Source organism: Eschscholzia californica, unplaced genomic scaffold (assembly GCF_041429995.1).
Source record: "Eschscholzia californica isolate CP2 unplaced genomic scaffold, dmEscCali1.0.p SCAF_4, whole genome shotgun sequence".
Taxonomy (NCBI): domain Eukaryota; kingdom Viridiplantae; phylum Streptophyta; class Magnoliopsida; order Ranunculales; family Papaveraceae; genus Eschscholzia; species Eschscholzia californica.
The window spans coordinates 11,952,993-12,025,081 of NW_028238461.1; the positions used below are offsets into that span (position 1 = coordinate 11,952,993).

At 36.3% G+C, this 72,089-nt stretch overlaps 5 protein-coding genes across 6 annotated transcripts; 4 read left to right on the forward strand and 1 right to left on the reverse strand.

Annotated features, from left to right (window-relative positions):
- Positions 1-5,771: 5,771 nt before the first annotated feature.
- On the forward strand, positions 5,772-9,688 carry EMB2759 (embryo defective 2759). The gene is made up of 5 exons (XM_086636449.1): positions 5,772-6,078; positions 6,834-6,898; positions 7,369-7,499; positions 7,929-8,375; positions 8,960-9,688. The coding sequence occupies exons 2-5, from the start codon at positions 6,872-6,874 to the stop codon at positions 9,372-9,374; spliced, it is 1,020 nt and encodes a 339-aa protein (XP_086492575.1). The 5' UTR covers positions 5,772-6,078; positions 6,834-6,871; the 3' UTR covers positions 9,375-9,688.
- Positions 9,689-10,394: 706 nt separating this feature from the next.
- LOC147542745 (uncharacterized) lies at positions 10,395-14,910 on the forward strand. Its single transcript, XM_086672990.1, has 5 exons — positions 10,395-11,124; positions 12,241-12,307; positions 12,477-12,884; positions 13,021-13,364; positions 14,417-14,910. Exons 1-5 carry the CDS (start codon positions 11,029-11,031, stop codon positions 14,633-14,635), a joined length of 1,134 nt encoding a protein of 377 aa, XP_086529116.1. The 5' UTR covers positions 10,395-11,028; the 3' UTR covers positions 14,636-14,910.
- Positions 14,911-16,901: 1,991 nt separating this feature from the next.
- LOC147542746 (pentatricopeptide repeat-containing protein At2g13600-like) lies at positions 16,902-19,760 on the forward strand. The gene has a single exon (XM_086634942.1). It carries the CDS (start codon positions 17,167-17,169, stop codon positions 19,447-19,449), a length of 2,283 nt encoding a protein of 760 aa, XP_086491068.1. The 5' UTR covers positions 16,902-17,166; the 3' UTR covers positions 19,450-19,760.
- Positions 19,761-22,759: 2,999 nt separating this feature from the next.
- Positions 22,760-26,619, forward strand: LOC147542747 (uncharacterized). Its single transcript, XM_086672994.1, has one exon. The coding sequence runs from the start codon at positions 23,442-23,444 to the stop codon at positions 26,358-26,360; it is 2,919 nt and encodes a 972-aa protein (XP_086529120.1). The 5' UTR covers positions 22,760-23,441; the 3' UTR covers positions 26,361-26,619.
- Positions 26,620-32,009: 5,390 nt separating this feature from the next.
- On the reverse strand, positions 32,010-42,325 carry LOC147542748 (protein MICRORCHIDIA 6-like). Of its 2 annotated transcripts, none has more exons than XM_086672997.1 (20): positions 42,028-42,325; positions 41,005-41,354; positions 40,810-40,884; positions 40,659-40,693; positions 38,276-38,354; positions 38,048-38,137; positions 37,894-37,969; positions 36,125-36,203; positions 35,468-35,602; positions 35,100-35,198; positions 34,906-35,004; positions 34,410-34,556; positions 34,179-34,271; positions 33,921-33,972; positions 33,722-33,833; positions 33,385-33,629; positions 33,178-33,293; positions 32,990-33,060; positions 32,870-32,912; positions 32,010-32,350 (listed from the first exon to the last, which is right to left on the reverse strand). In XM_086672997.1, the coding sequence occupies exons 2-20, from the start codon at positions 41,345-41,347 to the stop codon at positions 32,249-32,251; spliced, it is 2,091 nt and encodes a 696-aa protein (XP_086529123.1). In that variant the 5' UTR covers positions 41,348-41,354; positions 42,028-42,325; the 3' UTR covers positions 32,010-32,248. The 2 variants fall into 2 exon arrangements, with proteins under 2 accessions (XP_086529123.1, XP_086529121.1); XM_086672995.1 differs by having other exon boundaries at positions 41,856-42,066.
- Between the last annotated feature and the right edge of the window lie 29,764 nt (positions 42,326-72,089).

The following is a 72,089-nucleotide window of genomic DNA, read 5'->3' on the forward strand; positions in this document are numbered from 1 at the left end:
TAATATTTTGTAAATAATTAAGTATCCGTTTCTAACGGGTTAACGTAGCGGGTTAGGAACGCCACAGGTCGTGTTTCCGTCCCTAACATGACGTGGTTGACAAGTCTGGGAGCTTAATATCTTAGACCCGCCACAACCCGCTTGGCCTGTGATGGGTCGGCACGACACACGACGTTTTGTGCCTTACGGGTCGTGGTGGTCCGCTTCTGGGCCGACACGATCTGTTGCCCACCACTAAGTATAGCTAAGTTATTCACAATTTATTATGCAAGGCTCCAAGGGATCGTTGATATCAAGACAACACAAATGATGATACAATGTATTTATAGTTCACATACTGACATTTAAGTGGTGTTTATTTTTCTATTAGTACAAACTGTGTTCCACTTATTAAGGTTTATCTCTTCTGAATGACTTGGAGAGTGTTTGACTTTGCACTTATTAAGTGATTTTTGTTTATTAAGCGCAGAACGACAGTTTTAGATCGATTATTTTTTCACTTAATAAGTAAAATAACTTCTAAATTGTGTCAAAGCAAGCGCAAAAAAAAAAAAAAGCTCCAAGTGCTATAAAAATACATCTTCATCTCTCACCTATCATAACAAAGACCAATATAATCATAATTAAAACTAAAACTATAAATAATCGATAAATACAAAAAAAAATGACCGCTGATATTTACAGAGCTATTAAGGGCTATTTACGGAGCTGACTATTTGTAGATACACTTTTTAGTATTTACAAATAGTTTGACTTATCACAACTTATTAGGTATTTAGGCCCCTATTTTAGAGATAGGTAAGATTCTTGTTCTTTTTACTTTCCTTACTGGTTTGTTTAAGTTTTCAAAGAAGTTTTGTTATAGAGATTTAGGATTTTATTGGTCATAAATTTCTCTTAAATGTTATAGATTTATCTTGATGTATTAGGGTCTCATGGCTTCTTGTAGTTAGTTTGATCATGTTATGATTTTCTATCTAGAAATCTTGAATAATATATATTCATGGAAGTAGATTTCTCTTTAGCTATTTATGTAGGATTTTACTAGTTTTAGCTAGGGTTTCATGGCTTATTTTACTAAGTATTAAGGTTTTCTTGTAGGATTTTGAGGATGGTTAAAAGTTTTGGTTGAAATGCATGGAAGAAGATGAGATTTTGTTGTCATCCTATTTTTGTTCTTGCCAAAAAAATTTCGGTTTGAATTCGGTGGTTTCTACTGAAAATCCATCATTTTTTTGTTGCCATATTTTGTTTATAGTTTTTGTTGTTTCTCACAATTGGGTTTGATTAGATCTGCAGTGTTGTTATTCACATCATCGACTGTGTTTTTGTCTTCGTTTCTATTAAGATTCGGCTAGCTAAAGTGAAATGCACAACAATTTTAAAGTTCGACAAAAATATAAATTGAAAAATAAGTAAGCAGTTTTTTGAGAAAGTTCGACAAAAATATAAATATGTCACCGAAATATTCATCGTTCTAAGCAATATTTGACCGAAATTTTGGGTCGTTCATAAAAATACGAAAAAAAAATTTGACCTAGAATTCTGAGCTTTTTTTTTAATAGCCACTACAAATCAGTTTATCTTACCTCTAAAGTTATGCCTTCACTTAGAATGTTGTTATATGAGTCCAATAAAGAGTTGTAGTTAAGTTCTTTAACATCAAACTCTTTCATTAATGAAGCTACTTGACCATCAAGTTCTTCCACTAATGCACCTTCCTCATTGCCAGTTTCTTCCATTATTAGTGTTTGTGGTAAGTGATTATGAGTTATTTGTTCACATTTGAAGTGGTGGAAGGTGTTGGTGATGGAGTTTACGAATAAAGGAGATAACGTATCTTCAATTTGGTCTTTACCAAAATTTTATTTTAGCCCCTCATTGCTCTATAAATAACAAAGTCTTTTTTACAGAGAAAGTGAAAAAGTTTCAGCTTTTGGGCTCTGTAAAGAGCCAAAGTAGCTCTGTAAATACCAGTGTGTGGCTTTAGCAGAGATTCTTTCTCTTCATCACCTATTTTTCACCTAAACTTTTCTTTGAGATTTTTATCATCTGTTTTTCTTCACAAATCATAGAATCATGTGAATGCATGCAACATGACTTTTTTTTTTTCTTTCATGATTAATCCTTATGTATTTGCTATTTATGTTTTCAACACAAATTGTTAATAAGTCTTATTAGTTATTTTCTAACTAAATAAAGAGTTAGTATGAAATGCTGACATTTAAATATTTTAAGGTCAAAATAGATAATTACTTATTTGTAGAGTGCTAAAAAAATCAATAACCATCTTGTTAGAGTAAAGATTGTCCACTAAGAGGGGGGTGGTCAATGATGACTTTGGATGACATTCCAAAGTCTGCGAATGCCCGCCACATTCAAACACGGACATTTCAAAGTCTGCGATTGTCAGTGACATTCAATCACATACATTTTAAAGTTCGCGATTGTCTATGGCATTCAATCATAAACATTTCGAAGTCGTGAATGTTAGTGACATTCTCAAATCCGTGGACTTTGGTGGATTTGGACTTTCATTAACATTTTGGTGGATTCTAGTGTAAAAAGAGAATCAAATTTCTCAACCAAAAAATGAGAGACTTTCGTTGACATTTTGGTGGCTTCTACTTTAATTTGTAATTAATACCAATAATGGTAATTAAAAATAATAATAATAATTAGTAATATTATTATTATCACTTGAAATGATATATTTTACTGATATTTCAAAAGTATTTTGATATTTTTCAAAATCTATATTGATATTTCAAAGATATATGATGCGCATTTTAAGCCGTATTGTTTATGCTGACGGAATCCAGTTGACCCAAAATACACCATCACGGAAACAATAATATATATTATTATATTTTTATATAATAATAATTAATTGTTGATATTATAGTGATATGTAAGGGTGAGCAACAGTCGGCCAAACCGACCAAACCGAACTTGGTTGAACCGAACAAAATGGTTTTTGCGACGAACCGAACAAAGTTCGACTCGACTCGACTACAAAAGCGATCAACCAATCTTGATTTTTTTTGGCTCGGACTTCAATTTTTTAAAACCGCTCAAACCGCACCGGCCGAACTATATATATGTGTGTGTGCGAAGACCTTAAAGTATTTAAATGTCAGCATTTCATATTATTCATTAAGTTATTTAGTTAAAAACTAAGATTTATGAATACTTTGTGTCAGAAATATGAAACGCAAACAATTAAGAATTATGAGCGAGAAATGAATTACGTTGCATTATGGAGTTTGAATGATTCCGTGATTAGTGGAGGAAGAACGATAAGAAAAACTAGCAAAAAAGTTTGGATGAAAGATGAGTGATGAAGAGAAAGAGTCTTCCCTATACTAATCAATTATTTAAGGTTTTGTAATTAGTTATTATTATATTGGGCATTGTTATGTTAATATGAGGATAAAAATGTCTTTTTACTTAATAAGTAAGTGATAAGCTCCAAATTAGAACTTACTTTTATGGACTTATTTTGCCATCACTTATAAATAATTTCCATAAGTGAAAAAACAAACTAGTTAAAATTGACTCTCGGCATTTAATAAATGACAACCACTTAATAAATACGAAAAAAGAAACACCCTCCAAGTCTAACTTAGAAGATCTGTCTCGAAAACTAAATCAACTCGAGTAATATTTGAGAAAGTTATTTTTGTCAAACTCTTGAGATTTATTTCTTCTAAATGATTTACTCGTACAAATTTTAAGTATGTCACACCTGTTAGGAAAAATATCCTAAATAACTTGTTCACAAATACGAAGATAAACAATGTGAAAGTAAAAGCAGAGACACCAAGAATATTTAACGTGACAAAAACCCCTCCAAGATAGAAGGTAAAAAACCACGGGACCTAGTTCAGAAATCTTCCACTATGATGAAAACAATATAGGATTAATCAACTCTTCAAGACGTGTAAAAACACTCTTGGATAAAAATTCTTCACCAAAACTATGGTGGATAAAACTGAACAAAAAAAAGGGAGTACAAAAATTTCTTAACCACAAAGCCCAAAGAAGTTTGACACAAACTAAATTGTTTCACAAGATTAATAATTTTTTTTTCTTCAAAACAATGTTCTTCTCTTTCAACTTCTCTTGAAAGGATCACTTCAGAAATCTCATATTATTTCTCTGTCTCATCTCTCTTATTTCTCTCTTTCTAATTTGAGACGATTCTCTATCTTCTTGTCTCATCTCTCTGATCTCTCTCTCTAACCTGAGAGGATATGATCTGAGAGGATTATCTCTTTCTCTGTCTCATCTCTCTGATCTCTCTCTAGTCTGAGAGGATTCTCTCTCTCTCTCTCTGTCTCATCTATCTCACCCCTCTTTCTCTAATCCGAGAGGATATGTCCAGAGAATATTATCTGGGAAGATATAGGAAACCTATTTCACCTCCAAAAAGAAACAGTGAGAATCCTATTTCAACTAGGATTCCTTCTTATATAAGGTGGGGCCGCAACAACACCTTGCCATCAAGTCAGACATAAAAGCATCTCTAGTGGGGCACTTAAACTCTAACACTTAGAGTGCCACTTAGGATTTGTAAATATTTTGTTAAAAAATATTCTCCAACGGGAAACTCTACCAAACACTCTATAATGATGTGAAACATTTATTAATAGAGACTCTCAAGAGAAACACTCTAAAATTAGAATGTCTCATTGAGACTCTCAAAGTGCCACTTTAAAATTAGGGTTATTTCCCTAATAGCCCCTAACTTTGTGACCAGCTTCCTGCCTAATCCCCAACTTTGTCAAAAATTTCCAGATGTCCCCATTTTTCAGTTACCGTTAGAACGCCGTTAACCAGTCATCAACTCTCTCTCTTACATCTCTTCCTCTCTCTCTGTCACCTCATCTTTCCGCCACCTCATCTTGTCTTCTCCGGCGAAGGTCGCCGGCCGGTGACCTTCAAACATAATTTTTTTCACTCTTCCACTCTCTCTAACACTCCGACGAAGGGAAACCTTCGCCCGAGGTCTGGTCTGTTCTCACGAACAGACTTTCCATGATCTGTTCGTGAGAACAGACCAGACCTTCGGCGAAGGTTTTCCTTCGCCGGAGTGTTAGAGAGAGAGAGAGAGAGGAAAAGTAAAAAAAAAAAATTTAATGTCTGAAGGTCGCCGCCCGGAAAATTTGTCGGTCGGCGACTTTGCCGGAGAAGACAATGAGGTGACGAAAAGATGAGGTGGCAGGGAGAGAGGAAGAGATGTAGGAGAGAGAGTTGATGACTGGTTAACGGAGTTCTAACGGTAACTGAAAAAATGGGCCACCTGGGAATTTTTGACAAAGTTAGGGACTAGGCAGGAAGCTGGCCACAAAGTTAGGGGCTATTAGGGAAATAACCCTTAAAATTATAACCAATAGAAACCCTTGCCTTTTAACTACGTTTTATCTATTGAATTGAAGACTGACATGTGCATTAAGTAGAGGTATTTTAGAGATCTCCATTAGAGACAAACAAAAATTAAAGTGTCTCTGCTCTATATTGACACTTTAGAAAAGAGAATTTTCATGGACACTTGACAATTAACTTTTAGAGTTTTGTTAGAGTGCCCATTGGAGATGTTCTCATTCTCTAAATTATGATACAATCACAAATGACTATTGTACTCTTGACTAAATTAAAACGACTCAGAATTCGGCGAATCAGATTCAGACCAATGAGAGTTGAGGATGATATTATTATCCTTAATTTAATCTTTTTAGTACTAATTTTCTTCCCTCTTATCACCAACTTAAGAGCTTTCAACAAAAATAAAAAATAAAAAATAAAAATAAAAAAATTAAGAGAGAAGAAATTTAATGTGGATAACATATAAAACTTTCATTTTCCTTTGGGCTTGTTATCCTGCTCGTTTCAACCGCCTTCTTCTCCATATTCACTTTCTCTCTCCAACTTCCATTCCTTTACGCTCTTGATTTGAAGTCCTCAAACCAACCTCTCTTACCTTCATCAAGAGAAAAAGCAACAATCTTTCTTCTTCTTGAAGGGTTTTCCAAAGATTCCACCTTTCAGATGAGCTTGTCCATGAATCTATACCTGGTAAATTCTAAACTTTCATAGTTAAGTCTGGTTTTTATTCAGTTTTGTTTGTGTTCGTTTTGCTTATTCGTCAATTAGGGTTAACCGGAGTGAGGTTTCCGGCTTAGGTATATCACCAGATCTCATTCTGTAACTAAATGGCCAAAGGGTATGGTTGGGTGGGGAAGATTGGATAGAATGACGATGTCTTGCCCTAGTACTATCCTGTTTTAGGTTTCCTGTTAGCTGGTATTGGGGGAAACAGGATAGATGGTTTTGGCGGCAAACAAATTGACGATTTTTTTTTTCATGTTAGAATTGATTTGTGGTATCATTAACATGATGAACTGATATTTTGATATACATATTTGGTGATTGGAACTATTTGAGTTGAAATTAACCGGAATTGTTGCATTTTTATGGTGTTTTGAATGAAACCCTTGTTTTCTTTTTTCGCAATTTCTAGGGTTTTGAATGTTAGTTATTAGGGCAGAATTAGGTTTTTGGTTAGCTGGTAAAACATATAAAGGCAATTCTTTTCTCTGATGTTTTTGAGTTATTCTTTTGTTTATTTGATTCCATAGCTTGAATTTACGATATTTTAGAGATGTATTAACGTGTGTTTGCTTGGGTTTGCTTTTTATGAATTCGTTGATTAGATGTTTGGCAAATTGAATGAATTTTCAGTTCACATTATCATGTTAAAATCTCTGTTTTGCTTGCCATCTATCTTCTAATGAGTAATCTAAGTTACTAATATTTCACTTGTTGGTCAGACTCGTGAATAAATGAACTGGTGCTTGAGGTTGCAACAATGGCGTTGATATCACTCTCGGGACAGGTACTTAAGACTACCATGTGGAAGCAACTGCTTTGTTGTCGAATTGCCCCCTCTCTCTCTCTCTCTGTCATGCAACTTGAGCATATTCCATGATTGAATAGTAATGCGAGTAGTAAACACCCTTGTGCTGCTATCTTCTTGAAAGGCAAAGATATACAATGTACAAATTACAAAGAGAAAATCCAAAAACTCTAAATGTCAAATACTTATCCACGGGAGAATAGGAATGAAAGGGTTGGATGGAAACGCAAACCAGCACAAAATAGGGCGAGAAAACACATCAAGCTTATATAGAACTAGAAGTACGCATTACTGTTAATATCATGGTCCCGAACAATTTATTCTGAAATGGATCACCCAAGCATGTACACTTAAGCAACCAATGAAATATTGTAATCATATCGCAGAACTTTTAATCAACTTTGTTGTGTTCTTTAATGTGGATTGTATACTTCGGATAATGATTTCAGGGTTCTTATGCGACATTTAGCTCAAGATCTGTGTCATGGAGCAGAGAGGTCAAATTGAAACCATTTGTCACGTTTCAAAATGTAGGTAGATTGAATGGAAGTGCTTCATTGAAGAGCCGCTTCTGTATAAGGTGGGAACCATTACTACATATCCTTTTTGTACCGTCTTCAGTCCATGGACTATGTAGTTTGAAAGTATTGTATAGGTTGTGGAGAGTTAGGGTGTAATTATACTTTGATGCCTTTGTCAAGTCATTTTGGTAGTGGCTAAGGTAGAGGATGATTTCCTTGGCAGCTAAAGCGACACTTCCCTTTATAAAGATAAATATTCAATGCCTTGTGACATTAGAATCACTTTCCCTTCTACTCCAGTGTTGTGGGGAAATACACCAGTTCCTCCATCCCAGCTTATTTTAATATTTGATGTTTATGACCTCTTTAACTACGTTAGTATATAAGGTTTTTTCTTGCTAGCTACTCTAGTTACAAAGATCTTGGTTCATTGGTCACCGCCAGTCAAATTTCATTTGAATGAGTTCACACTTGGATTGTTTCTGCAGCAAAAGGGCACCAGTTATTCTTCGAAAAGAGGTAAAACATTTGAGGATATCATGTTTTAAAGGCAGTTCGCAGAATGGTGAATCTGGACGTAGATCAAGTGGTTCCAAGGTCTCAAAGAACCCTGTCAAACTCTCGGATGTACCACTACCACATAAAGGTGAAGAAACCATGATAGAATCCCCACTATCATTAAGTTCAGGAGAGGGAGAGAAAATCACAGGGTCTCCAGCCATACATAAATTATTCAAGAAATGGTTGGTGATGCTGCGGACTCAGTCACCAAACAGTAATACAACTGATGCGTTTCTTGAAGATGGGTCACCAAATAGTGAGACCTCCAAAAGTGAAGTTGGGATTCAAGGACAGGAGAAGGATAGGATTCTGAAGGAAGCCTGGCGCTACTTCCTACGACTGGATGCAACGATAAAGATTCCGCTGGTGATATTGTAAGTGAAACTGTTGCAACTTTTTTTTCTGATGAAGTGCGAAATTTTATGAAGAAATCACTAGGGTAAAAATTACATGAATGTTTTCCTCGTTATCCCTTCATTGTGCACAATTTTGAGCTGAAAAGTACACCATATTAGAACCTAATTGATCCGAGGATTGCTTCTGAAGTAGTAATTACAACCTCGTTACTTAGGCCTCCCAGGTCTTTGAGCTTTGAAGTGTGGCCACAAATAAAGGTTGGGATTGCCAATTGGTTCGGCCTCAGAGGTAAGGCAGGCCGAGCTGCCGAGCCTCATCTGACCACTAAACATCTAAAAGAATTTGCCGCAAGAAACTCTGGAGAACAGATCAATAGAAAATATGAGTTTGATATTGTGAAGTCTACAAATATTTAGTTCTTTTCTTGAGTGATTAATAAATTTTCTGGTAATACAAAAGACTAAACAGCTCCAACATTTGAAGTATTTAAGCAAGAAAGATCAGTTCTTCTTAGTTCTCTTTTTTTTCTTGAATAATTGTTTCTGCTAGGCGAAGTGATTCTGGAACTTCTTCACTTACTATTGACATGCCATATTTGCAGCATCCCTTTATACTTGGCGATAAACGCGGTATATGGAGCTGAAGTATCCAAGGAGCTCAACCCTCTCTGGGTCATAGGTCCTCTAATTGTTGCTCTATATATCAAGATGATCCAGGGGCTTTGTGCACTATATGTTTTCACTTTCAAACAGACTATCAAAATTGCGAAGAACTTGCCTTCCTATTTCCTTATAGCTTACAGCTATGTCGCTCAAGGAAAGCTCAAAGAAGACATCCGATCACGTTTCTGGCAACCCATTATAGACATGAAGAACTTGGACTACAAAGAACTGTCAAGACGGAAACTGAAGGAGTTAGAAGAATGGGTAGTGGAGAAGTACTTGGATTACATCGAGTCGATCTGGCCATTATATTGCAGAACAATCAGATTTTTGAAGAAAGCTCATCTCATTTAATAGCTTCTGCTGCTCAAAAATGGTACACCAACTGCAGGCTCGGAAAGAAAAAAAATGAAAATCTCAAGCGACAGGGAGGAGCTGGTATGAATCGAGAGTCTTGAATCAGTAAGTAATCTTCAGGAAATTGTTTCAGAAGATAGAGAGGATGAGAGAGATGCAGTAATTTGAGGCTCTAATTTGAAAATGTTTCATTTTTCTTTTCCCTTCTGTCCTTATTAATATTATTATTTTGTTCTTCAACTGTAACATTTGTTTGCTTATGCCTTATGCTGGGTTTTCTCTCTGAATATATGTGAGCAATTGGACATTCACATGGATATTGTTTCGGCTTTTGATACTGAGAGCTAAGCTTAATAGGCAAGTCCTTCTGTTTTTGGCGAAAACTCCTAGTCTAACCAAAATGCCTCTTAGTGGCGAAACCTCCAACTCTAACCAAAAGACCTCAATACGTAACGCGCTTCAGAATGGAAGTGCTTCTTTTGTTTCGATGTATTTTTATTTTCAAAACTGTAACAAAAAAAATGCAGTTTTTAACCTAATTTTCCACTCTTCTTTTTCTGTCATTATACTTTTAGTGAAAGTTGTAAAAATGAACTTGCATCTATATAATGTTATCTTGATACCAAATAAATTTGAGGTACTACGCTTGTTATCACCGTTTTTTTCTGTGTCGCGATCAAAATAATAGAGATATGATACTATCAGATTGTGTCTAAGCTGCAACATAATCAGAATAGAGCAAACTTGTTGCTAGTGAGAGTTTTATTTATTTATATAATTTCCTAGTAATATGAATTTCAATTTTTTACAAAAATAGATGAACAGGTGTAACGTCCAAAGCCGTAGCAGTTATCGATATTGTCCCCGCTTTGACCACCTCACATAGGTACTAGATTTTGTTATTGACGAAGACACCACTAGCCCATCCTAAAGGCCTCGGTACTTACCAAGCTTGAGCGTACTCGGTTTTGTAAGTGATGTGAGACTATCACAATCCCCCACCCTCAACGAAGAGCCGTACTCGATAATGCTCTAAGTATTAGCAGTTGTCCATATTGCCGTCAAGAACAAAACTCCGTACCTGTGTGAGGTGGTTAAAGCGAGGACAATATCGACAACTGCTTTTATTAGAGAAAAATAAAAGAAAAGAAGATGTTGGTGAAAGATACTCCAGAGGATAGGTCCAAGTTGCCACACCAGAAAAAGCTTTGATCCTCCTGTCCTGCCTACTCTTCTCCTCCTCCTTTAGTTTAACCTTTATTGGGAGGCTTTTATGCGTGAAAATGAAATTAGTAAAAAAATCAACAGATTAAGAAACAATTTTCTTCTTAATTTTTTTTCCATTTTGGAATAAATTTTGTGTAACAGTTTCTAGCAATCCAAATAGGGGTTTTGTTCTTCATACACCAGAAATTAGAAAACAGCCGTCTCCTACTCATACCAGTCCACAGTTTCAGAACACCAAAAACCCACTTTTCAGAATCTCTTAATTTCTTCTTACAACTCATTTTCAACCAAATTTCTTCATGGGTATCTGTTAATCTTCTCTAATTCAAATGGGTTTTTGCTAAAAACGATTTTCGTGTGTTGGTTGACTCTGTAGAGACTAGAGAGTTCTTGGTTTCTTTCAAGTTTCAAGAAAAAGAAAAAAATGTCAATTTCAATTGGGTCATCTTCTCTTTCTCGGGTTCTTACTTCTTCTTTTTCTACTTCTACTACTTGTCAACGTCTCAAGAGAAACTCAAAGGTATACCTCTCTCTCTCTATCTATTTGATTGAATGAATTTCACCAAGTACTTTCAATTGAAATGTTTGTTTAATTTCATGAGTACTGTTTGTTATTAGGAAGATGAGTTTGTGTGTTTGGTGGATTTGATCTTTCAACTTAGAATTTGTATATGAATGGAGTTTATTTACTCAGATTATAACCTGTTATATGAGGGTTTTTACAGAAGTTTGTCATTAGCACTTAAATTGCTTAAACCCACATACACATTTTCTTTGTATCATATGTGTCTTTGTTGATGACTGTCTGCTGCTTTTGTGATGGGTGGTTGCGGATGAACTTTAAGCTATTAAACTCGAATTATGTAGAAGAGGTTTTTGTATCATGAGTACCTAATCATCTAAGGTACATGGTAATTGCGCAAGTAATAAACTAATGAGTTTCTTGATTGGATGCCATTACTATTAGTATGGGTCTAAAAGTTTTTGGAACTAGGAATATATTTCCCCTCGAACTTCTTTGGCTCGCAATTGTTCTTCGGAGCATTATTATCCAATTTTCTTTGATATTCCATTCCATTGTTCTATACTTGTTCACTTCTTTTAGGAAGTTCTGATAGCCGTTTTGCATGTAAACGAGAAACCCACAAACCTCCTACTCATGCATTGTCATATTCACGTGTAGTGGAAAGTGTGGAACATGTTTTTTTATCGCAATGGGAGGTGTCGTAGGTGATTTCGATATCAAAGGTCTTTGGAAGTCGTGGGGGAGAATCCGAATAGTAAAGGAGATGAAACGTCTTTGAAATCTAATTCTGAAAGTGGTGATTTGAGGTATTAGGAATGCAAGAAATAAGGCCTTAGAAAGGTGACAGGATTTCAATTGAAGGGAGAAAAACATCAATACTATCATTACTATTTTATTGGGCAAAAAGGGAAGGTTGTACACATCAGTTTCACATAGAGATTATATGCTTAATTGGGAGACAATGTTTTTTTTATATAGGTTTTTTAGTGTTTATAATTTGAGGATGCTTGGGATCTTGATATAAAGCCCAAATATACAATTCTTTCCTTTGTTAAACAAAATGACATAATCCGCTCACCAGTATCTTAACTCCCAGCATTTAATGTTCAGCCAAGTTTATCATGGCGACTGTTCGATGGGCACCGGCGTGATCTGCAACGAGTGATTAATGTTAAAGGTATTTGTCATAACCTGCTGGATAGTTGTACATAGTACCGAGTTTGGACTTCCTGTTTCACAATCATCTTCAGCAAACTATTAATTTTCTCAATCAATTATGTTTTTTTACAAATATTATACCATTATCGCTGCTATAATTTTGTTGGTTGTTATGTTACAACAAGTAGGTGACTCAAGTCAATTTGTATACGGGACACTGAAGGCGAAGAAAGAATTTCAAAGGCGACTGATTCAATTTGCTACTTCTGAAAATCATGAATTAGACAATGAGCTCAATTTGGATGTTTCAGAGCAAGAAAATCATAGTTTTGTCGCTGAAGATATCCCCTTAGAAAGTAATTCAGTAGTTCACTTTGAGAGAACTGATGGAAAATCAGGTTTTATTTCATTTTATGGTCGATCGAGTCGATCAGATAGGAAAAAGGAGGAAGAAGTCTTTGCTCCTCTTCCAAGCAAGAACAGATCGAACCTTTTCTCATTTATAGGTCCTACTATCCTTGTGGCCTCTTTCATCATCCCTTCACTATACTTGCGGAGAATACTTTCCAGTATATTCGAGGACTCTCTTTTAACAGGTACATATTCGTAACTAATACTCGTGTCTTGTGTAGTTTATACGTTAAAGAGTTCGGTTTATACAGTCGAAACTCTAAAATACCATGATGACTGAATCACCATCATTCTCATCCACTTGATGCTCTCTTACTGCAGATTTCCTCATACTATTCTTCACAGAAGCTCTCTTCTATTGTGGAGTAGCTGCATTTCTTCTGCTAATTGACCATTTACAGAGGCCTTTTGAGCCAATATCTTCTTCTAAGAGTTACAGAGGGCCATCAACTCAACTGGTCCACCGGGTCTCTTCTGGTACTGCATTGGCCCTCAGCCTGATAATCCCAATGGTTACTATGGGCTTGGTCTGGCCGTGGACTGGTCCTGCTGCTTCTGCCACTCTAGCCCCATTTCTAGTTGGGATCGTTGTGCAGTTTGCATTTGAGCAGTATGCCAGATATCTCAAGTCTCCATCCTGGCCTGTCATTCCCATTATTTTTCAGGTAAGAGTGTAAAATAATTTTGCTAAACTCATTACAGAACAAATTTTAGAGCTCCTCACTTCCTCTCACTGTTTGAATTACAAAAAGACATGGTGGTTATATAACGGTGAAAAAATTTATAACTTATAAGAGGAAATATGGCTGTTATAGTGATCCATTTTTTCTGTATGAAAAAATATAAATTTATTACGAGGGAGAACGCTACTTATAACGACCACGTGGCAAAAAGGAAAGAACAATGGGAAATTTAAGATTAGGGGATATTTTTCGCTATCTTTGTCGACAACCAACATAGGTTCTCAACCTTGTTTTCTAAGGATGTGTTTCAAATACTAACTCCTCAAGAAGAATGAAGGAAAATAGTTGGATGGAAGAGTGAACAGAGTTAGGTTACTAGGTTTAACGAGTTCTCTTACTATTTATGTTGATAAGGTAATTTAAGAGTTCTTGGGCATTCTTTCATACCATGATAATTCCAATCACTACTTATACATGGATTCGGAACAAAAAATCTGTCTTATGGATTATTCAGTAGAATATATTTTTATTTAGTGCCAAAGTTGGTGGCTGGAATCCAACCAATCCAACTTGGGTGGCTGTTGCGCATGATGGTTGGAAGTTCTTCATCCATGGTTGGCTTTTGGGCCTTGAGGCTGAAGTTTAGTAGCCTTGGCAGAGCTGGCAGTGTACCAACTTGGCCAACCTTCCGTACACCTTGCCCTACTTTCTGCATTTCTACTTGCACACGTACTTACCGTCTTACCCTATATTATGTGAGCAGAAATAGAGAGTTTCACGTGGGTTTGCCCATGGCTGAAGTCCTAGTCGTTATTTAAGTATTTGTAACTCGGTTTAAAGTAACGGAAAACTCCACAAAAGGAAAAATCATATTTGAAAAGTGGGATTTCCTTTTCTAGTTTTTGATTTTATAGCTTTTCAACTTTTTGCATTTGATACCCCTGAAGTATATTTGTGATATACCTGTTTTTTTCAATCTTCAAACAATATCGGTGGAGATGATTTATGCATTCTAATATGCTTGAATTTTACAGGTTTATAGATTGCACCAACTAAATAGAGCAGCACAGCTAGTGACGGCCCTTTCGTTTACTGTTAGAGGAGCAGAAGCAACATCACATAACTTGGCCATAAACAGTTCTTTAGCAACACTCTTGAATGTCCTTCAATTCCTTGGTATCATCTGTATATGGTCACTAGCAAGTTTCCTCATGAGGTTCTTTCCTTCTTCATCTGCCATACCTCAATCATGACATATCTCTTTCAGAAATCAGTAGTGTAAAACACTTGATGAAACAGATCTATGAGTAAATCTCGGTCGGGGAAAAGATAACAGCAGGACCCAGATTGTGAACCCACCAAATGCAATCAAGGTCATCGAAGGCGGTAATGAATATTATCGTTTGTCTGAGACTAGTTCTGTTAAGTTTTTCTTTTTCGAGTTTTCTTAAATACCCTTGTCATCAAACTCGTAACAGAGTAACAATGTCCAATGGAATTATAATGTACTCCTGATTACTTGTACTTTTATTTTGTTTCTTGCTTTCGTATACTCAATTCATGATCTTATATGGCTCAAAAGTTAGAAATGTATAAGAGAAGAAAGGGGAAGTTCTTTGTCTATCTCACATTCTTCTACACTTTGTGGTCCTTTTAAGATATCAGAATGTGTTTGTTTATGTGGTGGATTGTTTAAGGTTGGGGAAGTGCTCCAATTTCTTAGAGTTTGACTGAGAGTGTCAATCGATGCAAATTAATGCATTGATAGCACAATCTGTGTCTTTGCTATCAAGTCAATTGAGATCTTAGAAAATAGTTTGATGCAAGTATATAGTCAGGAAGCAAGTCCATCAGCTTCGAGGTCAAACTTGGAGTAAGACTCTAAAGTCATGTTTGGAGCACACGAATGGAAGCAATTGTCAGGAATGACATTCTATAATGGTGTTGGGTATACAGCAGTGGCGAAGCCAGAAACTTTTATGAGTGGGGGCACCTCTTTGTTATAGGTAATGAGTACACGATCAAGCTAGAAACGAAAAATAAATTCTTAACAAAATTTTATTTATAGTTTAGATAGTCTGTTGTAATTTTGATGTATAACAATCAATCTCTAATTTTCTCAATATGGATCAAGGATCTTTCCTCCAACTGGATTCCCAAAATATATTGAAATAAAAAACAGGAGGAGATGAAGAGATAATGGTGAAGATTAAGAAGAACGATGCTAGATGATGAAGAGGAACGATGCTAGATGATGAAGAGGAAGTGATTGTAATGGAAGAAAAGATGAAGATTAAGTTTTCTTTCTAATAACATGTTTACCAGGACAAAAGTCTAAAAAAGACAATTTTGAAATTCAAAATACAAGTCACTAAACAATAATTTCAACTAACTTTAGTAGAAATTTTAGAAAAACAGGTGCAAGTAGTAGAAATTCTGTAGAGAAAAAATAATGGTGTGTGTGGGACTCGATCCCTTGCCCTCAATATTGAAACATAATCACTTCACCACCTAAGCAAGGGAAAAATTGTGTTTGAAAAGTGGAAATATATATATATATATATATATATATATATATATATATATATATATATATATATATATGTATCCAATATAGCGGCAAATGTCTCATAACATTGACGAATCACGTTAGGGTCGTGGGGGCCTGCGCCCCCACGGGCCCCTATGTGGGCTCGCCCCTGGTATACAGGAATGCCTTTGGGTATACAAGAATGCTATTTCTCCACGAGGGAGAATTCAGACCAGGGGTTTGCGATTTTGCATTTCCCTTTCCCATTCCATCGCCAGCTGAGTAATCTATATACAAAGTCAATTTCCACTTAACCAATTCCTGATCAAACCAGACAATCGACACTGCTAGGTACTGCAATTACTCTGAATCACATTATGAGATTGTTATTTCTGATAATCACATTTCTTTGCCCGCTTATCAAACATAGACTACCGGCGGGGAAAATACATTGCTTTAGAGTAATATATGGACTTAAATTTCCCTACCCATTTTGTTTGGTTGAAACTACCGCATGTTAGCTAGATCTTGTATATTGGTCACTACTGTTTGAAACAAATTTCTGTTAGAAATACGAACGTAAAAATCCGAATTTCGGTCAAACACAAAATCAGACTTGAAAGTCCGTATTCCAAACGCAAATCTTAATACCCGAAAATTATCCCATAACATAGAAGGACCTAGAGATATCATGTTTATCACAATTAAACAACAATATTCTAACATGAAATGAAAACTTAAAGTTATTGATAGGTTATGTATCTTTCTCCATGTTGAGTTATAATAAACTTCTCCTTTGATCAAAGATGAACTAGTATACTCTTTTCTCTTCTTCAAGTTTATAAAGATGGGAATTCTAACTTGAACTATATATGAGCAAGAACATATTTTTCCATCTGTATCTATCTTTCTTTTATACAACAACAAAAAGCATTTCTGTCATTGCAATTTGTTTTGCCTACCACAAGTCATAGTTGTGTTCGTATTAGGTGTCAAGCATCGCTTATGTGTCAAGACAATAACTTCATTAGGTGTCATGTGTCTCTTATGTGTCAAGACAACAAGTCAAGTGTCCCTTAGGTCTCTAGACAACAAATCTACTAGGTGTCAAGACAACACAACTCATTCGAGATTTACATACGTAGCTTACAACAACCTAGTGACCAAAATGCCCTCACTAAGCAAGAGGCTCCCCATCAGGATTTATAACTAAAAGGTCATTCACAAGTCAAAATTTTTATCAAACTTACTAGCATGAGACTCACCAAACGAACCCCTTCAACCCATGTAGCACTTTTTCTCTCCAATTCTTCCTCAACTAACTTACCTACCTATTTGAAAACCAAAACCAAAAAAGTAACCGTTGGAAGTCTCTCTTCCATCAACTCAAAACGAAATTTCAAATCATATATTGAAAATTGTATCTCTGTTTTGAAGAACTGTTTAAATGAAACTTGGATTAATGAAGGAAGAATTTTTCATGGGGATTTAATCAAAATGGGTGTATCATCAGATAAATATGTAGCTATAAATCTCCTGATTATGTACCTGAATTGCAGGAAATATGATGAAGTTGATGAGATTCTTAAAGATTTTGGTGGGTTTGATCTTGTTGCTTGGAATTGTATGATTAATGGATACATTCTGAATGGGAACTTGGAGAAAGCTCGTAACTTATTCGATGAAATGCCTGAAAGAAATGCAGTTTCTTATAGTACATTAATCGCGGGTTTAATGAGACTTGGGAGAGTAGATGAATCCATTTTGTATTTTGAGAAGAACCCATTTCAGGATGTTGTTTTGTGGACTACAATGATTAATGGGTTTGTTCAAAATGGATCACATTTCGAAGCTTTGAACCATTTCCGGAAAATGCTTGAAGTTGGAACAAAACCTAATGCTATTACCTTTACTTCTATTATCAAAGCTTGCATAGAATCAAGAAATTTTGGATTTGGGAAGTGTCTATTAGGATTGATTCTACAATATGGGTTGACAAGTAATCTGTCAGTTTGTAATTCCTTAATCACATTGCACCTTAGGATGGGAGAAATTGAATCAGCAAGAGAAGTTTTCAATCAAATGGAAGAAAGAGATGTTATTTCATGGACTGCAATTCTCGATGTACATGTAGAAATGGGTGATTTGATAGAAGCTCGTCGGATTTTTGATGAGATGCCTCAAAGAAATGAAATTTCTTGGAGTGCCATGATATCTAGGTACTGTCAAAATGGTGAAGCTGATGAAGCAATACAACTATTCCATCTTATGTTTCTCGAAGGATGTAAGCCGAACATTTCATGCTTTTCTAGCATTCTTTCTACATTAGCTAGCATCTCAGCTTTGGCATTAGGAATGAACATCCATGGGCATGTGATAAAATTTGGAATCGAGGATGACGTTTTCATTAGTAGCACTTTGATTGATATGTACTGTAAATGTGGTAAAACTGAAGATGGGTTTCGAGCATTTGAATCGATTCCCCTGAAAAACATAGTTTGTTGGAATTCTATGGTTTCCGGGTACTGTTTGAATGGTCAAATGGAAGAAGGTAGGGAGCTGTTTGATCGGATACCGAATAAGAATGTTGTTTCCTGGAATATCCTGATTTCAGGCTATGTACAAAATGAACAATGTGATGAAGTCTTGGAAGTTTTCGACGAAATGCTTTTTATAGGAAAAATACCGAATGAGTCAACATTCTCAAGCGTTCTTCGTGCTTGTGCAAGCCTAGCTTCACTTGAGAAAGGCAAGAATCTCCACGGGAAGATAATTAAACTCGGAATTCATCACGAAGTTTTTATTGGAACAGCTCTAACTGATATGTATGCGAAATCTGGTGATATCGACAGCTCTAGACAAGTCTTTAGTCGAATGCATGATAAAAATGAGATTTCATGGACTTCAATGATTCAAGGATTAGCAGATAATGGGTTTGGGAAGGAAGCGCTTATTCTGTTTGAAGAAATGGAAAGAACATCATCCATTGCTCCAAATGAACTCATATTCTTAGCTGTTCTTTTTGCTTGTTCTCATTGTGGATTACTCGAAAAAGGGTTTGAATACTTTGAATCGATGAAGAAAACTTACGGTATAAACCCAAGGGGAAAACATTATACTTGTATGGTTGATTTGTTAGCTCGATCCGGGAAACTAAATGAAGCTGAGGAGTTCATTAAAGCAATGCCATTTCAACCAGAAGCTAATTCATGGGCAGCTTTACTAAATGGTTGTAATATTTATAAGAACGAGGAAATAGCAGAAAGGACTGTTAAAAAACTCTGGGAATTAGCGGACGAAAACTCAGCAGGTTATGTGTTGTTATCGAATATTTATGCTTCGGCTGGGAGATGGAACGATGTTTCGAAGGTTAGGAAGTTAATGAGAGAAAAGAGATTGAAAAAGATCGGTGGGTGTAGTTGGATTGAGGTGAGAAATGAAGTTCATTCTTTCTATTGTGAAGATGGTAGCCATTCAAAATCAATCGAAGTTTATGATGTCTTAGAACTCTTGGCATCTGAAATGGTGGTGGTTTAACCGAAGATTCGCTTATATCATAGTGGTGAGAGATTGTAATTTAGACTTATCGACGGCATCTTAGAGAACCGAAGGAAGAAAACTTTACTACAGTCTACATGAAAGGAGGATAGTTCTTTTCAAATTTTAAGATAGTTCACCATAGTAGCAAAAGGATTAGAAGGGAAATATCTTTCTATTCAATTTTGTATAGTTTTTTTTTCTTGTTTTCATTGCTCATTATAATGATTGTTATAGATCCTATGAGAGCATGTATATGTTATATTTCATATCCTATAATAGCATGTGAATGTCATATTCTTGAATCCTAATGTGCGAAAGTAACGTTTATATCGATCAATTATTTTGTCGATAGATGGAGTGGATTTTAGTAGAGATGATATGGAAGTGTACTTGGGATTGAGTGTCTTATGTCTTTTTTAATTTGGCGATTTCCTTATAATAATATGGTGTTCGAATAAGAAATATTAAAAATTGTGTTAAATAACATAAAAAATACGAGAAATTGGTAGTTTGTAAATTGTAAATGTTGAAGAATTAAATGTCAAAATAAAAAAATACACCGAACAAATGTAGCTCGATTCTTTAGACATAAAGATATGAACAAAAATGAATTAATTTTATTAGTAATTTATAAAAATGCTGTAATCCTTCAACTTCTCATAATTTAGTGATGATAATGGAGTAAGTAGAAACCAAGTTGACAATGATCAAAATGTATAAAGACCAAGTTGACCAAATACAATGGGGTCCCTCTAATTTTGGTGGTCAAACCCAAAAATAAGAAGTAGATAGAACAATTTCATGATCATCACAAAAAGCTTTACAAAGTCTTTCTTGTAGTTTGACCTAAAGTATAATTTGTATTTTTGTACTAATGATATTTGCACTTGTTTTTTCTTTTTCAAATCTCTATGAATTGATATCTTTGGCTATAGTGGTGTCATGAACGATGTAAGTCAAAACTGTAAGTCAAGTTACAAGTGTACAATATATAAAACCTAACCAAAGTCAACATTTATTAGAAAACATAATTGAGAAATATTAAAATTAATTAGTTTTAATACTAGATTATTAATTTTTGAGGTTTAAAAAGTCAACATTAACTAATTAAACTAAAAATTATCAAACTTTGTGGACCAAATAACTCCTTAACTACTTCTATGTAGCAACAAAAAAGGGAATCTTTTCAATTCTAATGAGTCTTGAAAGGATTTTTGTTGTTTGTTCTTAGAAAAAAAAAATCAAGAAATTTGTTTTTGATTCTACTTTAAAATTCATTAAATCACAATAATTGTTGTTGATATTATAATAATTAGATTAAGTTTACAATTATGTACCTTCTCCTTTGTATTTTTCTTTTTATCTATTTCTCTTTCTTTTTATTTTAAGATATTATATGTAAATCCCAATACTGACTTTGAATTGGAGGGATCAAATTTCTAGAGTGGGTGGTTTATTATTTGCTTGGTTTCCCAACTTAGCTACCTAAGTTGGTTGGTTTAAAATGACATTTAAAATTATCCCAAAACCATGATTATCTATATCTTATAAATTTACGAGGCAACGTCTATCAACAAAAAATACTTACTCGACTGAACTTAACATGAGGTTTTAGAAGTATAAAGTAAACTTAGGTTCTTGAGTGCATGTGTATTTATACTTTGAAACTCGCAAAAAGTTTCATACTGGGAAAACATAATTGTTATATATCATACTTCACGCAAAGAGTGAGAAAAAACGTAATTGTATAACGTAAATCAAGCAACCAAGAAAAGTAGTAAAAAATAAACAATCACACTGAATAGACGAGATTTACGTGGTTTGGTTTGATAGACCTACTCATTACATATATCGCCAAAATGCCAACTCAAGTTATACACTATATTTCTAGTAATATGTGCATAAGCATTAGTATTTCACCTTTGATTTGAGACCAATATTTCTTTTTTCTTTTTGTTGAAAGAGGCCAATATTTCTTGCTTGAAGCCTTTTCATTTTTGTTCTTGAAGCCTTAGAAGCTCAATGAGATGGTTAAAGATATAAAGATAACATAGAAAGCTTGTAAAAACATGTCATATAAATCCACTTGTTGAAATAAACTACTTTGTCTTCACATGTTTGGGTTTCTCTACATAAAGGAATTATTCCACTATGGTACAGACAGTCCATTTCAACCTCTCTTTGTTTCTCTCACTTCTTTATCTCTCTAATATCTAACTAGACAAACCTATATTTCGTTAGTTTTAGTTATCAAAACCCATATGATCTTTTTATATGCAGCTAGTTTCCATTGTTATATTTTTATCAAATGTGGTAGTTTTTCTTCCTATGTTTTCTTCTCCTTTTTAATTTAGCATTAGGTAGGTTTTAGGTTAAGACTTAAATGCGAAGAAAGGTGAAGTTAAAACCAAATATTTAGGTTGAACAAATAAAAATTTCTTTTGACAAATTACTTACAAAAAAAATTAATACATCATACTCTGAATTTGTATGAAAACTATAATCTTGATTGAAAAATCAACAACGCATTAATTATAACGGGTATTGACTATTGAGTAAAAGAGATTATAAGCCGCTCTAACTTCCTTTTATTTTTTTTTTACTACTGGGAGGCGAAGAAGTATCAATTCTTCAACTTATTTTTCCTCAATATTAACAATTCTTCAACTTATGTTTAGTATTTTTTCCCAATATCAAAACTATCTGTTAAGTTTGTGGTCATCCAACTCAAAACCAATTGGCAATGAGTGGAGATGACTTATACTTTATATTCATGGTTGCTAGTTACCCATTCTCCCATACGGGACTATTCTCACACGTCCCCTCACGTGTGGCGTTCTTTGAGCCTAACACGTGTGTTTTTTTTTCTTTACGGGTGACGTGGAGCACGAGTGGCTTTTAAGCCTATCACGTGTGGGCCTAGCTCTGATACCATGTTAAGTTTGTGGTCATCCAACTCAAAACCAATTGGCAATGAGTGGAGAGGACATATACTTTATATTCTTGGTTGCTAGTTACCCATTCTCCCATGTGAGACTATTCTCACACTATCGACTTACTCGTAAATACATTATACAAAAATTAGGCCGACAGTCGGACAAAGTATAATATTATGACGAAGATACTTCGCGAATTAATGGTATTATACCCAAATTAGTTGAAACTTAGGAACTACTTGAATTGTGTAGTTAAAAGTCAAATACTACTCAAAAACTTGTTTGGATAGAGACTTAAGAGTGATGAAATCATGAACTAAGAGAGAGAAAATGATAGGTTTCATCTAAGTAAAGAGTATAGACAGTGACCAATCTCAAACCTTTTCTATTGGGTGTACAAGTGGATCTTTCACACTCTTTGTCCTTTCATCAATATGTCCAAACACACCTATCTTATCTCCCATCTACACTTCCCCATTTCATAAGCTACCAAGTTCTTCACTAAAATACCTTTCATCAAAAAAAAAAAAAAAAGTTCTTCATTAAAATAAATATGAAAAAAATAAGCAGTAAATCACATGATAGAAACTAGAGAGAAGAGTAACATCAGGAGACAAGAAAAACTGGACAGACTGTGGACATATATCATATGTGGCTTGCTGTAATTCAACCTTCTGATGATTCGCCTTTCCGGTGATTCTCCCTTCCAATGATTCTGATTCACTGAAGCGCAAATCGCAGCAAGCTACATAGAATTTCTACCTAAAATCTATCTAGTTTTTCTTGTCCCGCATTTCCCTAGAAAGAGTCATTCCTACTTCAACAAACTATTTATACTGCAAGTTTTCATATCCCATCACTTCATTTTCATATCTTTACTTCTAGTTGCTTTTACCTATCATGTCATCAATTTCTTCTCCTTCCTCTTGCCATCCATGATTTCATTTGAAAGGATCTTGAGTTTCCTTAAAACCATAACATATTCTTGAAAGTTTCCTGGTTTGGGTACCATAAAATTATCTCAAAAACCCAATCTTCAACATTGATTTTGATATGGGTATGACTCAAAAACCCTACCCATTACTTCTCTTATCAGTACTTCTTGTTCTTCTTACTGTCACTAATGGAGATACTTCAATGACTTCTAAATGGCTTTTGAGTATCAAATCAAAGTTCATTGATCCTCAACAAGTTCTTAAAAACTGGTCTTCTGAAATTGATATTTGTAGCTGGAATGGGATTAAATGTTCAGACAGTTTAGCTCATCAAGTTGTTGTGGGTATGAATCTATCTGATTCAGGTCTATCTGGTTCAATCTCCCCTGAAATTTCAAACCTCATTGATCTTCAAGTTCTTGATTTATCTTTAAATTTTCTCACTGGTGTCATTCCTTCTGAGCTTGGAAAACTTCAAAATTTACTAGAACTTCATCTATATTCAAATTCTCTATCTGGTAAGCTTCCTACTCAACTTAGTCTTTTGACAAAACTACAAGTTCTTCGAATAGGAGATAACTCGATCGAAGGCGAAATTTTACCATCTCTTGGTAATTTGATTAATTTAAGAGTAATGGGTCTTGGTTATTGTCAATTAAATGGAACAATTCCTATCGAATTCGGCAATTTGAAGAAGCTAAAGTCACTCAATTTGCAGAAAAATAGTCTAAGTGGTTTCATACCAAAAGAGATAAGTAGTTGTATTGAACTTCAATTCTTCTCAATCGAAAACAATAAGCTCGAAGGTGAAATTCCTTCATCAATGGGTAAGCTTCAAGCTATGGAAATTTTAAATTTATCGAATAATAGTCTTTCTGGTTCGATTCCTATCGAACTAGGAAGCTTATCGAATTTGAAGTACTTAAGTTTACTTGGAAATAGATTGAATGGTGAAATACCATTAGAATTGAACAAGTTGGGTAAACTCAATACTTTAGACTTGTCAAGAAACAATCTTTCCGGATCAATCGAAAATTTCGATACCAATCAACTCAAGAACATTGAATCACTTGTTCTATCTGATAACTTTCTAACAGGTGAAATTCCAAGAAATCTTTGTTTAAGTAATTCAAATTTGAAGAAACTTTTTCTTTCAAGAAACAAACTTTCGGGCGAAATCCCGAAAGAGTTATTGAGTTGTTCATCTATTCAACAATTAGACCTTTCCGATAACGATTTCTCTGGTGAAATTCCGATCGAAATTGATAATCTTATAAACCTTACTGATCTTTTACTCAATAACAATAGTTTTTCAGGAACTTTACCTTCTCAAATTGGAAACTTGAGTAATCTTGAAACTCTGTTTCTGTTCCATAATAGTTTGACAGGACAAATTCCTATCGAGATCGGAAAATTGCAGAGATTAAGTGTTCTTTATCTCTATGAAAACCAAATGTCAGGTACTATTCCATTGGAGCTAATGAACTGTTCGAGTTTATCGGAAATTGATTTCTTCGGAAATCAGTTTTCCGGGTCAATTCCAAACACAATTGGGAGACTGAAAAATCTAGTCTTACTTCAACTAAGACAGAACGATTTATCGGGTCCTATTCCGCCGAGTTTAGGTTACTGCAAGAAGCTTCAGTCTTTAGCCTTAGCTGATAACAAACTCTCTGGCTCATTGCCTATAACTTTCAAGTTCCTCAATGATATTTCTCTTATTACTTTATACAATAATTCTCTTGAAGGACCCATACCTGAATCACTTTTCGAATTGAAAAATCTCACTATCATAAACTTTTCTCATAACAAGTTTAATGGGAGTATTCATCCTCTTTCTGGATCGAAAAATTTGATCAAAATGGACTTGACAAATAACAGTTTTTCAGGTTCAATTCCTAGTGGACTAACAAACTCGAGAAACTTGATTCGTCTTCGACTTGGACTAAACCAGTTGAGTGGTACTATCCCATCTGAATTCGGCTTACTTCCTGAACTCAACTTCCTCGATTTATCGTCGAACAATCTAACAGGAGAAATTCCATTCGAGTTATCGAATTGTAAAAGATTGGAGCATATCATTCTTCATAATAACAAGTTAAATGGAACAATTCCTTCATGGTTAGGAAGTTTACAAGATCTTGGGGAGTTAGATTTATCATCAAATAACTTCCATGGACGGGTACCCGTCGAGCTAGGAAGCTGCTCAGGACTACTTAAGCTGTCACTCAGTGACAACAAACTTTCAGGCGAAATCCCACCGGAGATCGGAAACCTCAGTTCACTAAATGTTCTAAATTTGCAGAAAAACAATTTCTCTGGATCAATTCCTTCAACAATTCAACAATGTATGAAGCTTTACTCATTGAGACTCTCTGAGAATTTCTTGACAGGTGAAATCCCATTCGAGGTTGGAAAACTTACTGATCTACAAGAGATTTTAGATCTTAGTAGAAATCTCTTATCAGGTGAAATCCCATCAACAATTGGAAACTTGATTAAGTTAGAAAGATTGAACTTATCTTTCAATCATCTTCAAGGAGAAGTTCCTGAATCACTAGGAAGATTAACTAGTCTTCATGTACTAAATATATCGAATAATCTTCTTCAAGGTGAACTTCCATCAAGTTTCTCACAATTTCCATTGAATTCCTTCATGGGTAATGAAAAACTCTGTGGTTTACCCTTGACTCCATGTCTAAGATCAATGGGTTCAAATGGAAAATCGTTATCGAGTACAGCAGTTGTAGGTATTGTGGTAGCCATAGTTTTTACGTCGACCGTGATATGCGTGATATTGTTGTACATTATGCTAAGAATTTGGAGTAATTGGCGAAACGTTTCGATTTCAAACTCGGAATATGGAGGAGATGAATTCAAGAAAGGTGGAGAGAAATGGGTATATAGAGATAATCCAAAGAAGATTAATGGAGAATACTGGAAGATGTTGAACTCCATGAGTGTTCTTCCTTCACCAGAGCAAATTTCTTCTAACTCAACATGCATTTTTCAGCTGAAAAATAACACAATGGTGTAAGAAAATATCATTTTTTTGGTTTATGTTTGGATTTCTTGTGTAAAATGCCTTCGATTCTTCATTTTCTTCTATAGCTCTTTCATGTATTTTTTGTTTTTCGTAAAAAATGAGTTGAATTTTTTTGTGTAAATGTAAGTGGAAGGTAAAAGATTTTTTTTTGTTTTTTACTTGAATCTTAGTTAGAAAATGAGCTTGTGAATGTCTGTACTTGTTTGAGGCATTCAAATCCGAAAATGAAATAATGGTTTGTTTGGTTAAAGGAATTCTATTTACAATTCTAGCAAGAAGTAGAACTTTGAAAGAATGTGAGTATTCTGGAATGTTTACTAACTAGAGTTCATCGGAGTCTCAAATTCTATGAAGTTAATTTTCCTTCATTGAAGAAATTTATGAGTGAAGTACTAATTTTAGATAAGAGCATAATTATTGTTCTTTACCTCTAGTGGCCTATGAAATTGATATGAAAATGATACTCCATAGAAGAGTGAAGATGAGGGCACTTAGGAAAACAAAACTTATACACAAAATGGGATGGAACAACTTGATGTAGACTGCAAATGAAATCAATAGTGATCTCATCAAAAAAAAAAATCAATAGTGATTGCACCCACTTTGTCATTCTTGAAAAGGAAAACAGTCTACTCTAGCTTATCTAACCTAGCTTATGGACCACGAGAGTAAATAAGATACATGAAATCTTACTTTAAAATCATTACACACTACACGGTAAAAAAAAAAAAAAAAAAAAAAAATCCGATATATGTGAGTACAATTGAATTTGATCTCGATTTTGTAGTTGTAAACAGCTAGTTAGAGAGTGAAAGCTAGTTTGTCATATGCCTGAAATTCATTGGTTTGAACTTATAAACTCTGGTTCCTAGTTGAATAAATATTAGATCAGAAAGAATAAGACGTATCCTAAGATACACACTCCCAAAAAAGAGTTTTAGACACTATCATACCATTTTAATGCAGCTAGCTTTCTATCATACACCCTAACCATGGGTTTCCACATCAGTAGGACAATAAGGCAATAAAATGTCATTTGTAAGTGGAACAATATTTTGAGTCAACAGTAAAACTATTTTCAATTCCATGAAGTAAATTAGTTTGTGTTGTTTACGAACCAATAATTATTTATGTGTGCCCAAAAGAATGGATTCTTTCTTTTCATCAAGTAAGTCTTAAGTTTCTTTGCAACAAAAAAGAAAAAGTCTCAAGTTTCATAGTCATTGTCCTCATTTTTGAGAATTAAAGAAAATTATGAAGTTTATTTTATTATATTAGGAGATGACTGGCATATTATTTTTGTTCAAATAGTTAGTTTGGTAACTTTCTTTTTTAAGCATATATATGAAATTTGACAAGATCTAAATTGACTCGAGTCAGGTTTCATAGTATTCTAATTTGTGAGCTTGTTTGAATAATTTAATCAGGTTTATTTTAGGTCTATTTGAACCAAGAGGGAAAAAACACCACTTTAGTCTTCACCACTCCCAAATGCTATTTATTTCATGTTATTTGAAAAGGTTTAAGACGCCGATATGTCAGGCATGATAAGGTCGTTGCCGAACTCAAATCATGTCTTGAAAGTTTCCCCCACATTTTTTGTCAAATGCGCCATTTTCCTCCTGACACGTGCACTAACTTCGGCTACAATGGGGCGTGTATAGAATTCCTCACCCATCTCCTTATTGTGTAGTAGTTTGGTATCACCTTTACGACTACCTCTCTAGGTTCGAAAATTTCGTAAGGTTACAGGTATACAACCCGACTTAAGTTTTCACTCGCTTAAGTGTTATTAGTAACAATAACCCGTGGCCTGGCTATAATTTCCCCTCTAGATTTTAGCAAGCCTCGAGTATGCTAAAATAAAGTGTTTTGTAATCTTATCGGTGCCTCTGTAATCTCATAGAGGATAGTGAACCTCAAAAATTTTCTTTTTATTGAAAGTTACTTCTTGATTCACTCTAATCTATATTTTAACCTAGATTTGTTGAAGGTTGTCATTATCTTAAGAATGTAAGCTGTCAAAATCCTAAACGAGGTCCGTGCGATTTGTATATTTCACACAAACCCCATTTTTATTAGAAAAACAGCTAAAAGTACACACAACAATTGTCGTATTCACTTTTGATCCATTAGTTTGTGCAAAACTATGGCCGCTATGCCCATTACATATTTGTCACATGCGGATGGAAGTCATTTGCACATCTCTTAAGTAATTTAGAAAAAAAAACGCTATCAAGTACATGTTCATATCAAATCTATTGCATGACATTTTGTTTTAGGGCAATTGGAGCAATGAGGAAAAATTCCACATTACTCTTCACCACTCCCATATACTATCTATTCCATGTCATTTAATCAGGTTGAAGATTTCGATACGTCAGGCACGATAAGGGTGCCACCAAACCCATGACATCAACGTAAAAAATTTTAAGGGCGCCCCATCATTTTTTTTTTTTGTTGAATGCGCCTTTTTCCTCATACACCCGCACTAACTTCGGCTATAATGGGGTGCCTTATTCCTTATCCATCTCCCTCTTGTGAGCTTAGTAGTTTGGTGTTGCCTTTAAGACTACCTCCCTAGGTTGGGAAGTTTCATATGGTTATTGTCATACACACCGTGGCATGGCTAAAATTTTCCCTCTAGGTTTTAGCAAGCTTTGGGTATGCTAAATATTTATTATTGGTGCCCCTAAAATCTCAAAAGGATAGTGAACCTCAAAAATTTTCTTTCTTATTGAAGGTTAATTGATCCAGTCTAATCTATATTTTAACCTAAAGTTGTTGAAGGCTGTCATTTTTTTAAGACTGTAAGCTATCAAAATCCTAAACAAGGTCCGTGCGATCTGTAAATTTCACACAAACCCCATTTTTATTAGGAAAACAGCTAAAAGTACACACAACAATTGTCGTATTCACTTTTGATCCATTAGTTTGTGCAAAACTATGGCCGCTATGCCCATTACATATTTGTCACATGCGGATGGAAGTCATTTGCACATCTCTTAAATAATTAGAAAATCTAGAATGATTGCATTTTGAGTGATTGCTAGTCTTAAACTATGAAGATCTAGAATGAATGAAAGAAATGAAAGAATGTATATGACAAGCTTGTGCCTAGAGTGGTTACTAGACCACCCTTTCTTGGACTAAATGAGTGAAATGAAAATCTAGTACCATTACTAAAAAAGGAAAGGAAGAAAAGTTTGAAATGAAAGGAGGAAGAGGAAAGAGTTGATGTAGGAATTTGAGAAGCAGAGAAAGTGAGGTTTTATAGGGGTTTTGTTAGGGCAACCCAAATGGTTGTAATATATTTTAATAATTAGGGTTTGGGGCAGCTTTGGGCAGTAGGATTGTTGGTTGTAAGGTTTGGTAGTATGGGTAGTTGTTTTCAAGTTGGTCTGCCCGGCTGACCATGTAAGAAAGATATTTTCATTAATATAGATACCACTTGCCATCTTTGTTTATTGGTTGATCCATATCTCCTGACTAAGCAACTTGTCAGCTATGCGCCTATGCCTATATTTGGAAATGGAAATATTTTGTTAGAGATTGAAATTAGCTTTGGTCCTAAAAATGATTTAGCTTTAGTTTGAGTCCAAAGTTTCTTTGGATTTGGATATTCACCCAATCCTCGTTGATCAACTTTAACCGTCTGATGAACCTCCACAAACATAGGTCTAATTTTTGTTACTTATAAATCGTAGTTTATCTAACTATACTCTCCGACATTCAGATTGAGTATCTCAAATTCTAAATTGAAATTATTCAATTTGTTTTTATCCAATATCTCTAGTAAGTAACTCCATTCCCTACTCAAATCTATACTAACTTGCAACTTATATTTTAACTTTGAAACGACCAGGCACTAACTTCAACGTTATCAGTTTAGGTTTCAGTTTCATTCACAACCTACATGTATCTTCTTGACATGCCTGAAACAGTTGTTTTCCCTAAGTTCATATGGCTTTCAAAAAAGACTGGGCACCAAAAAATATACATCTCATTTTACCCTACTATATTGTTTAAACCAAAGAGTTAAATTTTCAAGTATTTCATCTGAATAGTTCAACAAAAAAAAAGTATTTCATCTGAATAGTTCAACAAAAAAAAAGTATTTCATCTGAATTGGGATTTTTTTTTTTGATGAAGATCTGAATTGGAATATACATCAGTTTTGTTTTTTTTGGAAATGAAATCACGCAACATAAGTTTTAATTTGAACAAGTTTTGAGATTTTCAAGATAGAGCGGTAGTCGCGTAAAAAAAAAAGTAAGAAATAAAGTACAACACTCCAAATATCTGACAACCATTAAATAAAATTCTACATTTTTTAGTTCCTCTGTTATGTTTTTCAAACATTTTCAAAAGAACCCTAAATTTTCAGTCGGTAATCTTTAAATAGAAGAAAACTTCACCCACAAAGATGAAAGGAAAAAACTTTTTTATGTACTTCAAATTTAAGAAAAGAATTAAAACCTAGATAGAGTTAGTGGTGGCCAACGGGCCGTGTCGTGCCGGCACGGCCCGTTTGGCAGCCGTGGCGTGTCAGACACGCCACGGCCACGCCAGGCACGGCTTGAGCCGTGCCGTTCCGTGCCGTGCCCAGACCACAAAGGTCTGGGCACAGAAACGGCCCATGGGAACGGCCCACCCGTTCCCGTGGCGTTTCCGTTGCGTTTCTGGCCGTTTCCGTGGCGTTTTCGTAGTCGTTCCCGTGGCCGTTCCGTGGCGTTCCCGTAGTCGCTTCCGTGGCTCCGACCCATTCATAAATATTTTTTTACTTGTCAAAAAAAAGTAATAAAAGAAATATACATTTTTTTTCAAGTAAAAAATTGTGACGTACAAAAACTTTAGAGTCTATGTCATATCTTTGCTTATTTTATTGGAGAAGAGTTGTATAAAGACTCTCCACATTTACTTTATATTTTGTGGTTTAGGTGTGGGACTATCTTTACCACTTTATTTGTTAAATTCAAATAACTAAATTGGGCCGTTGCTAGCGTGTCGTTGTTGTCGTTTCCGTTCCGTGTCGTTCCGTGCCCATGGGTCGTGCCGTGTACGATCCGTTCCGTGTCGTTCCTGCGTGTCTAATGGGCCGTGTTTAACGGGTCTGGGGCTCTAAAATCCCAGCCCCGACACGGCACGCCAGACCCGTGACGGGTCGGCACGGCACGGAACGGACCGTTCCGTGTCGTTCCGTGTCCTCAAATAAACGGGCCGTGCCGGTCCGTTTCCGTGTCGGCACGGCCCGTTGGCCACCACTAGATAGAGTTAAAACACCCTAAACCATGTTAACTACAGATACAACTACGATTTATTTTGTCATTAGATGTTTAGAACAATATAATTTAGCCTCTAATACTAACCCAATGTTTACAAAAATACAAGCTTCATGTTATCACAAGTAGTTGCTCAGCAGCAACCCTTTAGCAAACCAGTTGCAAACTTTTCCCTTTTGTAAACCAATTGCAAACTTCTTTTACAAGTCATTGCAAAACTCTTACAAAAACTCTTGCAAATAGTTGTAATTTACGAAAATGCCTAAAGAACTGAAGACCAGAAAAAATGGAATGATCTCAGACACAAAAAAACCTTCATATTTTGATACCACATTGCAAAGGAACCGAAAATAAAGAATGTCAAAAAAATCAATCACATGATATTAAACACAACAGGTTAATGTGGTTGCATACAGAAAAATAAAAGAAAACTAAAAAATTCTACCAATTTTTTCTCCTTAACATTTACAAAATGAGCAAAATTTACCTATAGGATTTTGGAAGTAATTCTCTAATCTCAACCCCCTCCACAAGGGGGAGAGGTTTTACTATCTTTTTTCTCTTACACAAAATCTACAAAAAACAACTTCCCAATATTCATATCTTTTCTATCTTCGTTTCATCGAGCAACTTCGATTCAGCTAACAACCTTTGGTACTCCAATTGAACCTCTGCTAGCTCATTTCTAAGCTCTTCTACCTGCAAGTAGCAAATTGATTGCCCATAAGAACATTGGAGAACAAAACAATACAAGTAAAGAAGATGGCTTCTCCTCTCTCCTGCTCAAATCCGATTTTAGAAGGCGGGTAACTTCTGAAAAACAATTGTTATAGAAAACTTCTTAGTGTATCTTAATCTGCATGATTTTTGGGCATTCTGTCGGATGACCTCAAACTTTCCTTTTTCGAAATATACACAACCTCAAGATAATGACAGGATTTTCAGATGGTATAGCCTGGCTCAATCCATTCCATCACCCGGGGAGATTAGAAATCATCCACAAGGCCATTGAGAAGGATCTTGATTCTGCAAAAAAAATTAGGGCAAAATTTTCTACGACAACTATTTCAGGGACTTGGTGAGACTTGAATAGGATAATAGGAACTTGATTCTGCATATGGTGGGTAAGTTGGGAATGCACCCTTGTGCTCGTGGGGTTGCTGATTGATCGGAAAAATAAAAAGGGTAATATCGGTAAATATGAGAAAGGTAATGTACCATGAGATTGAGCTCCTCTTCACTTTTCTCAAACTCCAAGCACCTAAATTTTTTAAAAACAATTAGGGCAAACAGTTGATTGAGGCTATCCAAATGTATAAAACTTAAAACTACACTTACTCTTCCCGAAGCTTCTTGTTTTCTTGCATTAGGATTGTAGCCTCCTCGTTATTGCACAAACCATTAGCAGGCTACATAATAAGATTAAACAAAAACTTAGTACCTTAATGTGCTTTAGCCACAAGCCCACAACTTAAAACTTGCTCGAAGTTAACGAATTACAAGAAATTTCTGATACGGTAAAGAACCTGTTTTTCGATTTGGGGGATTATGCTATCTGCATTTTCCACTAAGATTGACTGCTTTTTCGCGACTTCTTGTCTTGTGATTTGATGATCATGGTCCTTCCTCTTCTTCGAGGATCCTGTTTGGGCATTAAGCGTATGACATAATGACTGAAAATAAGTAACAATATGAGTCAGTGAGCCATGGTTTCCAATAAAGCTCCAACTTACCTAGTCGAGAAACGGGTTCGTGGTTGGGGATTGATTCTCTTGGCCTATCTCCTGAGAAAGGAGGCGACGGTAATGCATGACGACCTTGAAAAGCCCCACCTACAAAGGCTCCTGGACTATCAGCTTCAGTCCCGACCGGAATCCTCATTGATTGTTTACCGCTAGATGCTTTAGGAAGTCGAGAAACTGGTGCCGCAGGGGACTTCTTAGTTTGACGATACCCAATTGACCCACAACGGTAGTCCCTGCAGTGTTTACCAGTAGGATATAGCGATATAAACTATGTAGTTTATAAACCTCAAAATGTATAAGTACATGGGAAGAAGAAACAGCTCACCAATACTCCAGGGTCATATCTTTTAAGCGAGCTTCAAGTTTTTGAAAAAGAGTTGTTTTCTCGAAATCTTGTTTGTTGTGAGTAGGTTCAACAAAATTTGCCTCCAAAACACCTAACAAATTCAGATCATTTAGCCAAAAATTACCTAGTGAAACAAAATAGGTTCCGAAAAAGTTGACAAAATTTGAGGGGTTCTCACCAGCTACTCCCCTTCCCCTGCTACTGGTCTGACTTACAACTCGCCAGAATGGCTGTCAAAAACACATCAAAAATACCATTTAAGCCACAAATCAATCATGAAGTGAGCCAAGATAATGTTTTGAAAGAATGTCAATAATCCAATGCCCCTTTAGTTCGTCTAACAGAAGAAGAAAATGGATAGTTTACTCATTACAATCCACCTAAAGTGAAACATATTCCAGTTACTAATGATCAAAGTAAGAATGAAAGCTTTTACCATTATAAGGCGGTTCTTGTGATAAACACAGAAACCATGGATATTTACATGCGGAGCCTCCTTTAGGAAACCTATAGTAGTAACTACTATAGCCTGGAAGCGAATCAAGAAAAAGGATAGAATTAATAATGCGAAGAATGAAATGACATGTAAACGATGACTCACTGTAGGATGCCTGAACAAATTAGTTTTTCACACATAAGCAAGGATTAAACAAATTTGAGAACAAACCTCTGTATTTGCACCAACTGCAGGCTTATACATTATGAACTCGGGAAATTTGAGATCATCGGCAATATTGTGATGTTCAACAACTTTTCCACGCAAAATTATTCTGAAATGTTCTGGTACCCTCAGGTACAAGATGGATAAGTACACCTGTGTTGTATTTCACATATGCTAGATTCAGATCGTCTTAACATTGCTCCGTATAGTGGTGTCTGTTCGTTTTTCCGAGTGTCTGATTTTGACCCACCCAAGTCTGACTAGTTTTTATCAGACGCAAAATAATCATTTCAAGATATTTCAGACAACGGGTTCCCAATTCAGGTTTTCTTTTATGACTGTCTAATGGACCCAAAGTCAGGCAGAGTCCACCATCCAGATGAGTCAGACATACAAGTGAAATAAAAAAACATTCTAAAGTCTGACTTGAGAGAATTAAATCTCGATTCTGAAATTAAGGGCGAAAACACCACCGTGGTATTCTTTCAGAAGTTTGACTTACACGAAGAGAATAATTGAGTCGGTTGGCAATATGTTGCTGGTATATCGCTCCTTTACTTTTAGATGAAACTGCAGTTGGCGCTCCAGGTAGTAAAATATCCTGTAAATAGTAAGAAATAAAGAGGAAAGACATTTAAGAAGAAAATAGAACAAAAAAGAAAAGGATAACCATATAGCAGCATCGATAAAACTAACCTCAGCATCTGATTCAAAATCCAGTTCCACAAGCCCATCATCACTGAACCATAAATTGTAAATAATAACTTTCGTCCCGTGGTGTCCTATGTCATCAAACTGCTCATTAAATCCAAAAGAGTGTGAATTGGAGCTTATTCAATCCACCAAAGATAGTGAACGGTTAGCTGTTGCAGCACTTATTCTCAAACATATTTTAGAAAAAGTATAAGTTTTTATTTGATTACAACTTTCCAGTCTTAAACATATCAGACTTTAGGCACAGTTTTATCTTATTCCATTGTTTGGATTAGGTTTTGTAGTATTTTAAGTTATATAAACTCCTTCAACCTTTAAACTAAAGAACATAAGCAACTTTCTGGGCTTACTTGCTTCTTTAACTCAGCATTCGTTCTAAAGGGAGACCACTTGAGGAGCATAGAGACATTTGACAAAAACTGCTTCTCATCATGACGAAAGAAGGGTCGAAATTTGCGAGTTGACTCGTTGAACTGATAATCCACCTACACCAAATGAAAAAACTCACCATGAGAACGGAAGGTTTAAACTTGATGAAGTGTGCTATTAGAGACTGACTACAATTTAAGAACAATAAACAGAAACCCACACACTCGCTGCATAGAGGGTCTCAGGCGTCCACATCTAACATGAAGTGGACATAGTGAACACATTAACAAAATGAGGGATATGAATCCAAAGTTGACATAGAGGGTTCTCTTTGTTTCAATATGTCTTTAGATTGCAGCGCAAATATACAAATCCTACTTCAAAAAATAAGTTATCCATTCATTTCTTTTATTAATGCAAGTGTTGACAGAACTTAACCACTCAATTGGCCATTTCCCGCACCAAGGCTTAATGCTGCGGAGCATTGTGCAGCCCAGGCGTTAACAGTGCACAGAGCCACATAGTTCTTTCGGAGTGATATATTTGCTCACTGATATAAACTTGTTGTTTGGTTCGAAGCAATGGAAGAAGGATAAATCCCCATGTAAGCTAAGAAAACAATCAGATGCCGAACTTACCATTGGCACTACAATTCTGTCATGGCCTGTTTGTCTCAAAAAGGTATAAGAAAGGAGACCAACGCTTTGAGTTAAAGTCCTGAAAAACAAGTCCACCAATGAGGATTGAAACTTAACCAAACAATATTGCACAATAAAGGAGTTCACAAGTGAAAAGAAGTATGATTAATATTCAATATTCAAATAACTGTATAACTATGTCAGTTTATATTGCTGAATGGGAAGGTCACAATTGATTATCTGTGTATTTGACAAGTTTCTGCAAGAGGAAGAGATGGATGAAAAAGGCAAAATTGAGCATCCGGAGCAACGATGACATCATCGTAACGCACGAAACTCGTCTACATAAAGAGTTCAGTCATGAGAACTCATGTGTTTCTTGAACACAGTTGCAAAGGTTTCATGAGAAGACGCTTCAACAAGCTACTGAATCTCAGTCAATGTTACTTGCTACTTGGATCGCTCTGATACGTGGTTTGGGTACCGGTATGCGGTACGCTACCATGTGAGTATCGGGTATGCTGGGGTGCACTTCTTCCTTACGCCATTTTCGATTAATATTTTCCTAGACAAATATACTCTTCACGATGCATTTATATTAGATACACTTACTTTCAGATATCTTATCTCCGTAAAACTTACAATCTAACAACTATTTGAAAAAAAATTGTAGTTATTAATTTTAAAAAAATTGTTGTTTCATTATCCAGCTAGTTGAGTTTATAGATTTTTACAAAAACTTCGGGTTAATTAAGACTAAGAATCTCGGTATGCAAATTTTGGTAAAATTGATTGCGGAAAGGGTATGTGAAGTGGGGTAGGCGTTGAGTTTATAGGTTTTGCCTTACGAAAGACAAAAAACTTGACAGATCCCTTTACACGATCATATGAAGCTAAACAATATTAATTAGGACCTCTTAGGAACATATATGGAGAAAGAGGCGTGTGTCATAAACGTCCACCACCCACACCGTGCGCATGTGATGCAAAGCGTGCGAGACATGAATCATCATTGCTTAATCAAATCAATAAGAGACTATATATACCTAAATTTTAGCTCTCATAAATTAAACATAGATCCCATGTTAAATTCCTTGCTCTGAACATCAATATCTCATTCAGTTGGACTCAGATTTGAGCGAACTTTAGCCCTGACCTCTACAAGAGGAATACTTCAGCACATAAAGTCAAACCCATCATACGAGTGGAGTGCATTCAACACATGTTGATGACAAAGACTATCGACTATATACATATATATATATATATAAGCTGAGCCCCAGTGTGGTGGAAGGCCTTGTGCGAGTGCGCTAAATATATATACAAACACATATATGTATATACATATCTATAATCACCTACATTACCCATCTTATCCTAAAAATTGCCAAGAGCTAACATCAAAAGGACAACTATATTTCTTAAAAATGCCAACCCCGCTAGCCCGACACGTTACCTGACAAATAAGCAATGTCCACACCCCTTATAGCCAACTTTGGGTCAAACCATGACGAATTGTGGAACTCTTAATTGTAAGAACTTAAAAAACATTTTATCTGAGGAACAAACCAAGATTAACTAAAAATTCCTAAGTGTTCCCTATTGAACACTTCTTATCTAGATGGACGGCGTAAGAGCACCTATACGCAAATATAGGACCCCATCCCCCAATTATTGAACATGATAATGTAATTAGATAAATTCATGAAAGCACTTATTAAGACGAGGTAAGAATCTATTAGATGGCAGAATTTGTTGCAAAATCAAACCTCCCATTGTTGTTGCGGCTAAAGACTATAACATCTGCCCCGAGTCTCATTGTGCTAGTCTTGAACCCGTTTCCATCTGAAAGCTACAAGCTAGCTAATAAACATATGAAAGAAATAAGAACAAAAATTGAGAATGAGCAACCAAGGATTTTACATTGTCCAATGGAAAGATTTGATTTCTTATCGGAGAAACCAAAGCTCATGCAACGGCGCATAGATTCGGGGTCCATTCCACCTCCATCATCTTCATATTGGAAGCCAAGGTTCGTGTAAATAACAAACCAAACAAAGTAAGTAGAGTAACAAAACACGTATTACTCTGAAAACTTTTGTAAAAATATACTGAAGGATTTGTCAAAAAGGTTTAAGGATAATTGTACACCTTGAATTAGCAAAGCCGGGTTACCATCATGGGGATTTGAGATTTTATCTACCTTAACAAAGGTAGCTCCGTTTTGTATCTACATCATTAACAACATGAATTGGAAATTTATGGTATATAACATAAAAAAGGGTTTCAATAAGCACCCAGAGTGAGAAGCTAACATGAAATCAGCAAAAGAATGGAAAAGTAAGCTGAACATCAAAAATACATGAACCACGTCTTGGAAACAAGAGAACAATATGTTGCAATTTCATTTCTCAACAAAAGAAATATTGGAATTTCATTAGTAGCACAAAAACGAAATTGTTCCAAACAATGCTTTGGAACTAGATATCCATATACATGGACAAAAAGGATTACAAAGAAATCGTTTTTGAAGGAATAATTGTATTACTTAAAGATGGAGATGGCATCATAGAACGCCTAATATGAATGAAGTTGAGATCCTCTTCATTTTCGCACCACTCTTACTTACGATGGGAGCAATTCGGGTGAAAGATGTGAGTCAAAGTAACATATCCTACAATTAAGTTGATGATAATAAAAGCAAAGGGTGTGTGGCATCTAGATCAAACAGTAGAGGTTGAATGCAACAGAAGATTTCCAAAGCAAACAAAAAGAGAAAGACAGTTGGTGTTAATCCCACATTAGTTGTGGAAGGGGGCACTCTATAAGTGTAAGGAAAAGCATCAACTCTTGCGCTAATTTATGGGGCAAGGTAGCCCCAAGACCACTTGGGGGCACGTAAGGCCCAAGACAATACATAAAAATGGTATCAGCGTCCAAGTTTACTAGAGTTTTTCAAGTCCAATTGTAGTGTGGAAGATAATCATCCCTGTCCAATATATAAAGAGAAAGCGGCACCTCTTGCGCTAGCTTCTAGGGTGAGATAGGTCCATGATCACTTTGGAGCAATTGAGGCCCCAAGACCACATGCACACATCCTTGCTTCCCGTCGAATATAATATCTCGAAGAGTTGACTGCTTGTGGATGCCCTATATTTTTACCTTTACTGTCAATTACCAATGCTAGTTTTACTACAATTAACGGATTTTATCATTGACAAATTATCACCATAGTTTTCGACCGTGTTGCAGAAGTTATGGCACATGGACTCTCACGTGGAGATTGGCTTCGTCTACCAACTTAACTTCGATGAAGAAATCCAAATTAAACGAAAGTATACCACTTAGATAGTCTCTCCAAATGATGAAATTTACACGGCCCAGTCCAACTTCATGGTTGTCAACTTGCCATTACATTCTCTTGCATAAAAGACATCCCTCTCACTCCCTTGTCTCAACCTCATAGTTCACGTACATGATTTCTTTAACTTTTTATCCCAGTACAAACATCTACTCGTTATTTATGTTCAATGGTTATTTCTCTTGAATCATGCCCAACATAAACTTCATCTACGTAATGCAACAACTTTTAGTTTCCTTCTTTACTTGTCATATCCATGAGCACTCTAAAACTAGAGTCTCTTGTATACTTGATACTTCAATACTCGTTCCAGTTACTTGGATACTCTTTACTCTATGTAGTAAAAAGTGTCGCCTTGGCACACTAAAGTGGCCTATACAACAGGTACAAATTATGGTTGCTTATTTGTTTTTCTATCTCCAATCACTAGTTTGTGTGGAGTACTACAATTATTCGTATTAAAATAAGTATAAATAGATGTATAAAATTATGAATCATGAATATATATATATATATATATATATATATATACATATATATACGTGTGTGTGTGTGTGTATATATATATGATAAATACATGAAAATACTGAGGCCGAAGAAAGAAAGACATGACCAAAGGTGGCCACTTAAGTGAGTGGAGACGAGGTTATACACTCGTTGACTCGCCTTGCCTGGCACCTCAAACAACGTATCTCTGTTCGAACACTCGTAGTCAATGTATAAAAGGGCGCATATAGGTATACCGCATCAATACTTACGCCGCGGTGTTGTAGTACTTTTCTATGTTTTTCTTTACTTCTAAAGGTAGTCAAAAGGGCAGAAGTGACCGAAACATTCATATCCTTTCACTTTACTATTACAAAATTAATTTTCTGTAGTAATATAAACAAATTCAATAAAATATAATATTAATAGAATAAAATAGTATAACTACGTTACAAATATATGAGATTGAAGCTACGCCTCTGTACAGCCTCAAGGCACTGCCTCACACTGGCACGGAAACCTGATCAAGGCGTAAAGCGCTTTCCTAACGTTGATCGTAGTTACTTCAATGAGTACAATGTGTGAGTTTTCAATGGACATATTGTTTACAGATACAAAATCATGCAAAAAAAAGTTGCTTGATAAATTAATTGAGTGTAATAATAATAATACATGATAGGAAATCACCTCATCAAATGCATTGTCAAGCAGTTCAGCTATTGCTGCAAAGTAAGCAACAAGATGTTATTATATGTCAAAATAATCTACCAAAGAGAAAATATGCCAGTAATCATAGACATGAAAGTTCATTAAGGTGAGCGGTAACCAACTGACGTACCACCAAAGGCCCACTTATGTGATGTAGCATTCGAGTGAAGGAACTTGGGATGAACACGTAAGGTATTCTGTCCGCCTATTTAGACAAGAAAACATAAAAAGTGATTGGCAGGTATATGCCCAAGATAACAAGTCATATTACAAGGCAAAACACAACAAACATCATATTCTAGAGATAATTGTAGAATGAGAATACTTCGAATTGGAGCTTCAGAAGACCTTCCATCGCTATAGCTCCCAGCTTTCCAGAATTGGCGGCTAAGTGGTGCTGGAGGCAGTGAAGACGCAAAGCTGGGCTCCCGAATGGTGCAAGTCCCTCGATCCAAATACGCAGAACTACTATCAGTGGCATTTACAGCATTTGGGACCCCATTTGACACCCTTGCTTGTCCTGTTCTATGGTTTCCAGACTCATTTTTTATGAGCTCTTTCGGTTGAGACGTACTTCCTTCCAGTCCTGGTTCTTGTTTAACAACTCTTGCATTTGATTCTCCTTCCTCATCATCACTTGACAATTCAACGATGTCCTGAAAGCTCATCTCAAACCTATAATTATATTAAAATACGAGCGATCGGTATATATACAAACAGAAAACAGCGAAAATGAACCTGATACAATGTACCCTATCTTGTGAAACACAATGCAGATGAATTAAGAGTCAATTAAAATCAGTATGAGAAGATTTCATCATTAACTACAATAAACTCCAAAACCCTAAACCCCAAATTTCAAACCCAGATCTCCACATTGCCTTAACTCATCATCTAAAAAACATAGAAGATCAGAAAGAAACCAAATAACTACATATCACAACTGAATCAAATTCACTGACATCACCCAAAATCTAAGAATTAAGCACCAAACCAAAACATGCAATAAACATGAAATTGAAAAGATGGGAGTTCATATAACTTCACAATATTTTAATTAGGTCACCAGTCCAACCCTACGTAAGCAAAATACACTCAAAGCCAGAACATACAACATAATAAACAAGAAAATTTGAAACCATTAAAACATACTAGTGAATGAAAAAGGAAATTGACCTAAAAAGCCAAAAGGTAAACCCTAGAAACCCTTGACCAAAACCCATAAACTTGTTGACCAATCAAATTGACAACAAAGTTAAAAACCTAATATCCATTGAGGAAGCATTCAAAGACAAAGGGTATGAGAAAAGGTAGGACTAATGGTGAAGAAGGAAACCTCCCATCTTACCTTAAAACCCTAAAAAGGAAACAAAGCTTGGAAGAAGGCAAAGGGTGTGATTAGAAAAGTTCTTTTTCATTTATACCATTAAAAAAGTCACGTGACCTTTTTATTGACAGCTGTAATCTATCACGTGACAGCTGTATGCAATTAATTCTCCCCGAACCTGATTCAATAGGTTTGGATCTAGGCTCGGACTGGTGATTTTAGTGGTGGGCACGAGAATCAACGGAGGTGGTCGGAGCTTTGTAGGTATGAGATTTTGAAAACGCAAATTAGGGTCCTCAATCCACGCTATTTTTGAAATATTATAGGAAACTTAGAAAAACCTAGCAAATATATCTGTTTCAGAGATGATATTATTGAGATCTTCTCATTTTCGTATATTTTTTATGCAGATCTCTAACGTTGATTTGTTTACTCATGTAATATATAATTTTTGTAAAGAAATATAAGTTATTCTGAAGATATATGAAAACTTGATTTCTTAAATTTTAAAGGTCGCGGCTTTGGGGAATAAAGAAAAATCTCCGGGGAATAAAGATTTGTGTGAACAAAATTTGGTCTCGGGGGCATATTTACCTTTAGTCCAAATATTTAATATTTTGAATTACACTCCCAAATCTTCATCTCCTCAATTATGTTTGTCTCACTGATTGTCTTTAGCCTGTATTGTTTCCACATCCGACATGATACTTCTGTATTGTTTCATTTTAGGGATAGAAGTTACAAAACAAAAACAGAAGAAGATCCAAACTTAGACAATAACACCCAAGAAGACTTCCAAATTGAAGTACCAACCACAACAAAATAAATTGCATTCTGGATGTTCACATGAAAACAAAATGGAAATCCATTGTAATCAACAAAATCAATAAAAAATAGAAAATTCATTCACAAAATTTTATCTTCCATGAAACTACCTTAAAAAATTCTTGCACCTCTTATCTATGTTGTTAGTATTAAAACAACAATGACAATAGCTCCAACTGTTCTTAAATCCTATAGCCATTAAAACACAGCCCTCTCTCTCTTATATTGACAATATTCTAACCAAAATACAAAAGAACCTTCACGAAACCCTAATCGTAGAAACACAGCTTTCTCTCTCTACTCTCTCTGCAATCTTCAAGGCTCGAGGAATCCCATCCAAGGAGACTCAACAAGATTCTCATCCCCGATTTCAATTTTTTGTTTTCTACTACATCTATCACTTCCCATCTTTGTTTTACATCACTTTCTCTTTATGTTCAAAGATGAAAAAGGTGAAAGAGAGAAAAAGTTCTCCCATCTTTGTTTTACATGATGAATCAGGTACGAGGAAGTTCTCCCTCCTTTAGGGTTTTAGATTCGAGAGAGAAAGAGAAAACCTCTTAAAAACTGAGAGAGACCGATGGAGAAAGAAATAGTGATGCGAGAGAGAGTCATCAGTAGAGTAGAGAGGTAGAGAGAGAGGATGAGAAGGAGAGAGAAAAAGAGATGAAGATTAGGGTGTAGATTTCAAAATAGTAAATTTTTGGACTAAAAGTAAATATGCCCCCGAGATTAAATTTTGTTCACACAAATCTTTATTCCCCGGAGAGTTTTCTTTATTCTCCAAAGCCGCGGCCATTTTAAATCTCTAGGGAATATTTTTTTCTGGGGAACGTAATTTTTTTTATAACTTACACCTCTTTCTTCTCCCCTCTTCTTTCTTCTTCTCCGAAAAAAAACTTATTCATCTCATTTTTTTTCCTTCTCTATCACTTCTCTTACTTATCTTCCCCAAATCTCATATACATACTAACCTTATTTCTCTAAAATCAACAACAAAGTTAGAGAGATAAAGAGGAAAAAAATAATGTAAACCCTAGATTTCATCAAACAAAATATTTTGAAGTTCTTAATACATCTTCCATGGGATGTCCAAAGCAAGTTTCTTCCTCCATTAATCCTCCCCAAGATAAACACATTATAAACCCTAAAAATCAATTAATTTTGAAACCCTAAAACATATTCACTTCTAAACATATTAGGTTGTTCTCCTATACTTTTAGGTTCTGTTTGATAGGCAGTTTTTCCGGAGAAAGGAGAAAGTTTTTCTCAGAAATTCAAATTTTCGGTTGTTTGATTGCCAATAGAGAGAATAGGAAAACATTGGTCACGTGACTAAATTTTTCTAATTTTTCCTTAAAAACAGGGAATCTCTTTATCCATCTCTTGAGAGAGAAAGACTTTCTCTAAACCGTTTAACTCTCGGTTAGTCGGTTATGTGTGTTTCTATCTCTTTCTCTCTCTTTATCTCCATTGTTATCGGTTTTACTTGTAAGATGAAACCCACCTCATATGTAGATCAAGAATCACTAGTAATGGTATTTTTGTGTTTTATGAATTCATAACCTAAATAATCTCCACTGTTGTTCACTGAACAATATTGGTTGGAGGTTGTTTTTCTTCTCACTAGCAACACCCATTGCCATAAGCTTTTCTAAGTAGTATTCATAACCCATTTATCTATATACTCTCTCTCTCTCTCTAGATTCTTATATAGTTTATTTTTGTATTTATTGCGGATCAAGGATTCAAGAATCATTTTATGAGTTAAAACTCCATTACAAATCAAGAATCATTTTGGTTCATTTTGTGTGATCTAACCTAATAATGATTTGACTCTCTCTCTCTCAATTTCTCTCAAAATATAAAGTAACGTTCAAACATGAGGGGTTTAAATGCTAATCTTACTCTGATCGTTTTTATTATGTGAATTGGGTAACTGATGTTGATGGTGATATTGATGAAAGATGGGAGAGAGATAGGGAGTATTTGCTGGTGGTAATATTGATGAAAAATGAGAGAGAGAGAGAGATAGAGAGAGAGAGAGAGAGAGAGAGAGAGAGAGGAGTATTTGTTGGTGGTGATGGTGATGAAAAATGAGTAGTTTGGATAGAGGGGAGAAGGTGAAAACTTTAATGGGTCAACTTAATTTTACTAGGTAGGAAGTAGAAACATGAAAAAAAAATTGGTTAGTGACCCAACCAGTGAAACATAGAAAACATTAAAAAAAAATTCCTCTACTGAACCAAACGTTAGAAAAAAAAATATATATATATATAGAGAAAATTATTCTCGAAGAAAAATTTTCTCCGGGTAAATATTTCTCTATTTTTTTTCCTTTCCCCTAATTGGTATCAAACACAACCTTAGGGTTTAGTGATTAGAAGAAAACAAAGCTTTGAAAAATAACATGAAGAAAAGAAGAAACTTGGAAAGAGTTTAGGGTTTAGAACCCTAGAAAGATTTTGCTTAAATTATAAAAGTTCTTTCTAAATTCATTTATGGGATCTTCTAAAAATTTAGTTTTGTTTAACTCTAAAATTGAGAGCCCTATAACAACAAATAGATATAAAAAAAAAGTCAATCTCAGTTGACCAATTTTGTAGAGAATTTTTATTCCCCAGAGATTTTTTTTATTCCCCAAAGCCGCGACCTTTTAAAAATGACAAGCTGAAAAATTTGACACAAATTAACCATAACCACATCTTCTTCGCGATTCAAATTGAGTTTCGTATTGGAGAGAGTTTTTAAGAAAAATGTAAAAATCTTTATGACACTTAAGAGTTTATAAGATTGAATATCACATTGGAGATGCTCTAATGGTTGAGATTCATCCAATCTATATACTACCAGAGGAGGGCATCTTTTTTAAACTATGTTTTTTCTTCAATGGTTATTGATAGGGGTGAGCGACGGTCGGTTTTTTTTTTATTTTTGCTCGAGCCGAAGCCGAACGAATCAGTGGCGGTTTGACTAAATCGTCGGCCGAAGTCAAACCGATCATTTAGTCAGTCGACACAATTCGACTCGGTTGGGTTTGGTTGATCCGTTTAACCGAGCATAATTTGGAGAAAATTGTAAACTAATGTTATTCATTTCATTGCATATGTCGAAAATAAAAATTAAGAAACCATCGTACTTTTCCACCACTACATATACCAAAATTAAAATTCATCGTACTTTTCCACCATCACAAACAAAAAATTAAAAAAGTAGAAGTGTGAATGTAAAATCTATAATTTTAAGTTATTAACTATGAATCTCAACGAGTTGGAGTTGATGTACACAATTAACCATCCTCATACGCAAATTAGCATCCCCAAAAGACATCATGCTTGAGATTCTAGTCATAAATGAGAAAAATAGTTTAACAACCAATGCATAAAAAAAGTGTATTAAAGTAAAGTACCTAAGTCAATATCTTCCACCATATCCATATACCCCCGAATATCAAGTTTTTATTTTTTGCGTAACCAATTTTGAACACCAATAAGTTTCTCAATTGTGGTAAGAGACAAACTAATATGAAATTGATCAAGTACACGACCACCGGTACTAAATGCAGATTCAGATCCTACAGTAGAAACCAGAATATCCAAAATATCTCGTACAATGTAGATAAGATTTTGTATTTTGAAGAATTTACCTTCCACCAGCATAAAATGTCAAAGCTAGTGTATTTGGGATCATCATGACTCTCACATGTAGGGTTTTGTGTATCCTATACACTATCTAGTGTTCTAAGCAGAATCTCAAACATCATATGTTAACACTAGATTTCCCAGGATCATATGCATAAACTAATCAATGAACTAGAAGAGAGATAAATACCTTAACGCGTTTTTCCCTCGAACCATTCCAATCGCATGTAAAGATCGAGAGCTCCAAGTGTAGCTCCTCTACTTGAGACACCGAGTGAATAGACTTGATCTCCCTTTCTTTCAGACTGCTAGGACTTACTAGAAGGTTAAGAAGAACTCTTCTTCTTGACTATATTGATAGAACGGGAGCTTTTTCTCTATATTCCTCTCTTTCCACTAGCTGTATATTGAGAGAGAGAGAGAGCTGTATAATTTTCTACTAGAGAAAAATCCACACCTTTTCTGTTCTCAACTGACCCAATATATAGACAAATCCTAATTAGAATCCCATTCAGATTAGGTCTTTCTATTTTCGGGTCACAGAAAAGATAATTACCAAAATACCCTTTTGGGGTATTTTGACAAGTCCCTTTAGTGTGGCCGGCCAGAACAGCTCACCATGGGCTTTCTATGGCCGACCAGATATGGCCGGCCCACTTACTCTGGTCGGCCATCACATGGCCGGCCTTATGAGCCTTCCCCGGGGCACCCCTTTTAAGGCCCGGTTCTTTTTATCTTGATCCGAATCTCCATTCGAACCCTTTCGGCCTTTCTAGTTGGATCCCATCCATCTTTAGCCTGTTCCCGTCTAGTCAAGTCTCTCCGATCAAGCTACCACTCTTATGTGTAACCCGTTGTAGGATCCGATCTATGTTAGCCGCGAATCAACTCCTTGATCCGACGATCGTAGTTGGCTTCTAGCAAAGCATTACGACCCCTAATTGGACCGGACTGGATGATCTTCACGTGTGGTCATCGTTATCCTAACTGACAAATTGATCGCATTGCCACCTTGGTCGAAGGACACTCCTTCGGAAGGACATCTCCTTCGGACCGAACGGATATATCCTTCAGTCTCCCACTTGTACTTAGAACAAGTGCAATGCTCGATTCCCATGTCTCTTAGTATCTCATCTGATACGTCATATCCTTCAGACTTTCTTGATCTGGAGAATAACTGTCAATACAAATGATTAACTCTTAATCCATTTGAGTGTGGCCACACATTTTCTAGTTGCTTCTCCTCAAGTGGCCCGGAGATACTTAATCCTAACTTAATAGGAGGACATCATCCAGTCTTGTACTCCCACTTAACTTCATGTCTATCTTGTCTCCCCCAGTATCCCGCCTTTATAACCTCCTTTTACGGCGCGGCGTTTGACGGTACCAAAGTTCGACATTCCTTACATAAGATGAGTGGAGTACTCATGTTTAAGGAATCTCTCCAATCTTGCCTATGAGAGTTCGTGACGTTTTTCAACTCCTTAAAGAACTCTCATCTTTTGGGTTATCCAGTGTATATTCCCCAATCATACACCCATGTAATTGACTTGAATACCATATTCCTATAGCCCATGGAACTGCGCTATCAGTCAATTCCCGTGCTAGTCTTCTTGAGTCATTGTTGTCCATGCAATGACCTGGACTAGGGACTGAATAATGAATCTATTCCATGTTCACTTAGTAGGGTTCCATTTACCAGATCACGTATCTGATAAACCTACCTGGAATGCTTCATTATGTTTGGACTGTCAATTAAACACTAAACTATTATTTAATGACAGAAATAATTTATTTATTTCTTTTATTGAATGTAGCTAATTGATTACATGAAACTCCTTTCATTAATCCAATTACAACTTAAAGCCATTCATTGATGCGCTTTATACCTATGCCCCTTCTATGACTCTCATACTTGGGCTGAGGCAGTGGTTTAGTTAACGGATCGGCAACATTGTCATCCGTATCGACTTTGCAAATGACCACATCTTTTCGCTCAGTGATTTCCCTAATCACGTGGTACTTTCTTAGGATATTTTTGGATTTCTGGTGTGCTCTTGGTTCCTTAGCCTGGGCGATAGCTCCATTGTTGTCACAATACAGAGTAACCCCATTTTCTATGCTAGGAACTACACCAAGTTCGGAGATAAACTTCTTTATCCAAACTCCTTCCTTGGCTGCTTCCGAAGCGGCAAGGTATTCTGCTTCTGTGGTAGAGTCTGCTACAGTAGTCTGCTTTGAGCTTTTCCAGCTTACTGCTCCTCCGTTTAGACAAAAGACATAACCCGACTGCGATCGGAAATCATCTTTGTCCGTTTGGAAGCTCGCATCCACATGGCCTTCCACGATTAGTTCATCTTTCCCGCCATAAACCAAGAAGTGATCCTTTGTCCTTCTCAAGTACTTCAGGATATTTTTGGCTGCGGTCCAGTGTTTCTCACCTGGATTAGATTGGTAACGACTACACATGCTCAGAGCATATGAGACGTCTGGGCGAGTGCAGACCATGGCGTACATGATAGATCCTATTGCCAAAGCATAAGGCACCTTCTTCATGTGTGCTAGCTCATCAGGATCTCGGGGACATTGAGTCTTGCTTAGCGTCGTACCATGTGTCATGGGTAGGAATCCTCTTTTAGAGTCTTCCATCTTGAACCTCCCAAGAATCTTATCGATATAAGTCTCTTGACTGAGTCCAATCATCCTCTTCGATCTATCTCTATAGATCTTGATGCCCAATATGTATTCTGCATCTCCTAGGTCTTTCACTGAAAAACACTTCCTAAGCCACTCTTTTACGGAGTTAAGCATGGGAATGTCATTTCCAACGATCAGTATGTCATCCACATACAGGACCAAGAAAACTAGGTTGCTCCCACTAACCTTCTTGTATACACAAGATTCCTCTTCATTCTTCAGAAAACCAAACTCTTTGATTTTCTCGTCGAATCGAAGATTCCAACTCCGACTTGCTTGCTTCAACCCGTTGATGGACCTTTGAAGCTTGCAAACCTTTCCAGCATTCTTGGAGTCCTCAAAACCCTCAGGCTGTGTCATGTACACATCCTCTTCCAGTTTACCGTTCAGGAAGGCGGTTTTGACATCCATTTGCCAAATCTCATAATCGTAATGAGCTGCAATTGCTAGAACAATCCTAATGGACTTAAGCATCGCGACAGGGGAAAAGGCTTCTTCGTAGTCTATCCCTTGGACTTGTCTGTAACCTTTTGCCACGAGTCTAGCTTTGAAAACACTCACGTTTCCATCCTTGTCTGTTTTCATCTTGAAAATCCATTTGCATCCGATGGGTTCTACTCCATCGGGCAAATCAACCAAGTTCCAAACTTGATTCTCAGACATGGATTCCATTTCGGATTTCATGGCTCCCAGCCATTTTTCGGAGTCTGGGCTCGTCATAGCTTCTTTATAGGTGTTGGGTTCATTATCCTCTATCAACAACAACTCTTGTCGTTGAGATAACTCAATCAGCCTTGCGGACCTACGCGGGGCTCGAACAACAGGTGAGACACTCTCAACTCCTTGAGGGTTCTCCTGCGAATCACATTCGCTCTGCGCGGGAGGATCTACCATCTCTTCCTCTCTTTCCTTTTCTATCGGCTCAGAATAGTTAGGACTCACGACTTCTGACATCGGTACAACGGTGTCAGTTTGTTGCTCGGATCGAACTTCTTCGATTTCTATATTTCTCCCACTTGTCTTCTTGGAAAGGAACTCCTTTTCAAGGAAGACACCATCACGAGCAACAAACACTTTGTTCTCTGATGGGTTGTAGAAGTAATACCCCTTCGTCTCTTTTGGATAACCAACAAAGAGACACTTGTCTGATCTTGGTGCTAGTTTATCTCCTTGTAAACGTTTTACATAAACATCGCAACCCCAGACTTTGAGAAAAGACAACTTTGAAACCTTTCCAGTCCATATCTCATATGGCGTCTTTTCTACAGCTTTTGATGGAGCTCGGTTTAGTGTGAAAGCAGCCGTTTCTAGAGCATACCCCCAGAAGGTGTTAGGAAGATCGGCTAAGTTCATAATCGATCGAACCATGTCCATCAAGGTTCGATTTCTCCTTTCGGACATACCATTCATCTGAGGTGTTCCTGGAGGAGTGAGTTGGGACACTATTCCGCAACTCCGAAGATGATCCTCAAACTCTTGACTCAAATATTCACCACCTCGATCCGATCGAATGGCTTTTATTTTCTTGCCAAGTTGATTCTCTACTTCATTCTGGAATTATTTGAACACTTCAAACGATTCCGACTTATGCTTCATAAGATATACGTAACCATATCTAGTGAAGTCATCTGTGAACGTTATGAAGTAGCCATAGTTACCTCTCGCAAGTGTACTCATAGGTCCGCATACATCTGTATGTATCAGTCCTAATGGTTCACTCACCCGATCTCCTTTCCCCTTGAAGGACGATCTTGTCATCTTGCCCACTAAGCATAGCTCACATGTATCGTACGATTCCAAATCACACGATCCCAGAAGTCCATCTGAATGAAGCTTCTGCATGCGTTTCATGTTAATGTGACCCAAACGACAATGCCAGAGATAGCTTTGGTTAGAATCATGAGTACGAAGCCGTTTCGTGTCTATGTTCAGGATTTCGTCTTCTATGTTCACAACATAAAGACCATTACGTAGCTTAGCACTGGTATAGAACATCTCACCTTTGTATAAAGAACAACACTTGTCCTTTATTATAGCATGATATCCCTCTTTGTCTAACACCGACACAGAGATGATGTTCCTTGATATAGTGGGTACATAATAGCAATTATGCAGCACTAATATCAACCCAGTCTCTAAACTGAGCTCAAAAGTTCCTACAGCCACAGCAGCAACTCTTGCCTTATTTGCGACTCGTAGAACCATCTCGCTCTTTGTCAGATACCTGACCTCCTTGAGCTCATCTAATTCTGAAATTATATGTGCTCCACAACCGGTATCAAATACCCATGAAGGAGAGTCAGCCATATCTGCCAAATTGACCTCTATAACATAGGCACCGACTTCCACTTCCCTTTCTGGTAGCTCTATTACGCTTTCTTTATTTGAAGCATCGAGAATTCTTCTCTGATCTTCCTCCCAATCTAGAAAGTCGTATAGATCTCTATCTAAACGTGAACTAATACTATATGCCATCTCTACCCTACATAAACATAATAAGGATTTTGCTAAGTACTACATTCAATGTTTACGCAAAAACAGTTTTTGCCATATTATTCAATGAAAACCGTCCCCTTTTGAATAATACGATTCCAAGATCCCATTCCTGTGAAGTTAAGCGTACTTTGGCACTGTCCTTAACTTCACCCTCCTGGGTGAGTAACTCCTTACTGATCATATCTCATATGACTCTTGGTTGATGAATAACACTTATGTGTTCAATTCATCATTTTGCCTCGAAATCCAAAACTCTTTTGCTGACTCGTTGAGAATAACCATTTAGACATGTAGACCTCTTCATAGGTCTACCTGTATTGTCCCGAGGTAAAAGATGGCACCCTGCTTTGGCATGACCCACCATCGATGAACAAGGGCTCAACAGGTGTCTTAATCTGGGTAGGCATTACTCAAAATTCTTTTTGGGGACTTAATTTTACGTTTTTGTTTGCATGCATTACTGTGAACTCTAACATAATCATACACCACATAAAACGTAAATAAGTAAATGCGCGCGAGAAAATAAATCAAGCAGACATGATCCTAGTATGGCCCCTAACCTAAGAGATCTAATCTTCTTAGGTTCTTGCTTGTTTTGCCTCCGTTCGCCTGGATCTCCATCCTCGAACCTCCATTGAATTCTCCCACTCGAACCACGATCTCATCCTTTGGCTCTTCAATGGACTCTATTGGACCCTTAACTCTAATTACAAGACTCAACGATTCGCAGATCGTATAAAACTTGAAATTAAATTAATTACATCGGGCACCCATCCGTGCTTAAAAACAAGATAGAACAATTCTATGGCCATACTAGAACCCGCATTCACATTCATACATACATAATAATATGACACTCATAAAACACTCAAGTATGTATGAGATTCGCTTCCTTAGGTCGAATCTAGGTTTGCTATGTTCTAGATAGCTATTCGGGAGATACTACCGACATCTCTATGTCTAACGTGCCTTAAGTCTAATTTTCTCAAAATTCTGACTAATGGCTCGTTTAGGTTTTGTCCTAAAAGATTTTGAAATCGTTTTGGAAAAACTCCGTTTTAGGCTTTTGGTTGGCCCGGGTCGCTTTCGGGAAAAAAAATTTGGTTGAAGTTGGAAGAAGAAAAGTCAAAACCTCCCACTCAAGTCAAGGCCCAAAAAGCCCGAGTCAAACTCTAAAGACTTAAGTCAAACTTGGTCAAACACCCGCGGATCAGTCTCGGTTTGACCCAAAACTTGGCTCGGACAAGTGTTTAGCACCGGCCGGACCGAGAAAACATGTTCCAAACATGTCGGGTACCCCGGTTTGGACGCGTCCTGGCCCTAGGCTAGACGTGCTCTTTGGCCCCAGACGCGTCCTAGACGCGTCTTGGTGCATCAGACGCGTCTGACCAAGTATTGTTCTCTCGGACTTTAAGTCCGAGAAGCCAGGACGTGTCAGACGCGTCCTAGACGCGGCTGGACGGTCAGACTATGTCTCGGCCTATGGCCGAGACCTTCTGAAACGTCCGAGACCTTCTCGGACTCCCTGTCGCATATGGACTAGGATTCCAGACGCGTCTGGGACGCGTCTGGGATGTCCGAGACCTAGTCTCGGATTCCCAGTCCCACTCGGATTCCGTCTCGGTCCTAGATCGAGACGGACTGGGATTCCAGACGCGTCTTGCACGCGTCTGGGCGTCCGAGACTTCATGTCTCGGACTCCCAGTCCGGTCTTTCCACATCTCGGGACTCTGTTTCCCGAGATGTCCGGATTGGCCAGACGCGTCCTAGGCGCGTCCTGGCTGGTCCGGACCGGCAGTTTCTATTTCCAAAATAGAAACTGTCATCCGAGCATGCTGTCTTCTCCCTTTCTCAACCCTAATCTGGTGTTTTTGATGAAAAATCATAAAAAAAACAGTAGGTTTTGAAAACTTTTTTCAAAAAACTCATTAACTTTTAAATTCCCTTTTCGAAAACTCTTTTCAAAATCGAAAATTTGAAGTTCTCCCAATTGAAACACTTTCAATTTCTATCCGATTACGTCTAAATCTAATTTAAACTAATCAATTTTATGTCTAAATCCATATTTAAACATAAAACCATCTAATCAATCAAGTTCGAATCTAATTCGACTAGTCAGAGATAGTTTCATGCAACCGGCTCGTGATGCCACTGTAGGATTTTGTGTATCCTATAGACTATCTAGTGTTCTAAGCGGAATCTCAAACATCATATGTTAACACTAGATTTCCCAGGATCATATGCATAAACTAATCAATGAACTAGAAGAGAGATAAATACATTAACGCGTTTTTCCCTCGAACCATTCCAATCGCATGTAAAGATCGAGAGCTCCAAGTGTAGCTCCTCTACTTGAGACACCGAGTGAATAGACTTGATCTCCCTTCCTTTCAGACTGCTAGGACTTACTAGAAGGTTGAGAAGAACTCTTCTTCTTGACTAGATTGATAGAACGGGAGCTTTTTCTCTATATTCCTCTCTCTCCACTAGCTGTATATTGAGAGAGAGAGAGAGCTGTATAATTTTTTACTAGAGAAAAATCCACACCTTTTCTGTTCTCAACTGACCTAATATATAGACAAACCCTAATTAGAATCCCATTCAGATTAGGTCTTTCTATTTTCGGGTCACAGAAAAGATAATTACCAAAATACCCTTTTGGGGTATTTTGACAAGTCCCTTTAGTGTGGCCGGCCAGAACAGCTCACCATGGGCTTTCTATGGCCGGCCCACTTACTCTGGTCGGCCATCACATGATCGGCCTTATGAGCCTTCCCCGGGGCACCTCTTTTAAGGCCCGGTTCTTTCTATCTTGATCCGAATCTCTATTCGAACCCTTTCGGCCTTTCTAGTTGGATCCCATCCATCTTTAGCCTGTTCCCGTCTAGTCAAGTCTCTCCGATCAAGCTACCACTCTTATGTGTAACCCGTTGTAGGATCCAGTCTATATTAGCCGCGAATCAACTCCTTGATCCGACGATCGTAGTTGGCTTCTAGCAAAGCATTACGACCCCTAATTGGACCGGACTGGATGATCTTCACGTGTGGTCATCGTTATCCTAACTGACAAATTGATCGCATTGCCACCTTGGTCGAAGGACACTCCTTCGGAAGGACATCTCCTTCGGACCGAACGGATATATCCTTCATCACATTCCTCCATTAAGTAGCGATCTAGTTCTCACTTACCATTACTTCCTTCGCTTACCCTTTTTCTCTTATTCTAGAGTGCTCTTAACTTGCGCCATCCCTCAGAATTAGCATTGTCACCCTTATTAGAGTTAACGATTAAATCCTGACTTTGAGTTTGTTGTTCGTCACCAAGACGGGCTGATTTGTATTCCCCCATGCATTTGAATTAAAATTCTCTTAACACGATTAGTAATTTCAATTGTCTCATTTTCACCAAAAGCAAAAAAATAAAGATGAGTCAAATGGTTTCAGAGAGAATATGTGGTTATAGTTTAAAGGTATTTGTCTATTTGATGTTGTTTATGCCTTATGCATGACTTGAATCCTTCATAAGCTCAGACAGAATACATGGTTACTTCTTGAAGAATGCTTTAAGCCTAAGGTGAGTAAAAACGAAGCCTTTAATTTGTGCTTGTATGCCAATATATTTACGTAGGAATCAGTCAATTACCTTACTTGGTCAATTGATCGTGCTTGATGTGAAAACGACGACAACAACCGGCGGCAAGGTGGGAGGACAGTAGACTCATGAAGACTTTAGGTTTTTTTGCCTTTCTAGTTTAATAATACTTATAATCTTTATTAAATTAGTCATAAAATTTAGAGTTTTTCAATCCCCACCCTTGTATAATGTTTTATTGTGGTAAAACCCTTAGGGTTCGATCGATTCGGTTTGGGTAGTTTCTAGAAACCCAAGCCGAAGCCAAACCAAACCGGTTTGGGTTGCCCGGTTTTTCGGCCGAACCGAGCCGAACAGTGATTGGTTCGGCCTAAAAGTCGATCGGTGCGGTTCAACTTGGTTTTGTTCAACCGATTGGTTCGGTTTTTGCTCACCCCTAATTGGGTGTATCGAATGAAAGATTTCTCTTGCGAGGACAATATTGCCTGTTATTTTGCTAGTCGGGACACATGTTGTTTGGAACTTTGTAATTCGTTCATTTAGATGTGGTCTTAGCCTGTAAAGAGTAATATCCTTGAAATCTGTTGGTTGTTCGGGGTTTTCGTTCTTTGGTATTAGGGCTATATAAGTATCATTGAAATGCTCTGAAAACGATTAAAGAGAAATAATTGAAGAGATGTAAAAAGATACTTCCTTGTTAACAATGGGCCAACACTTCTATAAAAATGAAGGGTTATCCATCTTGTCTTGGTGATTTGAGAGAACCACTTGTTAATCACTTCGTAAGTGTCGTTCGATGAAGGTAAATGCCAAAGAAATTCATTTATTTTCGTCGAGAGAGGGCAAAAACCATTGGCCAATTCCGGAGGTGGGGACGATCGGCGTTGGACTGCGTGAACACGTCTTCTGTTTGAAAGCAGTCTATCAAAAGCTTTAGTATTTCAATCACCGTTGTGGGTCCAAGTTTGTTTCATCCTCTACCCCAGTATTGTCCATTTATTGTCTCGAGTTGTTGTATTTGTTTTTATAGATCAATTTCTACTGAAAGCAAGGAAGAATTTAGGGACATTTCTTGAAATTGTAAGAGTCGTTTTGAGAAAAAAAATATTCTCTTTCGAATCTTTCCAATGGCCATATTTTATTGTATGTGATGCCCTGTAACATGTAGTTTTGTTATTACCGAAAGATTAGAAGACTCCCATTAACTTTTTACTTCGTATAAAAATTCAGGATGAGAAGACGATTGTGCCTCATAGCTGAAACCTTTCTTAGGCGTTGGTATCGACATGTTTTTGTTGGGATGGATTAGGGAATGTTTGTTGTTGACCATGGTAGGTGGTATAGCGGAGAATAAATCGCACCATTATGTATTAGAAAAAAGATTGTTTAATATTTTTCTCATAACGGTTCTTGTAGATTGAGAACTTGCCGCGTATAGCCGAACCATAAATCCTAAATCTAGAAGACCATTATATTTAATAAGAAATTTGAAGAAAAAAAACTCTAACAAAGGTATATTATTAGAACACCAAATTTTTCTGTACTACATTTTATGGCATTAAGATCTCCAATTACATGAAGGAAAATTAAAACATAAAATAATAGAGATAAAATCCCAATATGTTGTTTGTGGGATAGTGTTGGTGGACCGTAGATACAGCGAAGATCCATTGAGAATTTGGACTCATTGCTCTAATTCATAGAGTGATAAGATTTTTGTAGTATGTTTGAGTACTGAAGCATATACAGAGTCTCATCACACTAACCATGCGCCGCCACTGCGACCAATTGACGGAACTGTAAACAAATTTGAATACCCGATTGGAGAAGCGAAGGGGTTGCTTTAATGTAAACACTACTAGGGAATTCCCCAAACCCTAACAAATCTACATGAAGACTAACATTGACATTGTGGCGGGTTGGATTGAAAATAATATCATTAATTAATAGCTAATATTGTCAATAAGCCATCTAAATTGCAATTAATGTTATAAATAAAACAATATTTAAGTGAGTCTGCTTCTGATATTTTGTGGACTTTAATCATCGATAAACCATCTAGATTGCAATTGATGATGTTATTAACTTATATTGTTGGATCTGCTGAAGGGGAGTCAAAACTAACTATAAAGAACTTGACTTTTCCTTCTTGATTTTTTTATATGGATCTTGATAGATACATGATAGAGATGACAAAAGACGAGATTTGAGAGACATGGGTAAATGGGCTTGAGAGTGAACGATCGTATTGGAGAGGATATCATGACTTCCGGAATCGGTGTTCTGCATATGTGATGCGGGTAAGTCTTGGTGGATTTGGTGATGGTCGTAGATATCAAGGGGGGTATGGTGGGGTGAGATGGGTATAAGAGGCGGATGAAAAATGGTTAGTTGATGGTCAATGACACATTCGGGATATGGAAAATTGTGGAGGTGTGGATGGGCTCGATGAGTGTGAAAAAACATCCGTCAAGTTGACTGTCCCCGATAGGAAGGTGGCTAAAGGGTTTGGATGGGATGGACTAGGAGATGTAAGGCCCTTAGGATACGTAATTGTACAACAAGAAACTTGCGAAGGTATCGATATTGGCGGATGATTCGTTGTCTTCGATGATAGGGGTTGGGATAGATTGTGTAGCCATTGAGAGTAAAACAATTATGGAGGTTTATGAAGGAGATGTACTTCGACCAAAGATGCAATGCGAGCGATTTGTCGGATAGGACAATTAATGAAGAAGATCATCAAGTCCGGGCGATTAAGGGGTCGTAGTGTTTAGCTAGAAACCAACTACGATCGTCAAATTATTAAGTAATTCGCGGCTAACTTCGACCAAATCCTACATCAGGTTACACCAAATAATGTCTATTCTATCAGATGATATGACTAGAGGGATGAGAGATATAATCATGGAAGAGTCCCATAAATATGTCTCAAAGGCCTAAAAGAAGTTTAGGAAAAGATAAGACAAGAGGCCTAAAGGAAGGGTATTTGGGTCAGGCACCAAAAGAGGTATTTTGGGGTCCAAAAGGGGACGGCCAAGCTCTGCCAATTGGACATAGTTTGAGCCGCCCACAAGTTACGGAAAGAGAAAAATAGAAACTAGCTTCTATTTTTGACTATTTCCTTAATCTTATTTAAAAGGGCTTTTATGGAAACCTAGTTAGGGTTTTAATCTAACTAAGGGTTCTATATAATGTCTCTTGGGACTTGAACAAGGTGGAAGAATTCTCAAAGAACTTTCTTCTCTACAACATCAAGTAGAGAAAGAAAGAGAGATAATTCGCAACTATTTATCTTAGTCAAAAGAAGAATGAGTTATTCATCAAACCACTATTGGTGTTCTAGCTAGCAACAAAGTGGAGATCAAGTTGATCATTCGGGTGTCTTGAGTATAGCAGCAACAATTGGAGCTCTTGATCTTCACATTCGATTGAAAAGTTTCGAGGGAAAAATTAGCGATTAAGGTAATCTCTAACTCTTAGTTCATTATTAGCTTATGAATGAGATCCTGAGGATACTAGAGTTAGACATATTAGATGTCTGATATTCCGCTACCAACACTAAGAGACACCATAATCCAACAATTTAAAGGCTCTACCGTGTAAAAACATTGGGTGTCAGTAGAAGTTATAGTAAAAAAGGGTGGGTGCCAAGGGGGTGACGAGTGAGGAAACCGTTGGTGATGAAAGACATGGTTGGGTTAAGGATGAAGGTATATGGTCATTGATGATGCACAAAATGTCCAGACATTGGCTAACGTCAATAAGTCAATAATAGACCACAAGTCCAACAGGTCAACCCGGCTTAAGGCAGCAGGACTGCTGAACCTACAACGCTCCGCCACCTACGCCCAAAAATAGGAGGTCGATCAGGATCAACTAAAAGGTATCAACCCTGTTTCGCCTACAACACGATCAGATCAACCCTAAAATCTCTAAAGGAATTAGGGGGGTCCACGTAAGCTAGGTTGATGCCTCATGTCCTAAACTGGAGAACCAAAAGCACATTGCAAGCTTACCGACTCAATCCCGAAAACTTAGGAACTTATACTTATCCTAGATACGAGATAAACTATATTTACGAAGATCTATCACCTTGGCAGGATATCTACGAAGTATCCTTAAACTTAGGAACTTATATTTATCCTAGATACGAGACAAACTATAAGAGCATTATGGTTGACACAAAAAAAATCACCAAAAAGGAATATTTACCAAATTATTTGGTGTTTTCAAATTTTTGAACCCAAAGAAAAAACATTAAAACTCCCACCAAATCACTATTCATCGCACCAAATTTCATTTTTATCATTTTTTAAAATAAATTACATTAATTGAACTTACAAGACTTAAACTACAAATTAAAACTAATACGACATTTTACTAATTAAAACTACAAACCTAAAATCTGGAGTACACAAAATCGATAGCGGTGGAGCTGATAATCATGGTACTTCGATTATGTGTTATTGAGGGTATAAATAAAATATTTAAGGTAATTTGTTTTTAAATATTTTAGTAAAATATTTAATTTTCAGCTTTATTATAATTTAATTAAGTAATTAATTTTTTTTACGGGACCAAACACACAAAAAAGAAACTCCAAAAGAGTTAAAATAAAGAAAACAAAAGAAAATAAGGATTGAAACTAAATAAGAAAAGGATAAAAAAACTAATATACAATGGAGCCCACCACCTCACCATTTTAGTAAGAAGGTCGTTGGGGATGCTCTAAGAGAGACGCTAACCACGAATTGTGAGAAAATTCTCTAAAAGGTGGATCACAACCGCCTCATCTACACCGGCTATCACAGTCGGTCTAATTCAACCTATAAACCCCCCCCCCCCCCCCCCCCATCGTCTTCCACAAGACAAGTTTTGAATCGATCTCAAAATCAAAGACACAGTCCCTGAGGTACCACAACTCGCCCCCCAAAAGGTTCAATCAATATTCAACCTTTTACTGCAAAGAGCAATCTGACTATCTTGAGCGTCGGAGCGATTTTCGAACCCTTTGCAGGTTTTCTCCCCAGGTTAACGAGGAGCAAGGAACAAGAGTAAAGAGCAGGAGCAGGAGGAAGGAATCTTGATCTATATAACAGAATATTCTATCATAATGGACGTTGTCATGCATCAAGTCCCTATTTCTTGACTGATTAACATAAAATCATTTTTCGACATCAGCAGTCATTAGGTATAAAGAGAACAACAAAGAGTATGAAGAAGATGAAGTGGTATTGTTAAAGTTATGAGGAGAAGAAGTTGGATTAAGAATGGGTGGCTTGTTTATATTAGTAGAATGGGGGAAGAAGTTATGGAGTTTGAAATTTAAATAAGAAGATGAACGTAAGTTTAGAGTTAGGTGGATAAAATTAGGAAACGAGTGAGGTGCATGAATAGATGGGAGAGATGAGTTAAGTAACTGCTAGCGTTGTATAGAGCAAGGTTGGGACGGGTGAACTGGCAATGGAAAGTTATGGAATTGGTTGTTACCAAATTGAGGAGACAGTTGTTGATGGGTCGAATGGGGTAAATGGAGAAATAGTATGTCATGTTTGATGTAGTTGGTCTTTCACCATATGAAGGGAAAACAGTTTGAAAGAAATAATTCGTATCATGATACTCGTTTTGATAGTCGGTGAATCTTCGGTGGAAAAAGATCATTTGTTGAAAGATGTTTCAATTGATGGAGGATTTTATTGTCTTCTTTGAAATAATCTAATCAAGCCAAATACTAAGAAATACTAACTCCCCAATGAGCAAATGCTATAATTAAATTTTAAAAGGTTAGTCATAATCAACTAAAGCCTCAATTTATTGTATGATCATGGTTTTATTCATCTCGTATCTCATACCAACCATGATTCTTACAAGGTTTCATGAATTATTGATTTATTTTTCATGCATTTTAGCTTTTACCGAATCATGACTTATTTTTAAATATCTTTTCATTAAAGAGATGAACTTTATACAAAAATATAAAGACAACAATCTTGTAGTATACTATGTTGTTTGTGACCGGTCTATTAATATATTTTCAAGCTTAGCATTTTGAAGAAGATTTTTACAAGTCTATAAAAACACGATTTTCTAATATTACGTGTGTGACAGTGAATTAGGGTTATGATGGTGGTGATAGTGGTTAAGGTATGGAGGTTCTAGTGGTGGTTCAATTATATGATAGAGTGGTATGATTTTTGTTTATGATGATAGTTTGTTGTGGGTGAGGTATGAAGGAGGTGGCAGTAGTGGTTGTTGAATAATAAGGAATGGGGAGTAGTTGTCATGGTAGTTGTTGAGGTATGGAGGTGATGATGGTGTGGATGCAGTGCTGATGGTTGTAATGGTAGTTGATGTATGTGGTAAGATGGTGGTGGTATTAGTAGTTGATTCATAGGGTATCATATGTGGTTGCGGTAGTGGTGTTGGAGGTGATAAAGGTAATACTGGTGGTGGTTGAGTCATGGAGTATGATGGTGTGTGTAGCAGTGGTGGTTGACTCATGGGGCATGTGATGATGATGGTAAATTTAGAAATTATTTTTTTAAATAACAATCTTTGTGCCTAATTTCCATGGACAATAAATAAAGATTACATGATTGGGTCATAGAGCCCATATGACATGACCACTGGTCATTGACCAAACAAATATTTTGTTTCTTGATTCTTTTCCTTAGTCCCACACATGAAAGAAGTTAGAGAAGGGGTAATTTTTATAACCCTTAGCCTAACTTTCAACCTCACATTTACTTTGACATGAATAAGAGGTTACAATTTCTACTTGAAACAAATTATTTTAATTTCTTTAGTCCCACATCATTTTCGTCTAGGGGAGTAAGGTAAGAAGTGAGTTATTTGGCTAACCTTGTTGAGTTATGGAGTCTCCTAATGTTTTAAGTCGAATCTCAAACGTTTATACGACTAACAATAGATTTCTCAGGAGCTCATGCATAAACTAATAATGAACTAGTCTAGGTTACAGATATACCTAAATTGCTTCCCACCGACAAAATTGATCGCTCTATCTCGAAGACCGAGAGTTCCAGTTGTGCAACTCCTCTAATTGAGACACCTGAGCAATCGACTTGATCTCTCGCATTTCAAGTCAGCTAGAACATTCTTCAACAGTTAAGATGAAGAACAGATTCTTCTTTAGACTAGATAGATAGTTGGAAGGAATTATCTATTTCTGTCTTCTACTTAATGTAGCTAGAGAACACAATTTTCTTGAGAATTTCCACCATTTTTCCTGTTCTAATGAGTCCCACTCTGAGAAGAATTCTCAAATGGGACTTTGTCCCATCTGGGCCTCTTAACCTGGCCGACCATACTCTGGTCTAGCCCTTTGTAAGGTTTGGTCTTAGCATGGCCCGAGCGCATGGGCCCGACCAGCTTTTGCACTTTTTCTCCATTTTTATTTGGCGCTTTCTCGGACCATGTCAGACACTTTTAGGCGAATCTAATCAAAAGACCTTATACTACATTCCTCTAGTCATATCTTTCAATCGAGTCGACACTCTTTGGTGTAACCCGTTGTAGGATCTGGTAGATGTCCGTTGCGAATCATCCGAGTAATTCGTCGATAGTAGTTGATTTCTAGCGAAACTTAAGATCACTAAAACGACCAGACTTGATGATCTTCTCCATTATTTGTGTCATTCGACAAATTGAGCGCATTGTCATCTTGATGGAGGACATCTCCTCCAAACCCTTCTCTTCATTTAGAAATAAGTTTGTTGTCGTGGCTTAGCAAGCACGCCACGACCCAAACACGACAAGACACGCTCAATGGTGTGCCTGTCGTGGTCGTAGCGTGCTTGCCACGCTGGCCACCACAACTTTAAATCTTGACAGAACTCAAGATACCTAAGAGACTTGCGACTTTCATGCGAGGGTTCAGGCTGCGCAACTCATTCATGTACCCCTCTCTGTTGGTTTAATCAAAGTGAGTCTCTTGCTTATTCAGGGATCCGACATTTATAACCCAAGTCAGTCAATTAAATGGTTAAGGATGATCAATGTGATTAGACTGAAGTTAATGTGAATATGGAGATTGAATCTAAATAAAAGTATGCAAATAGTCCTCCTACAGTCACAACTCACAATGGTAAAGTATTAGTATCTATCATTGATCAGTTCGTGGAACAAAATATTTCATCAGAAACATTTGTCTCTATCCTCCCTTAATTGATGAGGAACAGTTTGCCATATAAGTTGACCAATCACCACTGAAAAAAAATAGCTATAAAGGTTCCTCTTACACAATAACAACATCAAATTTAAGGAACCACTTATGACGCTACAGATATAAGAAAGACAATGTGTCCATTTTAATGAGAAAAAATATGACTTAGGATTCAAAAATAGTTAAACTTCTCTTAGAGAAGTTCATACAAACTTCAATTCAGAAAAGTGTATTAAATCCATGAAAGAAGGAGTTGAGGTCGATGGACGACAATGACGTTTGGGAGATGCTAGAGGGCCCAGCTCGGTGCCCACTAAAATGCCCAACTGACGTGGATTCACTAAAAGACAAGGTTTTTTCAAAGTTTGACTGCGGTGGGAACCGCTTTTATTTCTAAATGAGAAAATTTGGGCATTTTAGTGGGCATTCTAGCTGGGCACTCTATCATTTCCCAAAGTAATATTGAAATATATATAGAACATGCTAATCACAAAAGGCTTCATCCTGAAGTAAGGATTTGACTTCAAGAGAAATTCTCGTCGGTATTAAGGATTCCTTAAAGATTATTTAGCATTAGGTAACTCGTAAGACTTAGAGCTACAACAATTTGGATGTAAAGACGATGTTTTTTAATAAAGGGATTGAAGAAACAATGCACATATTACAACCAGGAAATATTGAGTCTAAGAACTCAAAACACCTAGTATACAAGCTAAATAAATGCATTTATGACTTAAAGCAAGCGTTTCACAATGTTATTGGAAAGATCAGTGAGAACAGATTTGTTATTTTGATGATGTATGTAGACGATATTCTACCAACAAGCAATGATATAGCCTTGTTGTATGAGACCACATTTTTTTTATCAAGAAAACTCGAAATGGAAGACCTTAAAAATGTTTCTTTTGTATCCTGTATCCAGTTACCGCACACCAAGTCTTCTAAAAATGCCTATATCAAAACCGTTCACAGTCGTTATGGCATGCATGGAGAAATGTTCATAATGGAAAGACTTGTCCATGGACAAATGAGATAAATTTAGTTTGCTCTGATGTTTGAAGTTTAATCTTGAGTAGAATGAAATGGAGACGACGACATACACACATCTGCAGTTATGACTCTCATGTACACACTTGTCTGCACACGTCAAGGTTTGACGTTTATTATAGGAATGTGAGGCAAGTAGTTAAGTAATCTAGGACCAGACCATTCAAAAATCGTCAAACGGGTTACGAGATACTAAAAGAGGACGAAAGATTACATACTCATTTTTAAGAGAACCGATGACCTAGAGATAATGGGATACTCGTATTTGAATTTTGTTAGATGTCTTGATAGTAAGAAATCAACATCAGATATATCTATAAGATGGTTGAAGCGACTATTTTCTTGAGAAGTGTAAATTAATCTGTTATAGCTTCTTCAACCATAGAAGCAGAATTCTTAGCGTACTTTGAGGCATCAAGTACCTTGCGGCAAAGGATGTAGTTCACGATCATTTAGTCTTAATTGAACACATTGACACAAACTCCAAAATACATATTCACCTTTGTTCTTCTATTCGTTGTTTTGATTTATTTTATTTTTTTACATTTTTTTGCGTCAGTCGCCCAACATTGTCATCGAATTGATATTCCCTTAATCTATATCATATTTAGCATTGATAAACAACATGCTCGTCTTCAAGGAATTTCTGTAGAACTTGGATTTGCAAGTTGGATATCGAGATGATTAAGGGATTAAGTGGAGATGAAATTTAGTTTTTTTTATGGTGTTGTACTCTAACAACGTGTTTTCTCCAACAATAATGGGTCTTCTTGTGCATTATTGTCTCACAAATTCAATACACAACATAGATCAAACAGTTATGTTCATATTTTTTTTTTTTTGAATTGGTAAGCGTGTGCCTCGAACCCTTGACCTCTAAGTTGGAAGACTTACCTCTTACCACTTGAACCAAGGGTTGTTGGCAGTTATGTTCATAGTTACCAATTATTTGTTTGTTTTTTCATGTCTGTTTTTATAGAAATGCGATTTGTGCGAACACAATAAATGTTTTGTGCGAGTGCAAGAGAAAACAAATCAATATTTTAAAACAAATTAAATCAAATAATTATTGTAAGATATTTGGGTCGATAAAAAGGTACAAAATCGCCATAAGAAAATAGAGATCAAACAAATTTAGATATAATTATAACCAAATTTTGGTTTTGGTCGATCTTTCCCTTAATCCCTTAATTCTGTATTGAAACTTACAAGAGACATCGATCTGCGCCTCTATGTTCTCCTCTCTCAATCTCTAAAACAAACATATCTGATGAAGAGAATGGCGTCACAATGAGGATGACAATTGACAAAGATATCGAAGATGCAATGCGATTTTGGTAAAAAGAAATGTGGGCCAACAGATTTGGCATAAAAAATCACAAACTATTTTGGACATTATAAAAACTAAAAAAGTACTTATAGATTCAGTAATAAGCAAACAAAATCATATAAATTTGGTTAAAAAATGATATTGCACCCAAGAAAATGTGACTTCTCAAAAATATTTTTGTCGTCTAAAATCTGCAATTTACGCGCGCAAAAGTATTTTGACGATTTCAAATTTTGCACATTTGTAATAACAAAACAAGTGTCTGATTTGCTCATAGTTTTAACTTTGTGTCTTTATGAGGTGTTTCCTGATGCTCTGGGATATCAGTTTCGGTAGTTTTTGTCTTCCTTGCTCATTTCCCCTATAATTAATAGACCCGTTTGAATGCACGAATATTTCACATGAAGATTTTTCTTTGCTATTAATGTTATGAAGATTGAATTTTCATCTTCAAGGGTTTGGGTACTAACATGTTACTAATTTGATGGATCAATAATCGTGAAGCTTAAACTCGTTACTAGTTCACTAGGTTTTCATAACTAAACTATTTCTAGTTGGGTAGAACTCTGGAACTTTATTTTGTATCATTGTACGCGTTATCAGGCGAATTCGTGTAGCAGAATTGTGCATGTTTACGAAACCTTATAGTCTCTGTGACTGGCAATGACAAAGACCCACAATTTTGCATGTCTGAAAAATATGCCTAAGTATTGGAAAGAGGAAAGCGGTGCCTATAAATCTTCTCAAATGAGGATATCAATATCTCCACTCAACTCCTTAACAATGCCGTCTGTTTCTTGATCTTGTGGTGCATCGGACCCTTTCCTATATAAGTTTACGGAATTGTTGTAATTATTCCATGTACAATGAGTGGTCATATATGTTCCTTAAGTAGTGGGTCTAGCAATTAACCAGGCCCAGGTTCAAATCTTAAGTTGTGGGAGTGATTTCTTAGATACTTGGTATACATTAAGGTCGTGTGGTTACGCTCGTTATTAACTATCATTATTAGGTGTAGTAGGAAAAATAAATATTTATTTTCAATTTAACAATGAATATATTTATGTCATTGTTGAAAATAATCTCAATTATCTATCATACATTATGAAATGTAAGTGGGAGACTTTGAAGGCGACTTCATCGAGTCCCTCACACCATGTTTAAGTTCGTTTCGTGTCAATGTTTATGGATTAGAAAATATTCCCATAGTTAAAAAGAACTTTTTGACTTAGAATAAATAAAATAAGATTACCTTTATGACTTTTTGGTATTCAATTGTGGGGTTCACAAGTTGAACCAAGTTGAATGGGTCAAGTTGATTCTAGAGACTTCATGACCCAACTGTGAGGCTAGTATGAGGTCTTATATTGGAAAGTACGGCATAGTATAAGTAATAGGTTTCATCTTATGTGAAGATTGACTTCAATTTTGGATATTCTCTGTACTAGTTGAATTTGCGTCATTTTCATAAGCGTTTATTTTTGACATTCGAAATTTTTGTGGCATTATATGCAAATTCTAAGTAATTTCATGAAATATTTCTCTTCAATATTTCAGAAAATTTTGAGGGGCTTTTTATGATATTTTCTTCAAAAACCTTTCAATGTGAGCTTTTCGTTTGTGGGTTTTCGCAAGATTTTATAGAAACTAGGGTATATCCCGTGCACTAGGGCACGCACACTTGTATCAATCAAATGTTACGAAATTTATTGTTATATTTTAGGGTTAATTCTGTTTTGGCCCCCGATTTGTGACCAACTGGCCGTTTTGGCCCCGAATTGTGTCCGGCAGTTCGTTTTGGTCCCAAAAATTCCTAAATCTCAACCTCCCAATTTTACCCCCATGGCATTTCTGTAATTATCTTTTTTTCTTTTTCTTTGTCCACCTCATCTAACAATCACCACATCACTCTGTCCACCTCACCCTTCTTCTCTAGCGAAAAGTTGCCGGCCGGAATAAAAAATTCCGGCCGGCCACCTTTACCAAAAAAAAAAAAAAAAAATTCTTCATCTTCTTCATTTCTCTCTCTTCTTCATCTCTCTCTCTTCTTCATCTCCTTCTTTCTCTCTCTTCTTCATCTCCTTCTTTCTCTCTCTTCTTCTTCTTTATCTCTTCTCTCTCTTTCTTTACCTCTCTCTATCTCTCTAACCCCTCTTTCTCTCAATATAACTCCGGCGAAGGGGCTCCGCCCCTTCGCCGGAGAACCAGACCTTCAAGGTCTGGTTTGAAACCAGATCCCGGTCTGGTTTGAAACCAGATCCCGGTCTGGTTTGAAATCAGATCGGGATCTGGTTGTAGAAACCAGACCTTCAAGGTCTGGTTCTCCGGTGAAGGGGCTCCGCCCCTTCGCCAGAATTATAGAGAGAGAGAGGGGTTAGAGAGAGATAGGGGTTAGAGAGAAAGAGAGGTAAAGAAAGAGGAAGAAGAGAGATAAAGAAGAAGAAGAGAGAGAAAGAAGGAGATGAAGAAGAGAGAGAAAGAAGGAGATGAAGAATTTTTTTTTTTTTGGTAAAGGTGGCCGGCCGGAATTTTTTATTCCGGCCGGCAACTTTTCGCCGGAGAAGAAGGGTGAGGTGGACAGAGTGATGTGGTGATTGTTAGATGAGGTGGACAAAGAAAAAGAAAAAAAGTTAATTACAGAAATGTCATGGGGGTAAAATTGGGAGGTTAAAAAAATTTGGGCCCATTTAGGAATTTTTTGGGGCCAAAACGAACTGCCGGACACAATTCGGGGCCAAAACGGCCAGTTGGTCACAAATCGGGGGCCATTTAGAGAGAGAGAGATTTTTATTAGTTATTATTTTTTTGTTTCTTTTATCTTAAATTAGTTATTATTTTATTGAGAGAGAGATTTTAATTTCTTTTTTTTAACCCTTGAAATTTATTTTGTTTCTTTAATTCTTAAATTAGTTATTTTATTTCTAAGAAGGAAGCGATTAATGTTTTTTAAATCGGTAACTTTATTTCTACGAAGGACTATATTTTAAATTTTGAGAAGGACTTCTAGACAATATCCTTTAGCAGTGATTCAGTGGGCTCGAGCTCATGCCGTGAGGTATGAGCTCGAGACCCTTAATGGAAAGAATAATTAGATTTGGAACATGACAGCTTGCTTTCACACACTTAATGGAGGAAACTTTAAAAGCAACGAAATCAGCCATATAAATCGTCTTATTTACAACAAGTGCCATTTACTCCAACCCATGGTATAATTGACGGAAATCCCTCTTTCCAACTTGGGGGTAATTCCTCTTTCCAACGTGCAAACAATTCATGGCACACTTTTCTTAACTACTATTAACTATTTTGTTTGTTTTTGAGTTTTTGTGAGGAATCACTTATTTTTTTTATAGATTTTGAAATTTCTCTTTTTTTTAGAGAGTTCTTTGACAAAAAATAGAAATATATTAAAATTGCAACATAATTTTTTTTTCTTACCTAGCAAACGACTAGATATGAACAAATAAGAAAAGAAAAATGACCTAAAAATTAGTGATAAAAAAAATTAACAACGTTAAACATAATCATATATAGTTCATAAACTTAAATCAGTTGAATTTGAACTCATTAATTTAACAAAGTTTAGTAAAGTTCTTGAGAAAATTAATCAGCTAGTAGAGAATTCCATGCCTCACTTTTGGGTCTAACCCAATGCGCCCTCAACTGCACAAGATAGAAAATATCGATGAACGCATGTTACCCCCAGCTTCACGAACCATATAATTCATCATAAGATTTGTTTTCATACCTGCTGAACGCATGTTATTTAACAATACTCCTTGACTTTCTGCTATTCTCCTATGTGATCGAAGTTTATGTCTTTTATCTTGACTTACAAGATTGTGGTTATGCTCTTCTACAAATTGAGAGACTACCCATTTAGTTTCTTCTCTCTTTCTTATAAACATCATTGCTTTGCATTCGGTTCTTGTCTTAGAACGAGTCTTTTTTCTATCTTTGAAAATTTCAGATGTAGTGGAATTAGACAATCCTTGTAGCGAGCAACAATATTTTCGACCTATTATTGTGTTGGTGCGATTAGACTTACAGGTCGAAGACTTTCGAACACTAAACCCACATTGGATGCACAGTGATTGTAAAAGTTGTTAGCTTCATCGGGAGATTCAAATTTCATGCCAACATAAGGCCGAAATTCATTTATCTCATTTTGAATATCATCATATTCTTTTCCTCGTACATCTCTTTGTAAATCTTCATGTTCTTCGTTGATGTTATGCCTGAATTTACATTCATCATCTCTATCATGTGGACTGTAATTATCATCTTCCTTCTCACTATTAATAATTATATTCCCCTCGTTAATGTTCAGAAACATATCTTTTTCTGGAAGCATGTTCTCAAAGATGAAAGAATTTGCTTATCGAATACGCTAATTACTTTGAAATTCCGTGAAGAAGAAGATGAAAAATAATTTTTTTTCGTATGGTTAAAGCTTAAAATTGTGTTGCTATTTAATGTGTTATTATTTTGCCTTTTTTTTTTATCAAAGAAACTTTCTGAATAATATAAGAGAAGAAACAAAAACGACCTAAGTAATATAAGAAGGCCAGCGCTTTGGGGAAAGCTAAATAGTTTCCGGGGTGTGAAATTTTAAAGGGAATATGTAAAATTTTAGAAATTTTCCGGGGAAATAAATTTTAAGGGGAAATAAAAAAAAACACTCCATCTCACCTCACTCTCTCTCTCTCCACCTCACCTCTTTCTCCCCACCTCACCTCTCTATCTGTCTTCTCCGACACGTTCGCCGGCCGGAAAATTTTTCCGGCCGGCGACCTTCGACGTAAAAAAATAAAATAAAAATAAATTTAATCTCTCTCCTCTCTCTCTCTCTAGATCTGGTGAACCAGATCTGGTTCACCAAATCTGGTTCACCAAATCTGGTCTGCGAACAGACCTTTAATGGCCTGTTCGCAGACCTCCATGAAGGTCTGCGAACAAACCTCTAATGGCCTGTTCGCAGACCTTCATGGAGGTCTACGAACAGGCCACTAGAGGTCTGTTCGCAGACCTTCATAAAGTCTGCGAACAGACCTCTAATGGCCTGTTCGCAGACCTTCATGAGGTCTGCGAACAGACCTAGATCTGGTGAACCAGATCTAGAGAGAGAGAGGAGAGATTTTTGTTTTTTTTTAGAGGGACAGATAAAAAAAAAAAAATTATGTTTTGAAGGTCGCCGGCCGGAAAATTTTCCGGCCGGCGACCTTCGACGGAGAAGACGATGAGGTGGAGAGAGAGGTGAGGTGGAGAAGCTATTTTGCTTTCCCCCTAAATAAAATTGTCAAACAAATTTGACCAATTTTTGACCAAGTCTTCACACCCTGGAAACTATTTAGCTTTCCCCAAAGCGCTGGCCGAGAATAAATATAAACTCCATATATTAAAGAGGAAATAAAAGTTCAAATTACATATAGGAAATTAATATGTTGCAAAAACTGATACTTATATGGGAAATTGGGTCAAATGACCTTTGACCCAATTGACTTTGGTGGAATGACCCTTATTTCTCAAGTTCCTTGAAATGACCCTATTTTTGTCTTTTTCTTCCAAGTTTGCCCCTCAATATAAATCGAGTCTAGATTTTCTAGACACCCGATTTTGATCCAAACCGAGAAAACCCCTCCTCTCTCTCTAGAACGAAATTTGATGGGTTCTTAAAGTTTTCAAAACCATTCCACCCTTCCCTCTTCAATTTATATGACATTAATCAATGCAATTGAGTCTCAATCATGAAACATCTTGAATCTTCTCTCCCGTCTCTTCATCATCGGAAATTTCGCCCAAATTTTTACTTGGTTAGAGTTTGGTCGATTTGTTGAGGTAAGTTCATCTTTGTTATGGTTTTACCATATTTCATCTTCATTGTTAATTTGTTTCATATTATAGGTCGTTTTGTTTGGTTTTGTATGAGTTTTGATTTATTTATGTATTGTTCATCTTCCTAGGGTTTACCTTGTAATAAGTACATGATTACATTGTTTTATGTTATGTTTTGGTTGTTTATCTATTGTGTAATGTTAAATTCATCTTATGTGTTGCTTATTTTTTAATTTTGGCTTGGGTTTGACCTTAATCTTATGGATTGATTACTTTGCTTGACAATGTTCACCATGTGTTTGTTAATAGTCTTCAATGAATGAAAGTATTGTTAATGTTGTTGAAGTTTGTTCATCATTCATGTGTTTGATAGTTGTCCTCAATGGCTATCATATTCATATCTTTAGGTATTAATGTCTTGCGAGACATAAGATA

Bases quoted from the DNA above. Each gene is read 5' to 3' on its own strand.
- EMB2759 (XM_086636449.1), top strand. From the start codon at position 6,872: ATGGCGTTGATATCACTCTCGGGACAG. The intron at 6,899-7,368 runs GTACTTAAGACT...TAATGATTTCAG, and splicing joins TGATATCACTCTCGGGACAG to GGTTCTTATGCGACATTTAG. The intron at 7,500-7,928 runs GTGGGAACCATT...TTGTTTCTGCAG, and splicing joins AAGAGCCGCTTCTGTATAAG to CAAAAGGGCACCAGTTATTC.
- LOC147542745 (XM_086672990.1), top strand. From the start codon at position 11,029: ATGTCAATTTCAATTGGGTCATCTTCTCTTTCTCGGGTTCTTACTTCT. The intron at 11,125-12,240 runs GTATACCTCTCT...TTTAATGTTCAG, and splicing joins GTCTCAAGAGAAACTCAAAG to CCAAGTTTATCATGGCGACT. The intron at 13,365-14,416 runs GTAAGAGTGTAA...TGAATTTTACAG, and splicing joins TCATTCCCATTATTTTTCAG to GTTTATAGATTGCACCAACT.
- LOC147542746 (XM_086634942.1), top strand. From the start codon at position 17,167: ATGAGACTCACCAAACGAACCCCTTCAACCCATGTAGCACTTTTTCTC.
- LOC147542747 (XM_086672994.1), top strand. From the start codon at position 23,442: ATGGGTATGACTCAAAAACCCTACCCATTACTTCTCTTATCAGTACTT.
- LOC147542748 (XM_086672995.1), bottom strand. From the start codon at position 41,902: ATGGGTTTTGGTCAAGGGTTTCTAGGGTTTACCTTTTGGCTTTTTAG. The intron at 37,970-38,047 runs GTAAAATCCTTG...TGTAGCTTTCAG, and splicing joins AAATCTTTCCATTGGACAAT to ATGGAAACGGGTTCAAGACT. The intron at 34,272-34,409 runs GTTTGTTCTCAA...ATTCGCTTCCAG, and splicing joins CAGTTGGTGCAAATACAGAG to GCTATAGTAGTTACTACTAT.